This window comes from Haliotis cracherodii, unplaced genomic scaffold (genome assembly GCF_022045235.1).
Source record: "Haliotis cracherodii isolate W230 unplaced genomic scaffold, xgHalCrac1.p SCAF_10, whole genome shotgun sequence".
Lineage (NCBI taxonomy): Eukaryota > Metazoa > Mollusca > Gastropoda > Lepetellida > Haliotidae > Haliotis > Haliotis cracherodii.
The window spans coordinates 34264855-34325299 of NW_027266265.1; the positions used below are offsets into that span (position 1 = coordinate 34264855).

At 39.7% G+C, this 60445-nt stretch overlaps 2 protein-coding genes across 2 annotated transcripts; both read left to right on the forward strand.

Annotated features, from left to right (window-relative positions):
- The first annotated feature begins 815 nt into the window (after positions 1–815).
- Positions 816–28505, forward strand: LOC139453735 (beta-1,4-galactosyltransferase 4-like). The gene is made up of 6 exons (XM_071235204.1): positions 816–1050; positions 19367–19596; positions 21142–21329; positions 22167–22289; positions 25935–26039; positions 28355–28505. Exons 1-6 carry the CDS (start codon positions 816–818, stop codon positions 28503–28505), a joined length of 1032 nt encoding a protein of 343 aa, XP_071091305.1.
- Positions 28506–46580: 18075 nt separating this feature from the next.
- On the forward strand, positions 46581–50521 carry LOC139449681 (uncharacterized). The gene is made up of 4 exons (XM_071231179.1): positions 46581–46713; positions 47238–47468; positions 49299–49523; positions 50283–50521. The coding sequence occupies exons 1-4, from the start codon at positions 46581–46583 to the stop codon at positions 50519–50521; spliced, it is 828 nt and encodes a 275-aa protein (XP_071087280.1).
- The last annotated feature ends 9924 nt before the right edge of the window (positions 50522–60445 follow it).

The window sequence follows — 60445 nt, forward strand, 5'->3', positions numbered from 1 at the left end:
GTTTGACTTTAACGGACCAGTTTTCTTTAAATACGATGTACTGTGACATTATATAAAGTGGTATATATGTATATATGTAGATAAAATACTAAGCTATAGATGTTAACACATTTGATGAATCATTTGTGTGTTTAAAGTTGATTTTGACTGCCCGGACCAATTCGGACCCAACACAAGATTAACAACGCATCACAGAAGGGTAAAACATTAATACCAATCCTCAAACACCATAATAAAGCTAAGATTAACACGTAATTGCGCTTTCGTGTAGTAACGACGTCGTTTTCACTCTGAAAAGCACCAGGTGTTTGACTCATCGTCAAGTAAAGGAAGAAATATTTGACTTTTTATTGAGTGTCGTATATACCTAATATAACGAATCCACTTCGGGAGCCCTTCGGTGCATGGTATTAGTTACATTTAGTTCAAGTTTGTATGTAAAAGGACTAAAACCTTCCTAAACCCTGCTCCAAGTGCTCGGTTGAAATCAAAATTTTACTGTCAAGCGAGAAAATGGTAGTTGCTACCTACCAACATCCGGGTTGGCATAGACAGCACTTTTCCCTTTTTAGCTAAATATTTAATATAACCTTCCTTTTCAGGTTTTCAACCAGTCGGAATTCTATCCAGGAAAAGGATACATAATCAACACACTACCTGATGTACATTTGTGGGTGAATCACTTTAATAATGAACCATCGTTGACATATAATATATCGTACGCATGCCAAGAGGTATCACTGTAAGAATCACTTTTACACTCGTGTCTTTTGTAATCTTAGTTTATCGAAAGGGTGACGGTGTGCAAATAACATATGGCGTCGTTCTTACAACGCTTGAGAAGACTATATGTTATCGTCTTGATAATCGCAAGTGTATTTGGTGTGTTCATAATAAGTAAAAATGAGATCAACCAGTACATGCACAAACACTTCAAGGAAGCATTAAAATTAGTGTCGTCGAGCGAAGAGTTGAGAACAGCAACAGCAATAACACAAAAGCCATTGGATATAACATTACTTCCAACATGCCCGGACACACCAAATATACGTAAGTATTCGTAAATTGTCAGGTTCGGATTATCTAATATTCTGTGTAGAACATGGGGCAAATTTATTTCTCTTTCTATATATATTTTTTTTTCAGTGGCGCGGCTGAGTGAGAACATCTCACACCTTTGTTAGGACACGAGGAGAGATAAACTTGATATTTGACATGAAAAGTAAAATGTTTTATTTATTAGTGCTCTTAGAAAGAATGGCTAAGAGCCCTGTTGTAACTGCTCGAGGAATGAATGGGAAAATTTCCTCCACATGTCCACCGTAACACTTTTTGAAAGCTTTCCTGGGTCCTTGAACGCTGTGACCTTGATCAATGCTTCTTTGGTTCAGTTGCTATAGGAATCATAACGCAATCGGTAGGATGATCCGTGCAAAGTTTCCTCATTGTACACGGAACGGTTTGGGTAAATTGGCATACGAATTTGTATGATCATGTGCCAAAATACCAATCGCTTTGACCGTAGGGACAGGGACAAGTGAGCAACAGACCACCACAGAGGGAACTGGGATTGCCTAAAAGTCGGGCCAAGCAAAGTGAGTCCGGGCCGGGCCAGCAGAATAATAAAACGAAACGTGCATATCTAGGCAGATCTCAAATGTCCACAAACGTATCACTGCAAACACGAAAACGTCGTTTTTTTCGTATGTGGTCATTGGACGGATAAACGACTAAAAATTCATTAAAATTAATTGATTGGTTAGCGTCTAGAAAATGTCCGGAAAAGCGTCGAGTTTTTCAAGCGTAAAATGGACGGAAAAACGATGCTTTTTGCCCCACCTTGTACAACTGTTAAAGGCCAATCAGATGGCGCGGGTCCCCCGACGCACGTGATGCCCAAGGCTTCCTTTCGGAAGCATTAGGTTTCGTATTTCTGGCATGCCTTGCTCTAGTATCTATCGCGCACAGTGCAGCGAGATTTGCTGATTAGTCAGTTTTAGGATATGTAACACGTTAATGGAATTCAGACACGCGCCAAGAAGTCAAACCAAATCATGTTACAAAGTTTATTGAGATAACATATCCCTCCACTATGCAGAGTTACCTCTATCGGATAATGGGTTGTGTTTCATTTGGTTATAACAGTAACTAATTTTGTAATGTGAAGTTTACACGATATACGTCTTTTCCATAGGGCGAGAGGTGGGTCACATGACGATTTCACGTGACTGTATTCTTGAAATGACGTAAACACTGACCACTTCCACATTCCTGGGGAAAACCCTGGGAATTCCCTCGTACGAATTCATACAGAAGCGTTGTTTCAATCTATGAATTTACGTTAGGATCTATTTTGACACATCTTTACAATCACCTTTCAATGATCGGCCAATTGATCAGTGATGACAAAGGCTTGAAATCGCCACAGGTTAATTAACAACTTCGGAAATATCACGTATATCGTGTCGGCCATTTTGACGTCTTGTACTTGATGTAAATGTATTACGACGCTCTGTCATTGTGATTGACTTACTGAGGTAGTTCATAACAGACCTCGTATCTAATGAGGATATTTTGGGGAATACATTTCTTGTAAACAAACTAAAACATATGTTCCTCGGTTTTGGGGGAACTATTTTATTCCGGAATAGTTAGTCAAGGCACCATGCGTGTATATGATCTGTTATTATGTGTTTAACAAATACGGTTTTGGGCGTTTATAAAATACACTGACGCAAGTATATTCTAATCAAATCCATTGGATAATTGAATATGCTTTATTTCAAGGCCGTTTTCAAGGTCTAAATATGTCTCGTTGTCGCATTGTCGCCCCATCACAAATGTGTATGAAAGGCAGTTTAGTTAATGTTTCATTTAGGGAGCGGTAAATAAGTTATATCTGTCGTAGAAGTTCAACCTGATACACGTACGTCTTGAATTGAAAACTCAAGTCCGTCCGCGAGACCATAACGTTTTATGGTGAGCTCTTCTCTATAAGAGCTTAGTGTTCAACTCCCAGTTCCAAACACGTTGTACCTCATCAACAATCCACATTCCTCTAGTGCAGTGATCGTCCGGAAGATCTTACTCTTGTCCGTAGAAGACAACTGACGAGTGCACGCCTGATCACCTGTGACCTCGTTACACCTCCCATGAGGTGTTTGCCGAGCTCGCGACACACTATATACTGCATATTGTATACAGTATATTGCAGTCGATATACTGCATGCTGCATGTGATACTGATTTGCAGAGAAGCTACAACTTTCAAGATTCAAGATTCAATTTGCATTTATTTCATATACAACGGACCGCCGTCATATATCACTGGAATACGGGTGATAGCGGCGTTAAAACAATTTGTTTTCATAATGGAGCGCTGCAGTCATTTAAAATGGAACCGTATACATGTATAATACCAACTCAGTCTCTCTATTTCGAATATTCAGCAGCAAAAATATACTAACCAGCTGTGAGGAGAGATATAAGATTTTTATAAGCAGTCAAATAGGGATGATAAAGGACCCCTCACTGATTAGGTTCTTGTTTACTTAAAAGCAGAGTCGGCCATGTTAGATGATAAAACCAAAATTCAGGAGCTCCGGCGGGGGGCAAACTGGTGTGGTATGAGCTGTGACGTAGACCCAATAGAATAAAGTAAAAAATGAGAACAACGCAAGGCTACAATGATTGGGAAAGTCTAGAGTTCCACAGCTCTAGTCTGAAATCAAGAATTGTTCTGTCCTCCTTTTTCTTTTTTTATTATTATTTTGTAGATATGGATAGACCAACCAGGAGAGAAATTGATGGAATTTTAATATCACATGTCACCAATGATCCAGTTAAATTCATCCCACAATACCAATTAGTATTTGATATAACGAAGGGCATGATCAGGTACATATTCACTGTAGTAATGTACATACTAGTCAACTTGATTATAATTTTTATTATAGCGTAGCGCGGCATCAACGATTACTATATGATATCCTCACTTGTCATCGATGTATTGACATCGAACAATGGACGATAATTCGAAATTCTTATTCGAGCTATGAATAGCTTTAAGGACAGTAGGGGCGGTCGGGTAGCCTAGTGGTTAAAGCGTTCGCTCGTCACGCCGAAGACCCGGGTTCGAATCCCGACATGGGTACAATGTGTGAAGCCCATTTCTGGTGTCCCCCGCCGTGATATTGCTGGAATATTGCTAAAAGCGGCTTAAAACCAAACTCACTCACTCACACAAGGGACAGTACCGGTGTCAGTAAAATTTTCGTAGTTAAAAATATGTATCTACAAAATATAATCTAAAGGAGCCAAGAAAAATCTTGTTTTATTAATACTTACTTCCATGGATAGAATTGAGGCAATCTGGGCGTGTCAAATCGTTCTAGACTCGAGATTGATTTCTTTTAAATGTATTCTCTGTGGTCTGGGAGACGTACAAGGGTGTCAGTATCGCATGGAGAACTGACGTTTGGGTGAATTCAGCTGGGACCAGTCTTGGTCAGTGTAATCGGATATATTGTGGAGTTGCGGGTTTGGGCTGTTTGATGAATAAAACAAGGGCTCACGAACAAGGGCACAATGTTGAGATTAAAGTGTCACCACCTCTGTTTATATCAGATAAGTTATTGTGATTTGAAATTTCTTTTTGAACAATTGCGAGTTATTGTATACTCTGTATATCTTTCGTCATGGTAGAATATATATTTTCTATGTTGCTTTTTGAATTATCCACAAATAATGAGCACTACAATGTAAACATCTATCTGGAGATATACAATAATACAACTGAAGGGCATATCTGAAAAATGGGACTAATCGACTAATATTTCTTTCTAAAAAACTGTCCGTTACAGGCATTCTAATCATTATATTATACTTTGTATAGTTTAAAAGTTGGGAAATATTGCATTTCAAATAATGGCTAATTGGGTTTCTTTCTACATTTTGAATTCATTATAATTTCTGCAGTAAAACCTTTACATCAGATTGTGATATAAATAAATATGATCTATACTGTGATAAATGAATTATTAATTTCGTATTATGAATTAAAATTTTAACATTTTGACCCGTTATCATTGTGGGCCCTTATTGTGTATCTAAACAGTAATGGCCACGTATTGTCTTCAGATAACACTCGTTTTTGTGCAGGTGAATCGATCAAAATCATGTGCACAGCACTATAGTGGCAAAAGTGGTTTTTCACGTGCAACTGGTCAGGTGGCCATAACACGGCACGTGTTTTCAGCCATACTTGTTAGCAGTCATTAACAAAAAAAGACAAAACACAAGAAAACAGAAGTCCACGCATTTCAAATGTGAAACGTGAACGTGCCATCGGCATGTTGCAGACGGGAACGTCCGTAGCTGAAGTCGCAAGGACGATGGGTTGTAGTCGACGGACTGTTTATGATTTACAGACGCGTCTACAGCAAACGGGTACCACCGCTGATCGCTCTCGGCCAGGTCGACCACGTGTGACGTCACATGCAGAGGATCGTCAGATTGTCTTACGTCACCTTCGTAACCGATTTTTGACGGCTACATCAACCAGAAATGAACTGTTTAGGGGTAGACTGTGTGCGCAAACTGTTCGAAACCGTCTGAGAACTGCTCACCTTCAAGCACGACGGCCATACTGCGGGCCGATTCTGACTCAATTACACAGACGTTAACGTCAATTGTGGGCACAGCGACACTTATGATGGACTCAGAGGAATTGGAATCAAGTCGTCTTCAGTGATGAATCCCGATTTAATCTTTGATTTGTTGGTGGTAGGGCGAGGGTGTGGAGGTGCCCTCATGAACGTTACGCCCAGCGTTGTGTACAGGAAGCTGACAGATTTCGAGGCGGAAGTGTCATGGTGTGGGGTGCTTTCTGTGGCAATGCACGTTCCAGGCTTCTTGTCATCCGTGGCAACCTCAACGCTGCTGCTTACCGCGACCAGGTACAGACACCAGAACTTCTGCCTTTTATGGCAGCACATGGACCCGCTTTGATCTTCCAACACGACAATGCCAGACCCCACACAGCAATTTTGACAAGGAATTTCCTTCAGAATGCGGGAGTCAACGTCATGGACTGGCCGTCAAGGTCTCCCGGCCTCAATCCCATCGAACACGTCTGGGATGCTCTTGGCAGAAGTCTGCGCACTCTCCAGAGCCAACCACAGATGTTGCAAGTCCCTTGCACCATTTTGTAGCAACAATGGCGTCGTCTTCCCAATAATGTGTTCACAATAAAGCATCACAAGGTCCATGCGGAGGTGTTGTGTGGCAGTTGTCAACGCACATGGTGGCCATACACGCTACTGAACTTGTGTGCCATCAGATTCTCGTACTTGGGACTTATGATTTAAACTGTTGATGTTATTACCGAATACCGTAGGTGCTTGGAACAAATTATGGTTACCACCGTTAATTAAAATCCTTCTTTGGACATTAATGATTAAAAATTACCTTCTCTGATACATTTGTCCGTTGTATATCATACACTTATGGGATTACTTTTAAAAATCTGAAGTTTTTAATTTGACTCAGTATATTAAAAGTTTAGGGGTTTGAACATGTGCATTGAATGACAGACAAGAAAGCAACGTAATGATTACATTATGAATCAAACTATTTTATGAATAAAACTAAATATATAGAAAAAAGAGAGTTTAATTTCTCATTGTAAGAGGTGTTTAATAATAGTTTTTGTTTGATTATTTGTTGTTGAACGCCGCACTCAACAATATACCAGCTATATGACGGCGGTTTGTAAATAATCCAGTATGGGCCAGACGATCCTGTTATTGACATCAAGAGCACCGATCTACGCAATTGGGATCCGATGACATGCATCAACCAAGTCAGCGAGTCTGATCACCCGATTACCTTAGTCGCCTTCGTACAAGCATGGGTTGTTGAGGACCTATTCTAACCCGGATCTTCACGGGTATTTTTTTAATAATAAGGTAAAATGAAATTCTGTATATGTCCACAATTAGTGTGTATAAGTAAATGGATAATATATCCATACACGCCAATCAAATGGGTTAGACTGCATATGGTTCATTGATGAACTATTTTACAAGTCTATATTTCAAGACTTGTATTTGATATTCATAATAACCCCTTAAAGCTACACAATGGCGACAAAACGCTACCAGCATCACAGATACCTATAATACATGTTTGAACATGAGATACATATAATTTCTTTAAAGTTAAATCATGTATCTAAACAGTAAATTAGAAGGATTAGAAATATTTGTCATACTTTTTTTCGTTTGGAGAGTGAAGTAGTGACAGTAGTGGCTGGTATCTGATGGGTGCAAACAGGTGCCGAGTCGCTGCCTCAGATGGCTCTAATTTCGGAGCTCTAAAGATCACGACGGCGATACAGACCGTGACGTAGTTTGTCTCACAGTCCCTAAACCATAATATTATTTTCCCTTCCGCCCAGGCCTTACTGCAATGCTATAGCCCAAAATGAAACCAGCCTAGATGTTCAACAGGTTCAGGCTGAAATTTCCATCTCACTTGGGCTCCTTTTAAATTTAAATATAGTTTTTCGTTTTAACCAAAATAACATATTAAATAATATATACTAAGCGTTGGTCTAAACGTGAAGTACAACTAGCCAAAAGATTCCATGCATGTCTATATTTCTTCAGACAGACTCTCCATGTTCCTATCGATATGTACAAAAGACAAATGAATTAAATATTACAGCACTTATGAATGGGTTATATGCGCATGTCAGCGTCGATCCTACAATATCCTTTTGCGCAAAATACATATATACTGATGAATTAACGTAGTAATACTACGCAAATATATGTCCAGATGTATACATCAGTTTCATCTCGTGATCTTTATTCGTGCTTTTAGCTCTTTTTCTACAGGAGATTATGGGGTGTTACATCACACCAGAAAGCCAGGGCCAAATTCAAGTAATAATTTCATGGCCCGTCTTGTATGTTGGAAACCAATATCGCAATATGGCTATTGCTATTGAATATTGCTAAACGTGGTATTTACCCGAGTACTCACATAATTATTCCATTTTCTTCATGCACGTTCTACAATCATCTACGATCTCTATCTATACGGAGGTATATCTATATTCATCCAAATGTCCATACATATATGTCAACTTACATATGTATTAAGCATGTCCCACATTCTTCCTTAAAAGATAAATGCTAATAATTTCCTCTGTATATATTTATATATGTAAATATCGTCAACACTGATGCAGTGAACGTACCACAGACCTGATGCTAGAATAACATCTAATCTCTTAAATGAACATATTTTACGGAAAAAAATCATGTTTTAAACAATAGTTATAAAATATAATAAAAACGAGCCAAGAGACTTTCTTCATTTTGCCAAATTTTGGGCTGTACTGGACATATTTCTTCTGGGTCTGTATGACATACAAACCTAATGCTTTTAAGTGTAAAGATAAGTAAGAATAGCTGTTGTATATCTTCAAATATGTTTGTAATTAACCCGACCATGAACAATATTGAAGGATGAGTGGTAACTATTTATGTCATTATTTCAAATTAGAATGATAGCACATCAGGAAAGCATTGCACTTTAATATACGTATCTTGTTAGCCCAATAGTGTTTTAAGTAAGAGCAACATGTATATCGAGAGTAAAGGTTTGGTGCGTGACTTATCACACAATACTGTCAGAAAGTATGCATATTCTGTTTATCGGCAATAAATGACATAAGGCGATTCATGCGGGTAAATACGATTTACTTCAGAACTAGTAAAGATTACTTTAGGTTAGGGGAAAATGTATGTTATTAACAGAACTTTTGAGTTCGGCAAGCTTAGTGCTCAGGGGGTTATTTGGGCAGGTTTAAAGGATTCGGGTCCTGGCTTGGGCTTTGTGTTGAACGTGTAGACGGCATTTCCAGGTTTGACGTATCAATGACCAAAATGATGTACTGCAAAACAAATCCATATATACAAGCTTGTTTATGCTTTGGGAAGATGATATATCCAAAGCCTAAACAAGTTTGGATTGATGAGATATCCAAAAATATACAAGTTTGTATATATGATGTATCCAAAATTGTTGTTCTTTGTATATATTGGTAAAGGGAGATAATTGCTATGCATTCGTATATAATTATTATGTATGTTCCCTACATACCCCTACAGTTTTCTTTTCTAGTGGGGAAAACCTGCTCACATACCTGATACTTTGTATGTGAATGGTTATCATGGTGGAATTTCGCTTATCATTGACTATATTAAAAGCAAGTTGAGCTCAGCCTAATATCGTTTGCAAAGTCAACAAACTACGACTATAAATGTATTGTACACATACGCAAGAAAATAAAACATGTTACAAATACAAATTATTAACAAGGGGAGGATGAATACTAATATCTGTACTTTTAAGAACAAGAAATCGAAGTATTAAGATTTAATGGGTATTCTTTTACTTATGTAAATGCAAATTGTTGTATTGTGTTTCCTTATCTACAATTCCACAAGGAACAAAGCTTGTTTAAATTTAAAACAAATATTCAATCAGTGTGATACTCTGGTTATTGCGCAAAGAAGAATCCAGTTCCAATGAAAGTGAGCAGCATGCAATCAAAAATATTTAAACTGACCCGAAAACAATTATATATTACAATAATTAAAATCAGGCCGTCAACATAATGACGGTTTCAGCGGGCACATCGTAGTATTTGAAGATAATCAATGAGAACTTCATACTTATACTCATACAAAATGAACTCTTATATTTGCACAGTAATTGAGTTCATGCTTTCAATGGCAGCTTCAAGATATTGAATGAAATATATTGTGTATTATTAAAATAGATGAGAAAACAACAGTATCGCTCATTTCGTATATAGAATACTAAATGATCCCCCGTGTCGTACCATTTCTAGGAAACGAGTGAACAGTTTGGTATCAACTGTTTGGTTTGGCGAGTTTTATAAAACATGGTATTTTTTTACACATAGACTCGTTTCGAATTTTATTAATCGCCTCTTTTATGTAAACTCAATTATCGAAAACGAACGGATAATTCAAGGCTTGTTTTTCTGCGTGGGGGAAGATACATTTATTTAATGTTTACTAAATTAGAAATTAAATTATGCATTTATCGTCCCACCATAATTCACAAGTTGCATATGTTAGCAGTTTAGGGGGCGAAACCGCATTATCAGTGGTTCATATTGGGAAAGGGAGGTCACTCTAATTTCAAACGGGAGCTATCTCCGTTGTTTTCGTATTTGCAAGAAATGGCGTCACGCACGCTGTATGTTGTTTGTCCAGCTATTAAATGCCCAGCTTATCCCTAAGGTAAAAGGTATTCTTAATTAAATGTTTGAATGCATTATATATTTATGTTTCCACCCGTACATCTTCTAAGACTGGTTTAGTGCTGATTCGTTAGGTTGTTTCGTTAGTTCTGATAATCAATTCCTAAATGTGGGCAGACGTTCTTCCGTCATATTGATTGCAACAGGAGGGACCACATTTATTAATCATTATGTAGCCTGCCACGAATGAGATAAGATAATATTTATTGCAGAAACGTTCCATTACGGGACAGATGCAGTTTTAAAAGACAAGACATTATGATTCATATATACATATATACAGACATACATAATTTACATTCCTGTAGACACATACAAAAACAGAATAATCAATATTATCATACATACATAGATATTTTTATACATAAATGAGATGCATCGCAACTGACATATTCTATTTTGGTAGATTAAAACTTAATCAGAACAGAACAAGATACCTTTATGTATGTTACATTTTATCAGGTCACGAGCGGTGCCGTGGCAATACAGTCCAATTTTCAATTAACTGTATAATGCTCCTTGCTTCTTTAAGAGAGTCTGTTTCTGTGTCCATTTCACTGAAGAGAACAGCATATCCCACTGCTAAGTATATGATAAATTGCTGAATTAGAATTAGATAAGGTTGAGAATTAATTGCGTGTTTTTTTTTTACCCTGTTCCCCATTGTTGGAAAGTGTGTCGTCTGCTAGCCCAGCTGGAGCCATCTGGTAATAATTAATTAACATCACAAGCTGGCGTGTCGCCCCGATAGCCGAATGCCCTACTTTTTGAGTTCAAAGAAAACCAGTGTATGTCAACCTGGCTTCGTACCCCAGCTGGAGCCATCTAGTAACAATTTATTAACATCAAAAGCGAAATCTTGATAACTGTTTTTAATCTGACCTTTTGGGAAAATAATAGTGGAGATGGTTGAGTACATGAATTTGTTAAGTGACTGACGTATTTTACTTTGTAACAGCTACGACGTTTACATCCCCAATACAGTTATTACGGACAGATTTAGACAGACAGATTTTTTATCTAAGTCTCACCTCATAAACGTACATTATAAAAAACAGCATCTTATTAAAATTTGAGCCACTCCACATGGAGTTATGAGAGACTATATATACTATTTACACATATATACAGATATATTAAAAAAGTAAATAAACAACGTGTTTAACGACGTTATAAAATGTCTTTTCTTTTCTTTAAAATATAATAGCAGGTTTTGGCCGCAACATAGCAAACATCATGGCTGGACAGTATAAAACATAACTTTTCAATATCACGTAAAATATCAAAATTTGGACAAGTGTTAAAACATAGATCCGGTAACTGTGATCTATCAACATTGTATAAAGGACATTTGAGTAAAACATGGCATTCATCTTCTAAAATATTCTGACATGAAAAACAAAATCTCTCATTTAAAACTGTGCCATCGTATCGTCCCGTCTCAATCCTTATAGGGGCTGTTCCACTTTTAAAACTAGCAATTGCTCGTCTATAAGAACGAGGCATAAATTACTAACATAAAACTCACAATTTGGAAAATACTTGAAATTACAATAAATTCCTAATTTGTTTCCTCCTGTACCATTTACACTTTGTGGCTGACACACATCCTCACTCCACTTTGTACGAAATATATCATACATTTTATTCTTGACAGATGTAACTTCATATTTGGCACAATACCTATTGGCGATATTAGCAAAATGATTTAGGCCAAGATCGGATAGCTTTTTTATTACTCTAAAAATCCAATAATATTTCTTTTATTAAAAAGTGCTTTGTTATAGCCCCATACAAATATTTTTTGATGTTATCCGATCAGGGTCTATATTACACAAACGTCTATGAAATCTGACAACACTACACCATTGCATAATAAATGTTGGTGTCCAGCCCATATCACCAATTACAGCATTATTTGGTGTAAATTTACGTAGACCTAAAAGAAGCGCATAGCTCTATTTTGTACCACATTTACACATGAAAAATCATACACACCCCATATACATGACCCATAATCTAAGGTAGACCACACCATTGTGTTATACAACTTTGTAAAAGTATGATAATTCATTCCACCAAGAGGTTCAAACTTCATAATAAGCAAATCAAGAGCTCTACCAACAGGGGCAGTTACAACTTCAGCCATACGTTAATAATCCAAATGCTCATTAAGGAGCAGACCAAGATAATTATATCTCTCCACAATTTCCACGACATCATCACCACACTTAAAGATACATGTACGTGGCATGGGGCCCTTTAAGGCTGGTTCAAATTATGTTACTGACTTATGTTTACATTAATTAGTGAAAATAACCTGATCCGTATTTAAGTGGCTGCTTTGCTGGATAAAATAATTTTTATGACTTAGAAAATACTTCCGTTGCAAGTTTATTATTATTATAGTTTATAAGGGTGGCTTCGACCATCTATAAAAGTTTCAGCCTTGATTGAATTGTGATACAAAAATGGTGATAACAAAAGTATAACAATTGACAAAATTAACATTCAATAAACAGGTTTAGGAATAATATACCTATCCAGGCATTGACATACACGAATAAACATGACAGACACAGATCAATTTTAAACGCCGACAAAATCGTGTTGCATATTGGAGGTCACAGGTCACCAGTTTGTTTGTTTGACGAGGGTCTGTGAATAATCGAGTCTGGACCAGACAATCCAGTGATAGACATCATGAGCATCGATTCACGCAATTGGGATACGATGATATGCATCAACCAAGTCAGCGAGCCTGACCACACGATCCCGTAAGTCGCCTCTTACGTCAAGCATAGTCGCCTTTTAAGACAAACGTGGGTTGCTGAAGACCTATTCTACCCCGGATCTTCAATCATATTTGACAAATTCCATTTGAGATCAAGAAATAAGTACATTACGCTTGAACATATTTGGTGGCTGGTACAAATGATTCAATAAGTACTCAAAATACAAACGATCAAAAACTGGACATACAAAGGAAAGATGGCACTCGTCTTCTAGTTCCTGGTCAATGCACAATTCACAAACCTTTTGCTCTGTTTACAGTTTTGCTTATCTTCCCTGTTCAATGTTAGAAGTATGCAATAGGCATCTCATGAGAAACAGATATTCTATATTTTGCAAAAAGAGGTATAAAAACTAAATATTTCCTTCTGTTTTAAATTGAGTTTCAAACATTACATAATATTAATATTTTGTTGATAATAATGCTGAGTTCCATCCTTTATTACAAATCCTTTACTCTTTACATGACTATGTAATAACATGTTCAGGATGTACCACCTTCTGACGTTCATTGGATATAACTTGAGCTGAATGGACAGTTTACAGGAGAAATAGACACCCAAATATTTGTATTAGTAACAACATCTAATTCTTTGCCTTATTAAAACCATTTTCTTTTCTCCCGTTTTGAAAATATACACGTATCCCTCGTTTTTAAGACATAACAATTACATTAGTGTTTCCTGTGTTTGCCGTTCGACATGACTTTTCACAAAACTGTTCTAGTATATCAATTTGAGGCTGCAATCCGGGTATAGTTCCAGTAAACATTGCAATATCAACAAATAACAGTAAAAAGAGTTGTACAAGATCGGGATGTAACTGTACACCGCCTAGACATTAATGTTCTATTTCCATGGCTAATTCGTTAATAAAGAAAGAAAAAAGGAAAAGACTTCATATGCATCCTGAAGACACCTGTTCCAAAGTCTGCAATGCACAGATTGTGACACATTAGGCATATCGGTTACCACTCTCTGACTTCTGCCAGTTGAAGCATGCCATTGGTCCTTTATGCGTTCATCACGTTGTGGACGATACATTCCCAGCCTGATAAAAAATACTGCGTTAAAGCAAAAGTAAAGATTTTACGTGTGTTACTGTGGATAATAAAAATCAACCATACTTATGGCTCATGGTGATCAGAAGACCAAACCACGTGCACGGAGGAATTGCAATGTACACGTGCAATGTTTCGGGTGTGTTGGGTCGTTAGGTTTTGGTTCTCTCTCTCAGTAATTTTTCTGAGTTGGTCATTATTCTAAAGACGGACCATAACATTTATATTTCATGATCACCTACTTGTTTGGCAGGTATATAAATTGAATCAAACAATTTGATAGAAGTGCCGGACTGTATTGATATGGCAGTCTCACAAAGGGCCACGCTGGAAGCAATTAATGACCGCATTGGTAACATTGTTAACATAACGAATCGGTTATTCTACTCACATGCTAAACATCCTAAATCAGAGTGTGGCATTACCGAAGGAACAACTGGTATTTGAATGAGTGAGTGAGTAAATATTTAACGTCGCATCAGCATTATTTCAGCCACATAGCGGGAGGCACGGCTGGCCCAGTCGTCTGAGGCGCCGTGATTCGCTATGCAGAGGTGTGTCCATTGGGCACGCAAGAAACTTATGATTGTGGGTTCGAATCCCAGTTCACCGCGATTATGTTTCTAGGTTTGAAACAACCATGAAAATCAAATGGATGGACTTATTTGATCATACATGATGATGCAACTACTACAATAACTACAATAACAACTCACTCAAAGCGAATTGCGGCGCCACAGATGACACTGGGCCCCAATCTATGCCTCCTACAATCCACTAGCAGAGGATTATGCACGTTAAATCCATCTCATTCACTCAGACATATAGCGACGAGACCAAGTTAATATATTCACAATTTAGTCATTCATGCAAAGTTATATTTAAGAACAATTCATCATACATATTTGAGCATAACAATATCATGTATACAATTTTTAAACACGGGCTTTAGGCCCCCAGTAACCAAAGCTGGGCCACCTCGCTGAGGATAATGGGGACTTAGGGTACCTCGGCTTCCTGCATGTTATCTCAGCCTGCATTACGTCATCACTTCAGCCACTGGTAGCTTTGAACAATACTAGCCAATATTACAAAATACTCGGCAATGAGTTGGCTAAAACACTGGTTGATGATAGTTACATCGATTATGATAGGATTACGGGTCACACAGGGGGACAATAATATTAAGATACTTTAACCTCCTGGATAGAGCCTTCAATAATGTCAGTTGATGATAGCATCACAAATTTAAAAACAAGCATTTAATTATTCACATCTATATCTAATTATCTATTCAATTATACAGACCAATTTCTTTCAAGTAGTTGATAATGAGATGAGCGCTAACACGGGAAAACAGATCTTTCAGATTTACGCTTTCATAATGTAAATCCCTTTTATTTATTGCAAAGTTCACACAGTCAAGCAAAGTATGCTTGTCGGTGAACCTTTCTTCACAAGGGATACACTTAGGAGGTTCGTCCTCATATGACTCCAGGATATTGCTGAGTGCGGCGTTAAACAACGAACCAACCAAAAAATCATCTGTCTTCAACATATATTCGTGGGTAAACCGACTGTGGCGAATACAACATCGTCGTAAAACGACCTCGTCATGTCTTGACTGATAGACAACCCAAGTGGGTATGACCGATTGTTAGTTTTAATTCATGAAGTTTATTTCTACCTGCCTGGGTGTCTTGCCTCGTTTGCTTGAGATCCCGAGTATAACTCTTGATGGTTGGTTTGAAATCACTGTACGGGACTAGTTGTCGAGATAACGGTTTGTCAAGAGCTGCTTTAGCTGCAGCATCGGTTTTTGAGTTACCTGTTATGCCTACACGACTTGGTAGTCTTATGCCTTGATGTTGTATGGTATCTATTTTCTTCTAAATTGCTTTTGCAAGCTCCACCATAGACAATGAAACCACAATCTAGTTTGGAGCGTATTAACGATGTGTACAAGTGAAGGACGTTTGTCTGATTTACTCCCCACTCGGAATTTGAAACGACTTTTAACAAGTTGAGAGCCTTCATGCACTTTGCCTTTAAATATTTGATATGTGGTAAACATGTGAGATGACGGTCAAATATGAGGCCCAGGAATTTGGCCTCCCCTACTACCTTCATTGGAGTACCATCTCAAAATAAATCTGGATCCTTATGCGGTTTGTATTTATGACAAAAGTGAATATAGTTTTTTTGGGTTTAGAAAACATGAAGCCATTTTCGTTGGCCCATTTACGAATTTTGTTACGACAGGATTCCTAGCTGTCTTTCTATTGTATTCATAGTCTTAAAAGGACAAGAAATGTTTAAATCAACGCTATTGTTTAATACTTTAGTGAGACTATCAATTTTGATGCTGAAAAGTGTGACTGACACTAGCTGCCTTGAGGGACGCCATGATCTTGATCGACATGATCAGACAGGGTAGATCCCACTCGTACCTGAAATTGTCTGTTGTTTAAAAATTGAAAGATGAACTGAGGTAGTCTGCCCCTCAATCCAAATTCATGCAAATCTTTTTAAATACAATGTTGTATCATATGCCTTCTCTTGGTGGAAAAAGATATACAGTATGATGTTTGTTGACAATGGAATTTTTAATAAATTATTCTAAACGCACCAAATGGCCAATGGTTCTTCTGTTTTTTCGGAAACCACACTTGATGTCACTCAGGAGGTTATTGGTTTCTAAGAACCAGACTAATCGATTGTTGACCGTGCGCTCCATGGTTTTACAAACACAGCTAGTGAATGATATTGGATGGTAATTGGATGGATCTGTATGATCCCGCCCAGTCTTCGGAATAGGCATACTAATAGCATTGTGCCACGAAGGAGGGAAATTTCCAGCTGTCCATATTTCTTCCAATATATTAAATAAAGTTTTTAAACATGAATCGGGCAAGTGTTTCAGGAGCTGATAGTGGATGTTGTCGGATCCTGCTGCAGTGTCATGAGATTGCCCTAGCGCAGTATGTAATTTATTGTGTGAAAAGGTTTCGTTATAGTCCTGACCATTATCAGCTAATTTGTTTATTTCTTGCTGTTTTGAAACCTCTGAAATTGAGGATTATAGTTTGATGATGAGGAATGGTTTGCCATTTATGATAAATTTAACAAACACATGATAACTGAGAAACTATTTATGAGAATAACATTATGCCATAGCACATGCATACAAGGCCAGTTTCTTTGGCGTTAGGGAATTCTCATCTTGATATTAACAGCAACTATAACAATGAAACCTGTGGTTGAGCATCAACACTAACCAGCACAAATTATTTGCTCAAGCATTGGGAGCATCTACCCGAATATAGTGCCGCATGTATAGTGAGTGAGCATCACCGAAATGAGAAGCTGCTTGACTGAACATCAGTCATTATTGACACCCATATGGTACAGTCGAGTATATGACCTACGCTTTTGAGAATCAGAAACAGTATTTGACAGCATGCCATTAACATATAAATATATACAGCAATGAATGATGGAAATAGCCCCAGAAACATTATGGATATTTAACTGCCTATGGATATTTGATTGCCATTTAACACTGGATTTTTAAACATGTACAACGAAGAATGGTTGAGGACAATATACAACATTATGGATATGTTTTAACCATCTTCTATGAATCATCATGAGAATCCCTGTCCCTACTGACAGCATGAACAAAAGGATTGGTAAAGACAATGAGTTGTACAAACAACGATGATGGGGTATAAAACAGATGCCCCCAGACTTAAACCGTATTAAACTTCTAAAGCACAGCATGACTCTGTAAGTGCTGAGACTGTGAACATGGACAACAGGGGGGGGGGGGGGGGGGGGGGGGGGGGTGATCATGAGAGAGTAGGTGGGATTTTTTCGGCTGTACAAGCATACAGCATGGCGAACGACATCATTGCTATTGCGCATGTTACCTGGGACCCATGACGATCGTAGGTACGTACCTTTGACACGACTACCAAACTACAATAATACGAATGCCATCAAGCATTTTGTGTTATTATAACCCAAAGTGTCACCAAGTTGTTGGCAATTTCAGATTTAGTAGTTAAAAGTGTATTACCATCTTTGAGATAGTGAACTCCAGATTGTAATCCTTTACCCTTAATCTTTTGAATCATGTTCCACACCTTGGATATGGGTGTGCGGGAATTGATTTTAGATACATAGTTCCTCTAGGATTGACGTTCATATTGTTTAAAGCTACGTCTCGCGTTGGCGCCCGTGGACAGTTGGATGTCGTCGGAAATATTTCTCGTCTTTCTTCCTATTTTTTTTATAGCTTGTTTACAATCATTATCAAACCATGGTTTACTTATATGAGTTCAGTGTCCTGTGTTCAGAGACAGCAACCTTGATATTTACAAACTCTTTCAAATTGAGAAGATTGATGGATTGATGTCTCCGTGCAAATTCCACAAGAAGAGAACCAGATCAAACCTTGGTGACATTTGTAACCTTTCCGCAGATGCCCATTCATTCACCGGATTCAGTTTTATGGGTTCTTTGTGACCAGCTTTGATAATAACAAAACATGGCCAATAATCAGATCAGTTAGGGGTAATTGTGTTCTGGTGAATTGTCAGATTCCATATCTCTTCGTTTTGAACCAGGGTGTTGGGAAGCCATGTCAAAAGGAAAAAGATTCAGCACCCTTTTTCCCCACCCACCATTGAGTCTTATAATGCAGCGGATTTCCAAGCTGGAAAGACCGAGGATAAAGGGGTGGTATACTCCAGCAAATTTGACACGAAAAGCTATAACCATCTACCAAATCAAAGGTCAGGCTGGTTCGGCCAGAGACAATTAAGTGGACACGTACAGAATTCGGAGGTCAGCATCACCAGATTGGCCCATGAGCCACCACCTTCTGAGCATAGGGCTCTTCAGTTTTATAGATTCATACATATATTTAAGACATTTTGAATAAATTTATGTTTAGAAACCAAAAGAAATAGTGTATGAAGCCCTGGTATCTCAGCAATATGACTTCGATCGTGGGTTTCAGGACTGTGTATATCACCTGCTTCATTTTGGGCTTTTCTTCCTCATTAAGCTTAAACGGTGTTAAAAAATTGAGAGTGGTGTAAAACAAAAACTATTCACAGATTGGACACAATTTATTTTAAGATGAACCTGTAAAGCTGAATCTCACCATCATCACCCAAGATGAGTTGAAGACAAAATACCCCTCCCATTCCGGGGACAGATACTGGCCCGAGAGGTGTCGGTCCAAGCAGAGGCTAGCGGTCATTATACCTTACAGAGACCGGGAGCAACATCTGATGATCCTCCTCAACAACCTCATCTCCTTCCTCAACAAACAACAGGCAGACTTTACAATATTCGTTGCAGAACCTGTGATTGTTTCCATGTACATTTCCTAACTTGACACATTATTTATGGAGCTTCCATTTTAATATTTTTAGGATCTATACTAATATCTATATTTTGCTTGGTCCCAAATGTACCACCAAATCCATGTCGCAGTAATTAACCATAATCCATAATCCAATAAAGTAAGGCCTTTCTATATATTCATAGAAAGTATTTGATACAAGTAGAAATAAAACACCTGGATTCTCAAACACTCAAAGGATTAGTTTGATTATTTGCTCAATAAGACATCCAAACTGTGAACTCGAGGTAAAAACGTACGCTTCGACACGTCCTTATGGTTCGAGAACACCTGATGTCATCATTTCCACTGAACAGAAATTACTGTGATTCACGACTGTTGGTAAGGGAATTTATCGCATCCATTTATTTCAACTTAGAATGATGAATATATATCAGGATATGAATATTCCCAAGGTGTATCATGATATTTACAACCATGCACGGCGCACATTTTCTATCAAAACAAAAGGAGAGGGGAAAGGAGAAAATGTACATTCCGGCGTTTACTTGTGCAAATGTTGAATGCTGTTTCAAAAGAGCCACACATGCTATATAAGCTATATAGCGTAACATCACTCCTGTTCAATTCAAATTATTTACGTCATTAGGCGTCATGAAACTGACAGATGCATGTAATAAGTTTTAGTACACTGCTAGTTGTTCCTGTCGAAAGCTGGCAACAACAGACTATCCCAGTAGCTTAATTTTGTAAATTGTATGATCGCATTGTGGTGTGTCTATAATTAGGCAGGGCAAGAAGAAAGATTCATGAAAATATAACTGATGTAACACGTTTAAGTACTGTTCTCGTAATGTGCTGGGTAAGCTAGCATAGCTATATATGTCTGTCCTAACATTCGGCTGGATCTCCTGTCTCATTATCCTTCAAATACTGATATCTCTCTTTTACACAGCAACATGTTTTCTTTTCTTGGTCAAGGTGCATTTAATCTCGCTTTTACTGCTGAGAGACATGTTCAGGTTCTTTCATATTTCTCGGATAAGTCTTTTGTTTAGAAAAAAGTAGTTCATATTGCCAACTTTCGTGATTATATCGATGTGTTATTTTGGAAAAATCAGTATCATTGCCCCCTCTTAATTTATTTAGATGTATGTTATTATTTTTTCTTTCTATTTTCATAAAACTTGGCCAGTTTGTGACGTTGTTCAAAATCCATCGAGTTCACACACACACACGCACGCACGCACACACATACACACACACACACACACACACACACACACACACACACACACACACACACACACACACACACACACACACACAGCAGCTCTCTGTCAGTGAACCATGTTGAGCTTATATAGTAGATATATGGCCGTATGTAGCTACCCGTCCGTGAACCGTGTCTAGACTATGGGTACATTGGCATCTTGTTTTACATACATGTAGAGGCGTATACTGTTTAAGAAAAGATTAAATCGGATATTGGAAAATACATTTTTGCCAGTACTGTAGTTACATCTGTGTTCTTGGCTTGTATCAGGCACCTGGGGGAACATTCAACCGAGGTCTAATGATCAATGCGGGAGTGGCAGCCTCACTGAGGGAGGATCATGTCACCTGCATTGTCATCCACGATGTCGACCTCATCCCAGAGACTAGCGACAACTACTACCGCTGTCGAAAAAACCCTTTCCATCTATCAACTGCCAATGCGAAGTATGGATATAGGTATTTTTCTGCCAAACGTGACTCTGACGTTATGCGGCTTATCATACATTGTTCTAGATATCAATAGCGTAGTCATTCAGTTAGAATATCACCATAGCTCTGTATAGACTGTAAAATCCTACGCTTTTGTGCATGTACGTGTACATCTGTGTCATTATAACATACGTTGAAACTTTGAAAGATACTTTATGAACATATGCTATTTATCAGTCACTTTACCACATAAGATACATTTTTCAAACATACACTTCAAAGGTTTTCCTAATTTGCACAATCTCATTGAAATCCGATATATCCAATTATAGGTCACGTAAGAACGACCTTTCGCGAACTTTGACCGAACAATGACATGAGTCGATATTAGACAAACAGAAAGCATGGTTTCAAACTGGCGACTTCCGTTCCAGACCTCATTTTGAAAAATAGTTTGATTCAAAATTTAAGAACTCAACAAAAGCTAATTCTGGAATGTTGATGATGGCCGAGATTACTACTCATGGGCTAGAGAAAGCCCGTTCTTTCCGTTCAAATGTTTATCCAATTTAAGCGAGGGAAAGATAATGATTTTGACAGATACAGTCATACAGTCCGAAACTGTTGCATGGAATACCCCGTTTTAAACTTTTAGAAAACTGTCACTTTTCTGATCTGGTGAGCGACGCTCTGATTCGCTGGATGAAAAGTAGTTCTGATGTGACCGGTAATGGGAAGACAGAACTAATATCTGATTTTAAGAGGATGGTTATTTTGCCATATGTGGTATATGCAGGATCCTAGTCTTATCTCGACCTATCGATGTCTATATTTGTTATCACCACAATGTATACATTTCTTCAGACTTCCATATTCCTGGTATGTTGGAGGAATTATTGCACTAACGCCCACCCTGTACAAGCGGATAAACGGCTTTTCTAACTGGTACTTTGGCTGGGGTGGAGAGGATGACGATTTTGCAAAAAGGTAATGTTTGCTGATTGCTTATTTATTTGTTCGACACTCGCATGTTTTTCCTGAATCTTGTCAATCACATTAGTGATCAGGTTTGTTGGCCTGAATAGGTCTGAGGCTGTATATGGGCCTTTTCCAAAGAATGTTGTACTTATCATTTTCCATGACGCCCTCTACATATTATAATTATTATTAACAGATTAAAATTAAAAATGCAGCAAAGAGGGTTTGGGTGATCCTGGCACAGTCAGGATGGTTAGGCTCTTCATCAGCTCAGGGCCCTTGCCCCCTCTTCACGTAGCACAGACAGCAAATGCGACTTCTCCCAGGAAGCGCTGCCTAGTCAAACCCACCCAGAACTTTTCGGAGAATGTGAAAACTCCCCAACACTGCAGCCTTCTGCATTACCCAGATTGTCAGCAGGGCTGTAACCCGGGTACTCTCCCAATGTCAGTCAACAGATTGGGAGGTACCAAACCTAAGGCACCGAGAACAATGGGGAGATGGACAACTTGGTACTTGGGATGCAAGTGTGACATTTCGAAAGCGAGGTCTGCATATTTGCCATGTTTTTCCTCAATCATGTAAATCATATTAGTGTCAAAAGGGACAGAAAATTCAATGATGTAAATGATTTCATTGGATTTATAAAAAAAGGACAAGATCAGGTTTGTTGGCCTGGATATGTCTGAGGCTGTATACGGGCCTATTCCAAAGGATTTTGTATTTATCATTTTCCATGGCGCCCTCTACATATTCAGGGTCGTACCATGGATGGACCTCTGTGTTAAAACCAGAAGCATGGCGAAGACAGTAATAAAATGATCTAGCCACCCCATCATGTCGCTTAAGATACTGTTTCTGTGCCAAAGCTGGGCATCCACAAACAATGTGTTGGACAGTCGCATTAAATTAATTACACAATCTACACTTCATATTCACATTTTGATGCAAAATCACACATTGACGGTTTCGAGTTGGAAGTGACTGGTCCGGAGCAGCAAACAGAAAGCCTTCTGTTTCACTTTTCAGGCCAGACGACTTCATCCAAACGAAGGACTCTGCAGGTTTGCTGACCTTCTCAACACACTGCACATAAACTTGTCAGTCAGAAAGCCTCTCCTTGACAAAGTAGACAGAAACAGTACAGAACCATCAACAAAATCAACACTGACATTGAGATTATGTCCTTCAACCTTGGCTCGTTTTACAAAAAATGTGGAATGCCTTGTTTTCCTCATGAGTCTTGACATGCTTCACAAGAGGACCGTCAGACAAATAAATGTGTGCAAAAGTGCACAAAACAATTCTATCATGAACAGCCTCCACATTAATCAAACCACGCCCTCCCATCATAATTGGTAAATACAAGCGATTGAGGGAAGAGCGAGGGTGGTGGGATCTATAGTGTGACATGATTCTTCGTGTGAGGGTGTCAACCCTGACTTTCTTGTTTCGTCCAATCAACAACACCAAAAGAATACGAAAGGACGGACACAGCCTACGTATTTGTGGCTTTGACTTTATTATTATTTTTATTATCATAACCACTGTCATATCGCTGAGTGTGCGTTAAACAACAAACAAACAAACAAATATTATTATAAATGCCCCATGCCGCTGGAGTACATACGGTGAACCAGGTCTCTAAGCTGGACCATCAAATCAATTTCGCCGCAGTGTACAACAGACATGGGGACCTACACTAATCCGGGATCCCCATGAGGTGAAAGATGACGTTCAAATGTAATGTAGATATATACATTTTCGAATCATGAACACTATGTTACTAACAAACTTACACCTACATTTATCATTGAAGAGCAAGATCACATGTCCGTTACTTCCGCTCCACCCCTCCTTCACTGTATAATAAAGCGAAAAAAACCTTTCCAATAACCAATAGATTCCAACTATATCACGAACAAGGGTTTATGAATCACTATCAAATAGTAATGACACCAGGTGTTCGCGAACAGGTGAAGGTATCCTGCCCTACTTGTGACACCCGTCACAAACATATGCAAAGTCACCTTGATCAAACCACTTCTGAGCAAGAGTCGCATGACGCTCTTTGGAATCTTGGTAGAAAGAGCAAGCTCAATTTAATCTCAAAAGTTGTGAAATGTACAAGCTGCTGGAATATTGCTCGACATGAAGAGAAAGTTGACTTTTGAAAAGTCACCCCTCTTGTCAAACAGTCCTGTGGAGATTGTTTTGTCATTCTGAATCTTTATGCATAGATCTACACATAAAACAGATGAGGCAGTCTCACTGGTCTCCTTTGTTTTTAGCTCAGGTGTGTAAATCAGTGGAAGGGAATTAGGTATTTGCTTGTTATTGAACGAGGCCAAATCATCGATATACCTGAAGCTTAAGTTAAACTTCTTGGCCAAATTACCTTGATTTGACTTTGCAAATCCGCACCGAGATTTCGATTCATATGCATATAGAAACAGATCCGCAAGAAGAAGAGGACAATTGGTGCCCATGGGGATGCCCACTTCTTGCTTAAATGTCTTATCCCCAAATCTCATGTAGACGTTAATGATGAGGAAGTCCAGCATTTCACATATTGTTTTCTCCACAACACACGTGACTCAGTGATAAAGGTCAGTGAGTTTGGTTTAACGCCGCTTTAAGCAATATTCCAGCACGACCACTGGAGACACCATAAAATTGGCTTCACACATTGTAGCCAAGTGGGGAATCGAACCCAGGTCTTTGACGTTTCGAGCCAACGCTTGAAGCTCTAGGCTACCCCACCGTTCTTCATCTTTTCATCTCTCATTAAGCTAACATGCGGTGTCATGACGTGAAATACTGTTTCAAGTCTTACAATAGAGGCGATATAAACGTAGCTTCGTGCAATCCGGGTTACAGTAAAATCTCAGGGCTATTTGTGGGAAAGTCTGTCTATATTAAAGGACACTACAAGTTGTATCAGGATCACGAAGGGTACATGGGTTGTTATGCGTCCCGCGTTAGGTTTTATACCAGTACCCAGAGGAACAAGGGACGCACTGAACCCCATGTACCCCAAATGATCCTGCTGCAACAAGTTTATCTTACCGACATGATTTAATGTGAAATTGTAAAAGAATTAACACAAATTAATAATTCCCAAAGCGTCCGGGCAGCAAGCAGTAAAGATCGCTTTTTTGCGCGATTAAAAGAAATTACTTCCGCCGCGCTGTCGCTGTGCTGCGTTATAATAAGGGTCGATTATCTTAAAACAACCAGAGCGATTTTTTTGCTGCAAACGCGTTGGTTTAGTGTGAGAAGGCCTTAATGCTATGCCTATGAGGTGGCATCACAACTCAAGGGAGAACGCAACTCATCATTGTTAATGACAATTTGAATGGTGTTCGCTACCGGGTCGAACATCGTTCGAGATCATGTATTACGCTTTGTGCCAGTGAAGGCAGGGAACGTCAGATGCAGCAGGATAATGAGTGGTAAAATAGCTCCTCTTTTTTAAACCTGTTGCTCTGTTTCCAGGTATGGGTTTTCGTCAATAAATTTGTTATGGTAAGACATTAATCAGAATAACGACTAAATATTATGTTACTTTTTTCTATTACATAACACTTTATAGTAAACACACTTTCTTTATCCGCTGGTAAATATATGATCATAGTTATATTTCTTTACCAGAATGCATTCATTTGGTCTGCGAGTCGAACGAAATTCGATTAAGACTGGACGGTATTATGCACAATCACATGGCAAGGATAAGGGGAATCCTAAAAACCCTAAAAGGCGAGTATTCAATGAGATTATTGGTTTGTTTGTTAACGCCGCACTCAGCAATATTCCAGCTATATGACGGCGGCCTGTGAATACTCGAATCTGGAACAGACAATCCAGTGATAAATATCATGAGCATGGATCCCTGAAATTGGGATCGATGACATGCATCAACCAAGTCAGCGAGTCTGACCACCCGATTCCGTTAGTCGCCTTTTACGGCAAGCATGGGTTGCTGAAGACTTCACGGGTGTATATGTACTAGTGGTGCTATATTAAGAAATTGTTAGTGTTGTTTGTTAGGCATGGGAAATTTTTACCGTACCTCGTACCTGTTTACAGATTTATTGGTGTTATTGAGTATTCGATATGCGTTCAAAGGTAACGTAATCCTACTGTTTACGCATGCCAAAATAAATTTGCAGGCATCAAAACTCAAAAACACCCGCAAATCTGAAAACTAATGTCTATCACCAAAACATTATCTTGCAATATACTCACACGCAAAAGAAACGCAAGTGGTTTTAAGCAAATATGTAACAAACATGGAACCATAAATTGATACGAGTATGTAGTGAAGCCTGATGGTGTTATCAATATTTTTGGTTGCAATTTGGAAGCCCCGAATAAAAACTCAACATAAAAAACGAATCGCCAAAACGCACCATTTCAATGAATATGTGGGTATCATGCACCAATTTCTTGCGAAATCGAACATGCTCGATGTGACTGTAGTGGGTATAAAACTGGCCGATTCTTGGACCTGCCACTTCTTGGTCAACAATGCCACGCCTAACTCAAATTCAGAGAAACCAGGCTATAGGACGTTTGGAAGCTGGAGAGTCTTCCAAGATGTTGCCCGTCATTTCAACGTTAACATAACCACAATTTACCGTCTCCTGCATCGATACAATGCTACACTGACTACAGATGACCTTCCTCGGAGCGGTCGTCCTAGGGTCACCACACCTCGACAAGATCGGCAGATTACCCGTCAACACCAGCGACATCCGTTCCTAACTGCAAGTGAAAGTGCTCGACAGACCATAGGAACACAAAATCGACACATTAGCCTGGACACTGTGATCCGACGTCTCCGTTCCAACAACCTCAGATGTCGCCGACCAGCACGCCGTCCTGTTCTCCAACCACGGCATCGACAAGCACGACTTCAGTGGGCAGTTGGGAGACTTTTGTGTCTCCCATGCAGACGGAAGCGTCAGAATTTGGCGGCGTCGAGGTGATCGTTTCGCTGACAGAACCGTTGTGGAAAGGGATCCATGGGGTGGACCTAGCGTCATGATATGGTCATGCATTGGACTTAATGCGAGACTTGTACCCATGTGCTTTCTGAATGTTGGTCGTTCGAATCCCGGTTCACCCCGATTATGTTTCTAGGTTTGTCAGCACCATACCCGTGCTCGTGGGTTTCACCGAAGTGGTAAACGTCTGAGACCTGCATCACTTCGGGCTTTCCTCCCACATTAAGCTGACACGCCGTGATATAACTGGAATACTGTTAAAAGCGGCGTTAAACCCAACTCACTCACTCACTCTGAATGTTGGTCAAGGTCGGGGACACGTCGTCACTGCTCAGCGGTATATCGACCAAGTGATCAGACCCCACGTTGTTCCATTTTTTGCACAACATCAACAACACATTTTCCAGCAGGACAACGCTCGTCCCCATGTTGTCAGAGCTACCATGGCCTTTCTTTAACAACACAACATCCGTGTTCTACCGTAGCCAGCCCTCAGCCCTGATCTGAACCCAATCGATCACTTGTGGGATGAGGTTCAAAGGCGTCTGCACAATGTGCGCCCAGTCCCTACAACTGCCGATGAACTACGCACAACTGCTCTGGGTGTGTGCAGGAGGATCCATAGGGCCTTCACAAATCATCTGATCCACTCAATATCCAAGAGATGTGTGGCAGTGATAAATGCTAATTGTGGTCACACCAGGTATTGACTGACATTTTGGGTTTAGACCCGAAACTGTGTAAGCCTTTAGAATTTAAAAAAATTAGTTATGCCATCTGCCCTTTAATCCATTGAACTGTTTTCAGTCAAATTTGTGTCAATCGTACCCTATTAGTATTTCTTGTCTTTACTGTTGAAAATAAATAACATATATACTGCACACTCGACTTGCGTTTCTTTTGCGTGTGAGTATATTTTCGAAGTGCATTGTTATATATGTCATGTGAATCAGTCCTCGGGTATTTTGGTTTTAGAAAACACCAGCAATGTCCTTCAGTAAGGAGATCTGGTTTGCATTTGGTCACGTCCACTGTATTACAATTTGTAATTACCTTTTTTTCTAGATTAATTTTCCTCAACAAAGCAGTCGGACGATTGAAAACAGATGGACTCTCCTCGACACGGGTCAATACTACGGTATCTCACAGAGGCGTTGTCACGTGGCTTATTGTGTCCATAGATACGAAATACTATGCGAGAACTGTCCATAGCTGACATAATCACTACATGCAATTGTAATCAGTGAACAGGATTCAGACTTGACACTAAATACATTCGGGGTTTATACTAGATGTCACATTACGCTTCGTGGTTTTGGGGTCTGCACTCTCACACTACACCATGTGCCTTTGGAGTCTATTCGGGATGTGACAATACACACTACAATGCAATATTGAATAGTTCTATCAACTACAAATACTTCGTTAATAATTGAAAATTGTCTGCCATAATAGTCTGTCTAATTTGGGCATGGCAAGAAAGCAGCAACACTTAAAACGTTTCTATCAACACTAACCGTGCAGATGTTAATTAATTTCTTACAATCTTATAAGACATAGTGTTATGATAGATTTACTTAGATAACCTTAATCAGTTTTACTCATTTCTCAATCATAAACTTTCGGGGACTATACGGGATGTCACACTATACTGTGTACCTCGGGTCTAAATGGAACACCACATTATACTGTGTACATTTGGGATCCATACGGGATGTCTCATTACAATGTATGTGCCTTCAGGTGGAAGTTAATGTATATTGTATAACAAAATGGAATTTCTGGCAAGATATTTCGTATTATCCAGAGTATAATGCATAATGATGTTACATCAATGGTAAGATTTGATTATGGTAAGAAATTGATTGAGTATTTTGATAGTTCGTGTGGGTTAAGACAAGATGGTATTCTTATTCCTGTACTTTTTTCTTTGTTTATCAACGTTATATCTTTGGTAAGTTGATTGTGATTGTATTACAGAGGAAACGTTAAATAAAATTGCCCTATTGTTTGCCGTGGGGTTGATACTTGGTGCAGATAGTGTTGTATAATTACAAAAACGCCTTGGTGAATTATATTTATACTTTTATAAATGGGATATGGATATTAATTCTGAGACGAGTAACACTGTTGTTTTTGAAAGGAGAGGCACTTTATCAAAACATGAGAAATAGTTTTATAATGGTGAGCGTATGAAAACTGTTAATGCCTATAAATATTGGGAACGTCTCGTCATTCCCAAATTAATTTGGCCCAAGGCCTGTAATACCTTTATGTCAACAAAGCACAAGAAAATTGTTCCAATGCTAATGCAGATCTAGGGAAATGAAAATTGTAAATTTTCTAAATAAATTGTATATTTATATCTATCTCACACTATGCATTTCTTCTTATTCTTCGTTCCTGGTGTTGAAACGTCCTAGAACAAAGTTGCCAGGTTAAAAAAAAACAATCACCCTAACACATCCCATACATCACCAAGTCAGCACTGTGATCATGGGTCACACATCACTGCGATCTCGTGTCACACGACCTATGCGATCCGATCGCCTGACACATCCAGAACCCTCATTTTCAATCGAGAGCGTACAGGCTGGTGTTACTGTGATGCGGGGATGGTTGGGTGGGCGTTTAGCGTGTGAGATAAGTATAAATATACATTTTAGTAGAAAATTTACAATTTTTTAAACTTAACCTATCTCACACTATGCCTCCATTGTGGCCGAGAATTTGCAATTACTATGCAACGCAAAGGTGGAAGCCACTGTCCTCGTCTCATGCGGATTAGAGGCAACTTGGAGTGGTAGTCGCACAAATGTGTAGGCCCTGGGAATGATAGAGTGCAACCAAAAGGAGATAGTGGTTCGAGATACCTCTGAAGTTGCAGCCGACAATAATGAGATGAAAAAACACTTGCTAGAGCGACGGGAGGTCTGAGATGCCCTCAAGTAGATCTTTAGGGCTCGGACTGGGCAGAGTGAGAGGTCTTCCAATTCATCAGGTCCCAGTATCGAAGGCAGCGGTGGAAGGGTGAACGATTCAGTTGTCCTGGGAGCTGGTTCTTATCAATAAAGTCACAGCGCAAACCCAGAAACACTTTACCATGTTGATGACGTATAAAACGAGCTCTACCAACGTCTAAAGCATGAATCTCACAAATACGAGCCGCAGTAGCCAGAGCGAGGAGGAAGACTGTCTTGAACGTAATGAGTTCAAAGGTCATATCCGGAGGTGGTTCATACTGGGCCGAAGACAAGTGACGGAGGACGATATTGAGATCCCGTGCTGGAGGTCTAGATCGGGATGATAGGTCCACAAGGCGGTATGAGAGAATCAATGCCTGAAGCTCAGCAACAGAGGAAACCCTAGCCAATAGTCGTGGCAACGACTGAATTAATAGCTGCCAAGTAGGTAGATAAAATAGAGCCCTTCCTAGTAGAGCGGAGATGTTGGAGGTATTCAGCTATTATCTGAGTAGAAACATTCGCAATCGTCCTTCTGAAGGAAGGGCCCGAGGAAGCACTGTTGTGGGCGTAGATGTAATTGACCCCGCAAGGTGAGGGCTTGTGCCGACGTCAAATGTCTGAAGAGTTTTTGCCACTGTAACGGATGTCTGAGAGTCAATGATACATGACTCTGTATCTTTGCCCATCTGTCTATGGGTACAAACATCCTTCCCGCTTGAGTGTCTAAAAGGGCGCCGATTAATTTGAGACGCTGAGTCGAGACCGTCTCACATTGATGAAGCAGCCTAGTTGATGAAGTAACTTCCTTGTAACTTCTAGATGTGTCAACAGCGTCGCTGAGATAGCATGAGCCTGGATACAGTCGTCTATGTAGGCCTCGAAGTTTTTAATGTACCTGTTCTGAACAAAACAAATTAGTAATTGGGTAGATCTTTTTTCTTTTGTTTTTTAAAAATCTTTTTGGATACACAAACAAACAGTTTACAGAAAATAGTTCACATACAATCTATAATTCTGCCAAAAATACTGTATTGGAACCATTTTTTGAAGACACGCTGTATCAGAGGAGATTCGATGCATTCAGTAAAGTCCATAATATCGTAAATTAATCTTTTGCATTCTCCAATGTGTCGTTTTTCACATAAAACCTCTTTGATCCTCGTCAATTGTTTTTGGCAAGACGTGTTTAATTGCATTTGCTATTTTTGCAGATGCTATGTTATTGTGACATTTTTTAAGTGCTGCTATGTTTTGTCTCTTTCTGGAACGCATGTCATTAGACCCTACCTTTGACTAACTGATAATTCTCCTTAGTTGAAACCTAGATAACAATAATCGTATCATATATTTATGTATATCTTGCCAGAAAAAAAATGAATTCTGCAGTAAATCCATCAGGACCCGGACTTCATTTTTCATAATTTTCAAACACGATAAAACCTCATCTTATTGTAAAGTTGGTCATCTATATTAAATCCGGCATTGCCTTGTTCATCGACACCTATTTCATAATGATCTGTTGTATTCTTTATTACTTCTTTAGTTTTCAAATAAATGTTTGTCGTTTAGTAGGGAATTAAAAACACTTCCAATAGCCCTTTCCTCTCTCAGTACTATTAAGATTTAACGAAATCCAATAAATAGAGGATCTGTAAGCAGGCTCTACTTTTCAAAGTCTCTTACCAACTTCACAAGGGGATCATCAGACAAATAAACGTGTGCAAAAGTGCACTATACAATTCTATCACACAAAGACTCCACTATAACAAAACCACGTCCTCCCATTATAATTTGTAAATATAAGCGATTAAGGGAAGAATGGGTGTGGTGGGATGTATTGTCTGCCATGATTCTTCGTGTGAGGGTGTCAATACCCTGAACTTCGTGTTTCGTCCAATCAACAACACCCAAAGAATACGAAAGGACTGGTACAGCATAAGTATTTGTTGCTTTAACTTTATTGCGAGCGTTCAGCTCAGAACTCCATATTTTCCTAAGTCTATATTTGTACTCTGCCCTAAGTTTGTCCTTGACATGATCATTACCAGCACCCATTACCCACCACTATTCCCACTCAGGGTTACGTAGACGCCACGTCTCTAGTTCATACACAAACAGTGAATGAAATCAAGTAAATCACAACAACAAATGCTTGTCGTAAGAGGCGACCAACGGATCATGAGGTCGTTGACTTGGTTGGTGCATGTATATATTTTATCCTATTTTCATAGATCGATGCTCATGTGACGTGATCAAGTCACGTGATCTCTGCATATAGAAACAGTGAAGCTTGCGTAGCTGTCTTCTCATGCGTCAAAATGTCAATTTTACACGAACAAAAAAGATATAATGTTATTTCCAGTGTTGCATAAGAAACACTGACGATGTTTACAAGATCACATTGTTCTATAGTCATTAGTTACATCAAAGACAGAGGCAAGCACTTGCTTGTCTATTTGCTGGGGGAAGAACGAGGCAGTGACACATTTAACTGTCTAAATGGTACCTGTATCTGTAATACTTACTGAAGATGAGCGAGACGCATGGTAGCTGTTATGAACAAGCCAAGTTCTTATCTTCTATGCACCACCAGGTCCCGATTTATGACGATCACTAGTAATACAGGTATTTTTTGTTTAAAGGCCGCTGTCGTATGGCAGTAGTACAGCAACGCAGCGGAAGGCAACAAACAAACACATATTTATGCAAATTGTGTGAATGATGTGTGTTACCGGTAGGTCAGGAAATGCTTAACTTTTCCGCTCACACCTGGTGTCATCACTGATCTCAGTGATCCAAACACCGCTATTTTGCCATTTAGGAACCGACCATTTGATATTTAAGGGGAAAAAATATTATTTTTTTTAAAATATCTTACAACAATGTATTTTCTTTTTGGATGGTTTGAAAACACCATTATTTTTGTTTTTCAAAAGTCTGAAGCATAATTATTATTTTCAAGCATTTTCGTGGAATAAAAATTCAAACAATATCATGTGTGTTCCTACATGAGAAGTGGATCGGCGACGACAAACGTGAGATGTGCAACCATTTCCCACATCTGGTCCACAAACAACAAATCATCTCGAGAGGTGGCATTCAACCCTAAAGGGACTTAGATGTTGCCATCCCAATTCGAAAAACGTTTCTTGAGATACTGCAGGTGGAGCGAGATCAAAATCATCAAGCATCGATTTGGTACTTTGATGCCTCCCAAGTAGAATAAGTATCGACTATGCCCTAGTGGTTTACATTATATATTATCCTACTATACTGAAAGGAAAAAGGTAACTGTATTGATATTGAGTTTAATGAAAATAGATTTATTCTGAAACTCACATCTTGTATCTTTCAATGCATATTCATGACGACAACTCCTCGATTTTAAGCTCGTGAGTCACAACTTGGAAGTGCATATTCATCCAAAGGGCACAATTGGATGTTTCTTGGGATCATGATACTCACACACCCGGTGTATTAATGTGAACAACTCTCAATGATTGTTTAGCTATCAGGTGCTCATAAAAACACATTTGCTTAACCGTACGCTTACTCAATGTCATGGATTGCTGAAAATCAACGTCTACGCGACGTGGGTTTGCTGCAAATGGCGCAAATGAAGTTGCCAAACATTTTAATATTTATCTCAACACAACATCATCCCTTTGGACATGATGCCACGGGCCGGTTGTCCACGTGTGACATCGCGTCAAGGCAACCATATTTTTCAGGTGCATCTTCGGATACGATACCTAACTGCTACATTAACAGCTCGGACGATTCCTGGGTTGGAACCAATCAGTGACGGAACCGTATGCAAAAAGTTGAAGGAGTGCAATATCTGGTCTGGACGTCCAGCGATACGCCCGATATTGTTTACGGGTCACCGTCAGGCACGCCTGGATTGGTGAAACAGTATCTGAGGTTCACACGAAAATACTGGGACAGTATATTCTTTAACAGATGAGTCCAGGTTTTTATCTGGACAGCTGATGACCGTGCAAGGCATAACAGGCGTCCACGAGAACATTTTAGCGTGACCTGGATTTCTCAACGTCGTCCGTTTTCGGATGGTAATGTAGTAGATACTAGTTCTTATTATTCGTGTTTTATTAATTAACTTTTAATTTATTTTAGTATGTTGTCAGTAATGTTGTTTTGTATATTTCAGATATTGCAGTAATTAACAATTATTTATTGTATTTCGTATTTCAGGCTGCATACTTAGAGTTTGTAAGTCAAGTATAAGCATTAAAGCATCACTCTTTTGTCATGTTGTACTTAGTGGGTCAGTAACCTTCTTGGTGGTCAATCAGATTGTGAGCCGAGGCGTCCTCTTGATTGGTTAGTTCTAAATATCTGTGTCCAACTTTTAAAACCCTTTGTTTTTACCTCTGCACTTTGCATTTACACTTGAATGTGCACTGGACTGAGAGAGAGAAAGGATATCCTTATGTTAAGGTCAGTAGTTAAAGTTATAATTGTATTTTATGCTACTAGTAGTATAATTATGAAAATCACTTAAGTTTAGTAAATGTCTTTATATAATTTCCTTAATCATATTTCAACATGACACATTTACTAGTACTAGTGTGTGCATGGTGAGTTCATGTATACTAGATATATTTCATTTCACTATATGTGTGTCTGTGTTAATCAATGACATTTTTGTATTCAGTAACTTGTATTGTGTATTAATACATTGATAATAGTTTAGATGTAATGTTCATATGTGTAAATAAACAAGATGTCTTTAAGATGTATTTTATATCATGTACAGGTTATAACGAGGGATACTCATTGTGACTATCCAAATATACCCCAGTGGGATTCACCGGGTATATATAAATCAATAGCGTGTGTGTCCACCTCTGGTTCCGATGCAAGCAACACATCTTCGTCTCACGGAGTGGACCAGGCGTCGCACAAAGTCCTGTGGGATATCTGTCCATATCTGCTGGAGCATGTTTCGAAGTTCCTGGAGTGTCTGTGGAACAAGTGGTTGACGTCGAAGGCGCCGATTCAACTCATCCCACATGTGCTCGATTGGCGAGAGATCAGGGGAGCGAGCCGGCCAGGGGATGACATTCACGTTGTTTTGTTGAAGAGCATCCTGAACAAGTCGAGCAATATGAGGCCGGGCGTTGCCATATTGAAAGGTAATGGCAGGGTCATGACGACGCAAAAACGGTAGAACACCAGGGCCGATGATCTCGTCGCGGAAGCCTTGCTGTAATCCCACCCCATACCATTACACTGCCACCCCCGAACCGATCTTCTTCCATGACACAATGATTGACGTAACGTTCACCTCGACGTCGGTATACTCGAATCCGTCCATCGCTGTGGCTGAGGTGAAAACGAGACTCGTCAGTGAGTAGAACTTGTCCCCACTGCATGGCCGTCCAGCGTAGACGCTGTCTGCACCATTGTAGACGTGCTTGACGGTGGTTTCCTGTCAAAATGGGACGTCTGGCGGGTCTTCTGGCGATCTGCAAAGATCCCTGCACATCTGAGGTGATGACGTACGGTTTGTGAAGATATTCGTCGTTATATATTTTTTCATGAAAATTCTTTGCCTCTGCATAACGTGAGTGACTTCTGTTTTAGGCCACTTTTAGCAATATATCAGCAATATCATGACGGGGGACACCAGGAATGGCCTTCACACGTATCCATTTGGGGAAGTGAGCTCTGGCCTTCGGGTAAACGGAATAACGCTTTTTCCTACGAAAGAAGCGTTGTGTTTAAATTAATGGTAGGACTGGAATTAAAGTAAAGTCTTAGAAGCCGCTGAGAAACTGATACTTGTATGTCTCTGACAGTGTACACTTTGGTACAGGGCTTGTGAAATATATTAAGCAGCCAGGTCAAATAAGGGGCATTATATCAGGTTAGTTATTATTGATGATATCATTCACAGACCATTCTCAGATCTTAAGTGAACGAAGAATCAAAAGTATATCGTGAGATAGTAATGTGGATAAAATATTGATGACTGATAATCATTTATGTAAAAACGTTTTTACAAGGGACTTGTAGTGCAGTTGAGAACTGACTCATTAAAGGTGAATTGTCCTGCCCGCAACTAGAGTGACTGAGTGAGTTGGGTTTAACGCCGCTTTTAACAATATTCCAGTTATATGACAGCGGTCTGTGCGTAATAGAATCTTGACAAGACAGTCCAATGATTGACATCCTGAGCATCGATCCACGCAGTTGGGATACGATGACATGCATCAATCAAGTCAGCAAGCCTGACCACCCGATCCCGTTAGTCCCCTCTTATGACAAGCATAGTCGCCTTTTACGGCAAGCATGGGTTACTATTCTACCTCGGATCTTCACGGGTCGAACGAAGTTGTGAAATGAAGACAACGATATATTGAGGTTAGAATAATCTAGACGCTGTTACGAACTATCCACCCCTCGAGAATATTGTTTAAATTTCACTTAATTAACTCGGGACAAATAATACGTAATTCCTAGTATGCGTAGTTCGTAGGTTTTACGTGTGTTATGTCGCGTTTTTATTGAACTTTTGTGGAGCTCTTACTTGCAGCTGGAATCAATGCCACAACTAGTTCTTCGTTAATTTGGCAGTCAGTTAGAGTAAATCAATTGCATCCGTTTCGACTGTTTACAGTGCGGGCGAATCATAAATATGTAATGGAATGGCAGTGAGTGAGTGAGTTGGGTTTAACACCGCTTTTAACAGTATTCCAGTTATATCACGGCGTGTCAGCTTAATGTGGGAGTGAAGCCCGAAGTCATGCAGGTCTCAAACGTTTACCACTTCGGTGAAACCCATGAGTACGGGTATGGTGCTGACAAACCTAGAAACGTAATCGGGGCGAAGCGGGATTCGAACCTACAATGATAGGTCTGGCGTGCCTTAGGGACGAAATTCTGCACAGCGAATCGCGGCGGCTAAGATGACTGGGCCACATGTGCCCCAGGAAAGGCAGTGAAGTAGATATATCAATTTGCCAGGAATAATGAATACAATCTGTCGATATATTGAACGTGTCGTGATGATTGCAAACGAAACCTGTTTATACTGTGGCCGATGTAGTTTTGTATCTATTTATTTTAATTTTATTTTAGGTTTTTAACATATATTTAAACATAACTATAACGAAGTATATCTGACCTGTTTTACCTTCAAGTTGTAATTTCCCCATGGCAAGAAGCTTCATATGCTGATTGGCCAAGCTAACACCTATTGTTAAACTGCATGCTTTTCATTACATTGCATACTCTTTCAGCACAGGATAAAGAGATAATATTAAATCAGGTTAGTTAAATTGTTATAATCTCTATCTTGTGGTGTATTGAAATAATACCGTATGTTTAAGGTGTACTAAGTAAACTAAATATGTGTAATCTAATATAAATGTTTATAATCTGCATAAAATAAGATAAAAAAACAAACTTTATCACTAAAATATATTCTATCACTTCAATGAAATATGTGTGAAAGGTTTTTTTTACTTCAAGAATGTTTTAAAACGCTTTTTAATGTATACACTCAGAGGTAATACATGCAAATCATTGTAAATATATTGTGTGTGTAATCTTGTTCGATGTATTAAATGTTAAATAGTGTATTAGTTTATGTATTTTTAATTCGGATCAATGAGCATGGTGTTGCCATACGTGTGGCAGTTGGGATCCACACCCTTGTATCACCCACAGGGTATGCATTGTATTATTTATAATTGTCTAAGACTCTAAGATATAATCTGAATGTGATGACCACATTTAATGTAATATCATAGTTTCATTAATTTCTGTCTAAAAGTATTGTATATATGTTTTAACAGAAGGTGTAAGTGCAATGTATTTATATTGTGTATAGTATACAGCCAATTGAACGTCAAGGAGTGATCTCCCTTCTCCCCGTAAATGTCGGTGATGTGGAACATGTATATTACTGATATTTTTAGTATAATCTTTTAGGGTTCAGTCTATCTAGTGTTTCAATGGACGACTGATATATGCAATACTTACTTGTAATAAGCCTATGCTATGTATCTGGCACTGATGATAATGTTTTACCGATTATTCATTATGTAATTATGTGTTTCAGGGTGTCAGACATCTTAGATCCTTGATCTAATGAATCGCATCGCAATAAAGACATCAACCCGTAACATGTGTTTGTTCACTCTAAAAAGACATCCAGTAAACTGTTACAATTCCATCAGACATTGGACAATTTAACATTCACACGTCTGGTCCAGCTACTTAAAAACCTTATAAATCAATTCATTTTGCTATACCTTCATGTAAACCAACCCTTCTCATTACTCCGGCGTTTCGTTGCTCTGTGGTACCAGAACAGACAAAACTCGAGTATTTCAGGATATATATGCTGAATTTAAGTTTTTATTTCTTGTTTTGATGGAAGATTTCCTCAGGTATGAACATTTACATATATATCAATAAGTTGTTTGGCTAATGCGCCCGACTCTCGTAGGGAGTCCGGAACAGAAGAGATTGCCAGCAACCAACTAGGTCGTAAGATGCGACCAAACTTGATCGGGTGGTCAGGCTCGGTGACTTGGTTTAAAGCGTGTCCTCGTACCCCGACGGCGTGGACCGTTGCTCACAATATCAATTACTGGCTTGCCTGGTTCAGGCTCGATTATTTACAGTCCGCCGTCATAAAGCTGGAATGTTGCTGAGTGTGGCGTTAAACAACAGACAACCAGGAACATTTGCCGACCAGAATGCAGACTATAATCATAATTGACCACTTCATTATCCAGAACACAGGATAATGTTCATCATTTTATCCAAGTAAGCCAAAGTAAATAATCCTTCCCCAATGTGCATATTTGCTATTGTTGGAAATTTCATAAAGAATACACCAAGAAAGTGTATATTATATAATACATCTGACAAGTGATTTCGATGAGCCTTCCGCTGAAGTTCACCCTAACCCTTACATCTCTCTCATTGATGAAAGATACTAAACTACCAAATTTTGTTTGATTGTAGGGACAACAAATCTTGCACTACCCCGTCCGGCAACGCAAAGTGCCTCATCGAGTCCCATGGGACCGGATAAAGCCCTGGATTGGTTCAATAACACAGCGCAAGATGTAGCCAACAACCTGTACTGCACCCACGTGGAGACAGTAGGTCAGCCTGTTCCAGGATGGTGGCAGGTGGATCTCCAGGTGACCGTCAGGGTGGGCAGTGTCCGGATCACCCCTGCTCAATATCAATGTATGTACTACTGCTGCAAGACAGTTGTTCGTTGACATCAAGTTAAAAGGCTCGTTAGTTCTTAATGCGTATCTTCCATTGGCTATACATTTCATGATTGCTGTGATTATTACCTTTTTCTTGTTCCAAATATGTTAATGTACACACTTGTTACTATTTTGACTGACTGCATCCATGGTGTAGTGGATAAACCGTCTGCCTTGAGAGGGGTAGGTCGGTGGTTCCATCACTTGGCCGCGTCAGATCAAAAGGCTCCTTGCTCACCTGGTGTCATCACTCATTTACCTCATTACCTTTTTATTGCACAACCAGACGTATTGTTCCCGTCCGAAAGAAATGCCATCTGTTTTATACGCAAGGCTCGGAAGAATTGAGTGACAAATGTTGTGAACTTTCTGAATATCTGTTAAGTCCTTTCAGAAGGGTCCGAAATCACATTTCAGATCCTTAGATGTGAGGTGAAGTGGTGTTTAACGTCACGTCCAAGATTATTGAACTTATATAGCGACCAGATCCTTAGAAGTTTCCACGTCCACCGTTGTTAGTGACGAAGCAAGTTGTACACTTTGAGGAGTCCTATTCTGATTCCTTCTATTCATGACAGCAATTTTACAATGCTTTGAGCATGGCGTTAGTGATCTAGCGCTTGATCCGAGACTAAAAGACAACACGTACATTACAGTTAACTTGCTGAACCGGGTCATCTGCGATGGACTCAAGTCGGATATAATTATAGCTACCCTGAAGACAGCAGATCAAAAGTAATCGCTTTCAAATACTTTGAAATAAGATGCCCGGAAATTATTTTTCGGCACTAGCCATGTTTAGGTGTGGTGTGGTGTGGTGTGGTGTGGCGTGGCGTGGCGTGGCGTGGCCTGGCGTGGCGTAGCTCCTGCTGAGAAGAAACCGGTCGGTATGAAGGTTTTCCTATACAAAATAGAATTTTTTTTGACTATAATGACATCGTAGTAGACATGGTTCATGTTTTGTATCATTGTGTATTATATGACGATATCAGGCAACTCTTTTAAATGAAGTATTGTTAATTACCAGAATGTTTTAGGTGAACTTGATGTGGACAAACTTTGTTTTATATTCAATGATTCCGGTATATATATATACTTGCCAAGGTCTGCTTCATATTTCTTAATCGCAAAAAGTATCTTTTATGTGCATAACGTTTCACTACATAATCTTTATAGCATATCTGTACTATTTTATGTTAATTTATCTCTCATTTTTTTCCAAATGGTTCTGTGCATTTTATCAATGATTATATGTACAAAACGAAATTATTTATGTACTGAAGCGCGACCTTAATAAACTATTGTCTGTTCGTTCCATCACTGACCACATTAACATCGTCACCATCTCGCTTTGTGCGCGTCTCGCAATAAGATCATTGGTAGAGTTACATAAAATCTTCCTACACTTTATGCTCTGGACGATATTTCCAGGTGCCGTTGACATGTCAATACATTAATAACCACGGATCCGTCAGTGCCCAAGCTTGACCTTCTGTGAGATGTGTTGCTGACAGCTACCGAAGATCCTTGTTTGGTAATTGACTCTTAGGATGTGTAGTTTCAAGCTGTCACAGTTCGAATAACCTTGTCATAGTACATTAAACTATGGTATTGGACGTCGGCAAAGTAATCGTGTAGCTGGTTGTAGATTTGTAAATGACTGAAACGTAGTGCCGTCTCTGCCAATCAAATGATAACTGAGCCAGACATATTACTGGAAAGTGATATATTCTCACTGCGAAATTGCCGAAAAGTAAACTGTACGCTCTCATTGTCTTACTCCCACTTTCCCTACTTTTGGAACGGTGTGACAACATAGGGTTTAATATGTCATATTAAGTTAATGGATGCAGGTTTGCATCAAGAAGACGTCAAACAGAAATCAAATCTTTGCATTCATTTGTCTTTTTAATTTATTCACTAAACTTGAAGTTTTTGTTTACTACTCTGTAAATTACAAGAGCGCTAAATTTAACATTTGAAACCTCACGCTGCGCTGTTCCAAATGCAATTGAGTGAGGTTAAATCTACATGTAACCTAGCTCTACACTGACAACACAGTATGTTTATCTCCTAATAAAACAACCTTTATTGAGTGTGTTTTAATGCGTGAAGCTATAGTCAATGACAATGATTTTCAAACATTACTACATTGTTTTGCAGGCCTACTGACATACTCGCAATGAATTCCGTTAATCAATACGTGCTTGTTTTCTAATTTCCGTTCAGTTTAAACTTCTATTGACAACAATATACACAGGTTTTGGTTAATGCAGTATAGGTCTAGGAGTGTTGATCATAACACATTCAGAACCTTCCTACCTCTGTGTTTGTCCGAGAGTTTGTTGTGACCTTGGAAGGTCTGACTTGCTGGCTTGGTTGAAGCAAGTCGTCGTACCCCGGTGGGACGTTGATCATAGTATCCATTATTGATCAGTTCGATTCACCTTGATTATTTACAGGCAGTCGTGATATTGCTGACATATTGCCAGGTGTCGCCACAAACAACAAACAAACACTCCCTGGTGATTAGGTTCACAAGTTCTACATGACTGAAGCACAAGAATACTTACCTCCTGCGTGCGTATCCGATGGCACATAAACTGAAAGGTAATTTAGTGCTATACATTGTTATTGATGTCATTTCTTAAATATCAGAAAGTCATTGTCAGTGACTCTAGAATTCAATGAAAGCTGGGCGTCATAATATATGAAATCTATAGTCGAGCCGTGGATCTATACTCGTCAATAGTAACAACAGATACACAGACCTGGAACTAAACTTAATTGATTGAACTCGATAAAACAAGACAAAGTTGCACGTGCATACTTATTACTATGCATTACTGTAAAGTTGAACATTAAACGTGACCTAAAGTTGGATGGTTTGGAAACACCATTATTTTTCTTCTTTTTTTCTTTTTCAAGAGTCTGAAGCATAATTTTTTTTCATGCGTTTTCAGAAAGAAAAAAACCCACATTTTTATAAAATCTCACATAACCGTATTTTGAACTGACCAGAGGAAGACCAAACACTTTTACGTGTAAAAGTAACTCAGTGACATGTCTGTCGAACCGTCTACATTAAAGAAGAATTCAAATGATGTTATCTATGTTTGTTTGGGGTTTTTTACTTGAAGAGGGGTCGAAGACGACCGACGTGAGATGTTGTATTTCCACACAACTGGTCCACGAACAACAAATCATCTCGATGGGTGGCACTAAAACTTGAACAGACTTAGACGTTGCCATCCCAGTTCGAGGAACAAGATCAGGTACTTTGATGCAATCCAAAAAGGATAAGTATCGCCAATGCCCTGAAGGTTTACACTACACAATCCAACTATACTACCGGAAAAAAGTAACTGTACTAATGCATCTTTTATTTTATATACTTGAAGACAACTCCTCTACTTTAAGCTCGTGACGGTTGCGTGTATATTGGGAGCATGATACTCACACACCTGATTTTTTAATGCACACATTGCTTATTTAGCTATCAGGTGCTCATAAGATCACATTTGTTTAACGGTGATACAAAACACTTACGCAATGCCACGGCTTGCTGAAAATCAAGGTCTACGTGACATAGGTAGTCGGCAAATAGAGATGGCGCAAAATGAGTTTGCCAGACATTCTAATATTTATTGAAACACAATATCATCTCTTTGAAGACGTTATCTTCTATAGCAGGGCAATACGCAAGACCTCACGTCAACAAGGCAACTATATTTGCTTGGAAAACCTTGGGAATCGATACCTAATTGCCACATTAACAGCCTGGACGATTCCTGGGTTGGAACCAGTTGCAAACGGTTGAGGGAGTGCAACATCTGGTATGGACGTCCAGCGATACGCCCAACGTGGTTTCCGGGTCACCGCCAGGCAAGCCTAGATTGGTGTTAACAGTATCTGAGGTTCAAACGAATGACTGAGACAGTATATGGTTTAACAGATGAGTTTAGGTTTCATTTTGACTGCTGATGGTGGTACACGGGACTACAGGCGTCCAGAAGAACGTTTTAGCGTGACCTGCGTTATTGAACATCGTCCGTTTTGGGATGGTAGTGTAATGGTATCAGCTGGCAGCTCATGGGAGAACACTACTCATCATTGTTCATGGCAATTAGAATGGTGTTCGTTACCAGGACATCGTTCAAGTTCATGTTCCACTCTTTGTGCAAATCTAGGGACGAAACGTCACGCTGCAGCAGGATAATGCACGTATTGTAGCACACATTTTGAGGCAGCATGACATTGCGCAACTGATGTCCATCTGGTGTCCACTGCGCCGCCGCTGCGTCGCCTGTATCAACGCAAATGACGATTACCACCGACGATTACCCCAGTTTCGACGTTGTGTACATCATTGTACACTGTTGGGAAAGTGACGACTTGTTAAGGTTGTGTCCGTCTGGTATGGATATAAGCTGCATGTAGACGATTTCTAATCGTCTGACTCGTAACTCCTATTTCAGTAGTCTGATGAAAGTTTGCAGCAATTTGATTCGCCCTTTGAGCTCGAATTTCGTCTTGTTTCGGATCAATCGATCCTGTACTCTTCTTGTTGATTTGGGACGCCCTGAGCGAGGTCGATCGTCAACAATTTGGGTTTTTGGTACAATTTGGTACCTGTTCCATTGTCTCCTAATCACAGACTATGACATACTGAACGTATTGGCGACTCACTGCACGCTGCCTTTTGACGGTTTCCAGCAATGGTCCGTGGACGCTCTGCGAGTTACACCGCACCCCCGTACATACTCAAATAATGAATGAAATCAAGTAAAAACTATATGATGAGCATCACGGACTCGCAAAAATAATGGTCCGCAAAGATTATTCGGCTTTTCCCTGAAAGTGTCCAAATCAGGAATGACACCCCACGCACGTGCGTGGTGCTACTGCGTGAGGCACGTGCAATATATAAGATGTGTTTTGGTGTTACGCTTTACAGACATAAACGTTCTTACATCAGATGTTTGTCGCCAACACTTATCCTTTTTCTAATACTTGGTAATAATGTCAATATTTTCTGATCCCCTACATTTTTTAAAAGTAAATATTTATGGAGGAAAATTCTTTCGAGTCTGCATAACATGAGTGAGTGAGTGACTACGTTTCATCAACATTCCAGCATTATCATGACGGGGGAAACAAGGAATTGGCATCACACATTGTACCCATTTGCGTACGCGTGGCCTTAGGGTTGACGCTTTTAACAACGAGAGAAGCTTTGTGTTTCAATTAATGGTTGAACTCAAATTGAAGTAACGTGTTAGTGGCCGCTGAGAAACTAATACTTGTATAATAAAGAATGTACACATGAGGTCATTCTCATATATCAAGTGTATGAAGAACCAAGAGTATATCGTGAGATAGTATTGTGGATAAAATATTCGTGACTGAAAATTATTATATATTTTCAAAACCTATTACAAGGGACTTGTGGGCGCTCGTCACGCCAAAGACCCAGGTTCTATTCCCGACATGGGTACAATGTGTGAAGCCCATTTCTGGTGTACCACGCCGTGATATTGCTGGAATATTGCTAAAAGCGGCGTAAAACCAAACTCACTTATTCACTCAGAAGGGACTTGTAGTACATTTGAGAGTTGACTCATTAAAGGTGAATATTCCTGCCCGCAACTAGAACCACGGAACTGGTGTATTATGATTACAATAAAGTATTTAAATAACAATTATGGAGTGTAAATACTTTTATAACTGCTTCATTGTTAATAAAATTCGAGTAACACATAAAGAGAGATCCCAAGATCTAATTCTAATATGAAATATTAGCCTGGTAAAAATACTAGTGCGACCATCTATACTGCAGTTATTTGTCGAGTAATGACTATCAAGTATTCCACCTTTGTAAAAACAACAGTAGGCGCCGCTAGTTGCTAAATGTAACTATGTATACTCAAACTCAAACAAAACGGAAAAGGAATCATAAGAATGTGTTAATGAATCACTATCAAATGGTGATGATGGTAGTTGTATCTTGTCCCACCACTGGCATCCGTCAGAAATGCATTCAAAGACATATCTAATGTTAACATGAAAAGCACAGAAACAAGACAAAATAGGGAATTGCATCAGATGTTAATTTGCCATAAGATTTTGGAAACCTTAACCAAGACCTTGAATGTTATAACTCTGAGCAAACAACGTGTGAGAAAGGGTCGTATGATGCTCTTCGAAATCCTTAGAAAGAGAATGCTCACTCAACTGTACCAAAAGAAATTGTGTTTGTTTGTTTGTCTGTTTGTTGTTTTACGCAGCACTCAGCAATATTCCAGCCATATGAAATGTTCACATGAACAAACAACGAAACAAGTCTAAATATGGATATGCATCAGACATCAATCTAATTTGGAAATGTCCTCCACATGTCTGCCAATTATCTTTTTGAAACATTTACTAAGGCCTTGAATGTTATTATACTGATTTAACCAAGTTTGAGAAGGTGTCGTGTGATGCTCTTTGAAATCTTCTTAGAAAGAGAATGCTCACTCAATTGTTGCTAAAAAATGTGATTTTTTTAAGACAACACAAGGTGGAGGAAAGAATAACCTAGACGCAGCTACGGGCTATCCATCCCTCGTGAATAATCTTAAAATTTCACTTAATTCACTCGGGACGAGTGATACGTAATTCCTAGTATACGTAGTTCGTGGGTTTTACGTGGGTTATGTGGCGATTTCATTGTAATTCTGTGGAGCTCTTACTTGCAGTCGGAATCAACACCACAACTAGTTTTTAGTCAATTTGGCAGTCACCTATATCAAGTCAATTGCATCCGTTTCGACTGTCATTACAGTACAGATAAATCATTAATTTGTTATGGAAAGGCACTGAAGCAGATATAATTATTGCGGGAGCTTAAAATCTATGCCAGGAATAACCTATACCATCCGTTCATTTATTAAACATGTGATGGTTACAAACGAAACATATTTATACCGTTAGACATTGGCCAACTTTAACATTCCCACGCCTGGTCCTGTGCACTAGCTATTTGAAAACTTAATAATCAATTCTTTATGCTATACTTGCATGGACAGCGAACCTTCTCATCACTCCAGCGTTTCGTTGCTCTGTGGTGCCAGAATGGACACAAGTCGAGTAATTCAGGCCATATTTGCAGATTTTGTGTTTTTATTTCTTATATGGATTGAACCTTCCTCAGGTATGAACATTTAGATTTATATTAATTAGTTGTTTGGCTAATGCGCCCAACCCTCATGGGAAGTCTGGGGTAGAACAGATTCCCAGCAAGCTATTTAGGTCGTAAGATGCTCACAATATCAATTACTGGCTTGCCTGGTTCAGGCTCGATTATTTACAGTCCGCCGTCATAAAGCTGGAATGTTGCTGAGTGTGGCGTTAAACATCAGACAACCAGAAACATTTGCCGACCAGAAAGCAGACTATAATCATAATTGACCACTTCATTATCCAGGACACAGGATAATGTTCACCGGGGCAGATCATTTTATCCAAGTAAGCCAAAGTAAATAACACTCCCCCCATGTGCATATTTGCTATTGTTGGAAACTTCATAAAGAACCTTTCTCACACTCCAAGAATTTGTATGTTATTTGATACATCTGACAAGTAATTTTGGTGAGCCTTCCGCTGAAGTTCACCACAAGCCTTACATCTCTCTCATTGATGGAAGATACTCAACTACCAAATGTTACTTGTTTGTAGGGTCAACAAATCTTGCACTACTCCATCCGGCAACGCAAAGTGCCTCATCGAGTCCCACAGGACCGGATAAAGCCGTGGATGGGTTCAATAACACAGTTCAAGATGATGCTAACAACCTGTACTGCACCCACGTGGAGTCAGTAGGTCAGCCTGTTCCAGGATGGTGGCAGGTGGATCTCCAGGTGACCGTCAGGGTGGGCAGTGTCCGGATCACCCCTGCTCAATATCAATGTATGTACTACTGCTGCAAGACAGGTATTCGTTCATATCAAGTTATAAGGCTCATTAGTTCATAATGCTTATCTTCCATTGGCTATACATTTCATGATTGTTATAATTATTACCTTTTTCTTGTTTCAAATATGTACATGTACACACGTGTTCCTACTTTGATGACTTCATCCGTGGTGTAGTGGATAGAGTGTCTGCCTTAGAGGGTGAGGTCGGTGGTTCGATCTCCTGACCGAGTCATGCCAAAGATGGTACTTGTTATTACCCTGCCTGACGCTCAGCATTCATGAGTGAGTTATAATTTAAAGTTACATCAGCAGTATCTCAGCCATATTGTGGCTGCCGAAGGTTGTACATAATAAATACATGTACATTTAGAAAGCCTGTCAACGACGGACAGTGAAATAACTAGACTTATCACAGATTGATATTTAATACTAGCAGGGAGCCATAAAAATAAAATACTAGTCTCACATACATTATGAAAACGGGCTGTACATCGCCAGCAGCCAAAGTTAGGCCACCACACTAGGGACTGTGGGACTTACGATACTTGTGCCAACTGCGCAGTTTCCCAGTAGGATTAACACCATCCCTTCAGCCGCTGACGACTGTATGTAATTTTAGCCAAAATGAAAATGACACATTCTACGTTTAAGAAAATGGCAAATACAGATATGCTTTTAATGACATGGACATTGTGATACACTGTTTGGGGGACAATAATTTTATGCTACTTCAACCTCCATCGAGGGCACGGCCACTAATAATCTCAGTCAATAATTATATATTACAAATTTATAAGAACTTTGTACATAAAACTTTTATGAATCAATTACATTTTATTTAAACTCCAAGAATTAAATGTGAACTTATGTTAAAAAGATTATTTGTGGATGAAATATTGATCCCTTTTGAGGAAAAAATCAATACAGTCAAGAAGGACATGCTTGATTGTGATTCTTTCGTAACAAGGGATGCAGAATGGAAGATCTTCACCTTTTAATACATATTCATGTTTATATCTTGAAAGGCAAATCGTCGCATAATCACACCTTCCAATCTTGACTGACAACCCAAGTAGGTGTAACCGATTGTTGGTTTAATTTCATGCAATTTATTTACACCAACATGGGTGTCCCACTTCTGTCGTATCAGATCTCGGATGTAGGATCCAATCACAGGCTTGTAATCAGTGTATGGAATCAGAAGTGGTGTCACAGTGCTCCTTCAGCTACAGCATCAGTCATTGTGTTACCAATGGTGCCAAAATGGCTGGGTAGCCAACAAAAAAATATACTTGCCAGTTGCAAGATCATTATATAAATCAATAATTTCGATTAAAAGTGGATTTTTGCAAGGAAGATTAATGATTGTCTGAAAAGAGAGTCTAAAATGCATTGTTTGATTGATTGTTTATTAATGTATTCTAGCGTTGTTAATATGGTCTTTGATTCCGCTGTAAAAATGGAACAGGTATCTGTACCCAATGACAGTGGCACATGCAAGTGCGTCACCGTCCTTGGATCCATTTGTAAATATAGATATGTATGTATTGTATTATAATCTTAATTGATTATATTCCTGTTCATGAATTAGTTGATTTGTTTCAGATTACTTTAGTTAAGTTAATGTTAGATCCTCCTCTGGCTTTACTAACTGCAGTGGTTGAGATAGAAAAGGGTAGGGTTTATGTTTCAAGATTGATTTAAGCAGAAATATCAGATTCTTTTCTTATTCCACGTGGTGGAATAAGAGATGATTTTTTATTGTAGAGATTTCCGTACAGAGGATGAAAAACATATAATCATATAATCGAACTTTTCACAGATGGATTACCAAGGGACTTTCAACTGGTCGTATACCCCGATCCACAGTGTCCACAAAGTCCAAAACTTTGCTTTGAGTATACTGGAATATTCTCTAACGGAGTGGCCGAAACCATATACTGTTCGACGCCTGTGAGAGGGCGCTATGTTCGCTTCATTCAGAATGATCCAATGTTCTTATGTGAGGTCGAAGTGTATGAATATGAAACCCAAACGGAATTTAAAGGTAATCATGGTGTTAATAATTTGCATTGTTTTATAAACAAAGTGACATTCGTCACGGTCACGTCTCATCTTCATTATTCTGAAATATGCACATGTGAATTTTGTACATTGTGTTTGAAGTCATTATGCAGACACGGGTAGAGTTACGTTGCCCAACCTTGCCAGGATATTTTGCTGTTCGCGGGTTCGAGACTGAAGTTTATCCCGTTAAAACCCTGTAGCTCCATACTCATACAGAAAATGACTGGTTCCACCAAATCTTATTGTGGTTACCACTTGCGACACTCTGGCTATCCCCCACATTACATTAATTGGCATATAATTAAATAAATATGTTTCCTTGGAGCAAATTGAAAAGTTTGATCAATAAGAGTTCTCAAAGTATGTCTTAAAATAGTGTGCTGACCGAAGGACAAATACCTGTCAGAAAGACATTTAAGGAAAGTGGTGTCTATTCAAACGACAAATTGCTAAATCATAATAAGCCCTATTATCTCATTTTGATTGTGCAATAGGGTCAGTGTTAAAATTTTATTAACCAACAGTTTATGTACAGGTGACACCAGGTGTTACCAAAATTCCTTGATGCATTGTAAGGTGGCACAGTGATGTTATGAAACATCATTAGCCACATCAAAGAAACAGTGACATGTAACACATATTTGCTTACTGCTAATCTCTATAGTATTAACTTACATTATCTTGCATATATTGTCATATCAAATACAGTCACTGTGCTTGATGATGATTGTATTTTCAGACGCCATATTTATGCAGATACCGGAAAAGAAGTTCGACCTAACAGGGCCTGTTGAGATGGAGACCAGGTCCGCCATGGACTGTGCAAGATCCTGCTTGCAACTTGGTTCCTGTCCTGCTTTCAATTATAGAAGTGACTCACGAGTTTGCGAGGTCTCGTCTAACGGAAACAGCAGTGGACTGACTGTGGGAAACCCAGTGTGGGATGCATATGAACTTGATCTGTGTTTAGATAACTAACATTCTAAGTAGTTCAGAGGAATTTACAAAATGAAACATGTCGCTTGTCAACGTGTTGTCCGATGCGATCCCATACCATGATATTTACATGGAGTTGACCCCCCCGCTTATCGACAAATGCTTTTTTTCATGAATATTTTCATTTTCCATATGACATCCGTACTCTTTTCGCGAACACAAGGTGTCATCATTGGTTACGTTTTCTTCTGCTTGGGAATCGTTTTGGCAGATATACTAGACGTAGTGTTCACTTGCGAAAGAAGTGCCTTCTGTTTTTGTATGAATAGCTCAAAAGAATTGAGTGACAAATGTTTGGAATTTCCTGATAGAATATCTGTTAAGTCCTTTCGGAAGAGTCCGAACTCATAATTTATACCCTTAGAAGCTTCCGCGTCCACCATTGTTAGTGACAAAGGGGGTTGTACACTTTGAGGAGTTCTATGCTGATGTCTTCTAATTTAGGACAGCAATTTGACAATGCTTTGAGCATAGTGTTAGTACATGTAATCTAGCGCTTGAAAGACAACACAGACATTGCAGTTAACTTGCTGAACTGGGTCATCCGCGAGGGAATCCAACTTACTGACGTTTGAGTTCCACTGCTCAACGCAAAATGAGACAAGACGACAAGCTAGGTATAATCATGGCTACCCTTTTGCCAGCAGATCAAAGGGTACGGCTTTCAAATACATGTACTTCAAAATAAAATGCCCGGAAACATTATCGGCACTAGCCTGGCGTGAATCGTACTGGAGTGGAAACCGGTCGGTATGAAGGTTTGCCTGTCTACAATAGAAAATGCTTTCACTGTAATAACAGGGGTCGACGTGGTTCATGTTTTGTCATCTCTGCGTATGGTATGACGATATCTGGCAACACTTTTTAATGAATGTATTGTCAAGTGTCAGAATGTTTTAGATGAACCTGATATCCACAAACTTTGTTTTATAATCAATGATACCAGTATCTTAATCGTAGATATGAATTCACAGTTACGTCAGAACTGTACATGATGGCGTCACCTGCTCTAGTGATGAATATGAATGTACAGAATCACTGTTTTGGGGTTTGGCTGATGGTACCAGTTCAAACCGAAGAGAAAACCACTTTGACGATATACTCATGGACAAACCAAAGGTCACATTCAAAGTGGATACAGGTGCTGACTTGAAATTTGTATCTGAACAACCATATAGCAAGTACTTCCTCGACAAATTTCTAATGCAGACCAAGAGGATCCTTCATGGAATCCAGAGTGAACTTGACGTTCTTGGTTACTTCAGTGTCAAGCTCGTGTGAGGTGACAAGACCTGAGAGGACTAGGTGTATGATTTCCCTGGAGAGACACGCTCACTCCTCAGCTGCAACGCAAGTAAACAGCTGAGTCTAGTGAAGTTTTGAAGCAGTATCACAACTGAAGAGGTGAAGTCTAAGTTCCCAGAACTCTTCCGAGGTCTTGGTGAAATGAAGGGCGAGTACAACATCAAACTACGTGAAGGTGCCATACCTTACGCAGTTACCACACCAAGGCGTGTTCCAATTTCAGTTATCCCTACGGTCAAGTATCATCTGCAGAAATTGGAAGAATTGGGTGTCATTACCAAATTCAATGTGCCTACAGACTGGTGTGCTCCTATGGTAGTAGTGCCTAAGCCGCGAGGGGATGTCAGGATATGTGTGGACTTACTTCGTTTGAATCAGTCTGTGCAGCGGGAACGTCACATGCTTCCCACAGTTGATCATACTCTAGTCTAGGTCAGTTAGCTGGCGCTAATATCTTTTCGAGGATAGACGCTCAGGCTTTCATCAAATGAGGCTGACTGAGCGATCTGCACTGATGACAACCTTCATGACTCCTCTTGGGAGATATTGCTATAAAGGGTTCCCATTCGGATTTCACTCCAGAATCGCTACGGCGATGTGCCAAATGAGGTATGGCGTGTGATCTCAAGACTTGATCAATGTACCGAGCTGCAGTGACACCATTGCCTCTCCCTGGACCGATGTTCTTGAAGACCACAGGGCCGATCCTCTGTGCAAGACCAATTCCACCCCACACCATGATGCTCGGACCCTCCCCACGAGTCTCTCTCAAAAACACAACCATCCGAATAACGTTCCCCACGGCGTTTCCAGACTTTCTCTCTCTCTCTGCCATCTGCTGTTGACACACAGTAACGGATCTCGTCTGAGAAGAGGACTCTTCACCACTGCTGGTGGCGCCAATGCTGGTGCTGTGTTGCCCAATGAAGACGGTCCCGGAGATGACGTGGTGTCAGAATGGGTCCTCGGTGTGGCCTGTGACAGTGGTGGTGTCTGCTCGTCAATCGCCGACGCACGGTGTCCGCACTAATGTATCGCTGGTGTGTCCCCATGGTCTGTCGAGCAGTTTCTACAGCAATAACAAAGTGATCTTGAAGATGCTGGCGTACAATCTGACGATCCTGACGTCGGGTGGTGACCCTTGGTCTTCCACTACGTGGTCGGTCATCTGTAGTGTTGGTGGTCTGTTACCGTTGCTGGAGCCTGTATATGGTCCTTACGTGGACTTGAAATGCATTGGCTACATTGTCCAGCTTGCAATCATCCAAGGGCTTGGTGTCGCTCATTTCTTGTCAATCTTGGCATGTGGTAGCAATTCAATAACGAACGAATATTATCCGATCTGGCTGGATTTTTATAGGGCGAGAAATGTGGCAACGCATGTGCATTTCAATTTGCACTGAACTCACGTGCATCGGGTTACCATGGCCGTTGCTCTGATGCGTTTGGGCGATCTGTTTTATTGTCTTCTGCTTTGTTTTTTTATCATCAAATTTCTTTTTTCCGGACTAGGTAATGTTAAATTTTGGAAGCTTTGACAAAAATTACCCAGATATTTAAATGACAACTTTTCATACAATGTTACTTGGGGTGACGTTGGTTTTACGGTTCAGTATATATGATGATTCTGGAGATGAGCACCATAAAGAACACTCTGACAGCTTTTCGCGAAGCTGGCGTATCACTCAATGAGGATAAATGTGAATTTGGAAAGTCACGGATCCAGTTTCTGGGACAAACTGTGAGTGCCAGGGGAATCAGTGAGGACAAAGTCTCAGCAATCAAAGACATGCCAGAACATAAGAATATAGGCGATTTCAGACGCTTTCTTGGAATGGTCAATCAACTTGGAAAGTTTGTCGTCAATCTTGCTGATATGACAAAGCCATTTAGAGATCTTTTCAACAGGAAATCTGTCTGGACATGGGATAAGCCTCAACTGGAATCATTCTCTCGGATCAAGCAAGCTCCCGGTAGCAGTCCAGTGCTAGCACTCTTCAATCCGAACTTACCAACCAAGGTTACACCTGATGCATCTTCGTTTTGTCTTGGTACAGTCTCACTCAGAACCCCACAAGTGGCTGGAGCCCAGTCATATATGCATCAAGGTCCATCTCTGAAACTGAATCACGCTATGTGCAGATAGAACAAGAAGCGTTGGCTCTGACTTCGGCGTGTGAAAGATTTCAGGACTATCTTTTTGGGATAGACTTTCTTCTCGAAACAGATCACAAACCTCTTGTCCCCCTGCTAGGTCTGAAGGATCTTGATCAACTCCCTCCAAGGATCTAACGATTCAGGATGAACATGTGCCTGGTCGTGATATGTAAACAGCTGATGTTCTATCTCGAGCTCCAGTAGCATCTCAATCTAGTTCAGACAAGACTCTCGAAGCAGTCGGACAAGTCTAGGTTGAAGACATTCTCCACTCGTTTCCAGCTTCAGATCGGAGACTTGAAGAAACCAGACCTCATCAGAAAGAGGAAGACATCTGCTGCGAGATCACTCGATATTGCCTGGAAGGATGGCCTGAAAAACACATGATCAGAGGCATTGTTAAACACTATTGGCCCTATCAAGCTGAACTTACCATTCAAGATGATCTCTTGCTCTGTGGTGAAAGGCTTGTGATTCCTGAAACACTAAGGCCAACCATCCTGGAAAAGCTTCATGATGGACATCAAGGCATTATAAAGACTCGTCAACGTGCAAAGCAATGTGTTTGGCGGCCACATTAAAGCAATTTGTGTCTAAGTGTCAGGTGTGCTGTAAGAACATGGACAACCACCCTGAACCATTTACAACTTCTGAAACTCCCGAAAGATCCTTGGCAAAACGTTGCCTCCGACCTCTTTTAGTATAAAAAGAACTAGTATGTTGATGGGCTATTACTCCCGTTTCATAGAAATTGTCCGACTGTCAAGTACATCTTCAAAAGAAGTAATCAACTCGCTCAAAAGTATCTTTGCAAGACATGGTGTGCCAGAGACTCTAGTTTCTGACAATGGTCCTCAGTACAGTGTTTCAGAGTTTACAGCCCAGCTGAACTGCTGATGTCAAGGAAACTGCGTACAAAACTGTCAATCCTGAAAACGAAACTTGAAGTTCACCCACCTGTAAAACCAAAGTTTGTAAACTTTGAGAAACATCAACACCAAAAGCAGGAATATAACTTCAATCATCGCCATGCTATGCGCTCACTTCCTGTTTTCCAAAGGGGAAATAATGCATGGGTACCAGACATGAAAGAAACAGGTACTGTGCTCAAACAGCTAAGTCCTCGGTCTTACCTCGTAAAGACTGACTCCGGAACCTACAGGCGGAATAGATGTGACATAAACTTGTTACCAAATGTTCCTGAAAAGCAAATTCCTAATGTGCCTGAAAAAGAAGACTCACCTGAACTAAATCCGCAACCATGTCTGAAACTAACAAATGACTCCTCAGTTCACATAACACGATCTTGCATAATCTTAAGAATGCCAGATAGATACTGAGACTTTCTCTCATTTCAAGTTTGATAAGTGTGTCAATATTCGTTGTGTATGGTTGAGAGTTTTATTATTCTGTAACCCTAAGGTCATGCTAAAGCTGTGTTCACAATGTTGTGTGAGTGAATCTTGATTTGTTTTCTTTATATGCATTATAATGTTTCATTGTTCAGGCACAGTTGAAAGTTGACAGTATTGTTCACTTGGTTTCTCCTGGATGGGGAGATGTAGTGGTATGCACAAAGGGAGACAACTAGAGTTGTCATGATGTTGCACTCACGAATAAACGTGTCTCAAACACACACGCCTTCGCCTAGTCGATAAAACGTTCGCTCGTCACGCCGAAGATCAGGGTTCGATTCCCGACATGGGTACAATGTGTGAAGCCCATGTTTGGTGTCCCCCGCCGTCATATTGCTGGAATATTGCTAAAAGCGGCGTAAAATCAAACTCACTATTTACTCAACTTGAAGTTACGTAAGTTATGTTAATTCTAACAAGCAATTATCACTAAATACAGAACTTTGTTCAATTCTGAACACACAACTCACCTGTCAGCCCCACAGAGGACCACCCCACTTGCCTCACGCTCGGGTGAAGTTGTATAGTCAATTACAATGATGTTCAAACATTACTACATTGTTTTACAGGCCTACTGACATACTCGCAATGGATACCGTTAATCAATACGTGCATGTTTTCTCATTTCCGTTCAGTTTAAACTTTTATTGACAACAATATACACAGGTTTGGGTTAATGCAGCTTAGTCTAGGAGTGTTGACCATAACACATTCAGAACCTTCCTACCTCTGTGTTTGTGCGAGTGTTTGTTGTGACCTTGGAAGGTCTGTCTTTCTGACTTGGTTGAAGCAAGTCGTCGTACCCCGGTGGGGCGTTGATCACAGTATCCATTATTGATCAGTTCGATTAAACTTGATTATTTACAGGCAGTCGTCATATTGCTGGCATATTGCCAGGTGTCGCCTCAAACAACAAACAAACACTCCCTGGTGATTAGGTTCACAAGTTCTACATGACTGAAGCACAAGAATACTTATGTCCTCTGTGTGCATCCGGTGGCACATAAAGTGTAATTAAGTGTTTTACGTTGTTATTGATGTCATTCCTGAAATATCAGAAAATCAATGTTAGTGACACTAGAATTCGATGAAAGCAGGGAGTTACAATACATGGATCACCCCGTGGATCTATTCACGTCAATAGTAACACCAGCTACACAACCATGGGACTTCTATTTACAGATTGAACTCCGATAAAACAAGACAAAGTTGCACGAGCATACTTCTTGCAATGTATGATTGTCTTGTTGAACATGGAATATGATCTGAAATTGGATGGTTTGTAAACACCCATATTTGTTTTAAATGTGTGTGTTCGATATGACATTCTTTAGCATATTCCTTTGAATGAATTTGTTTGTACACATTTTGAAATAGCTATTGACTGCATGTACACGTGCTTGTAGACAACAACTCCGTCAGTTCGTAACTGGCATAAAATCTAAAAAGCGTGTTTTCACAAACACCAAGAAGGCATGACATGTTTGTTGGTGGATATATCTTTGATTATGAACAATAGATCCTTTAGTTCGCAACTGGTAAAACGGTTGAACAAAAAGCCAAGCGGACATGCCACCAACATGAACACGTGCAGAGTTAAAACAAATTCAGTTCCTTTATACTGCTTCAGGTAAGGATATGTATTTTACGTCACATCGGCAACATTCCAGCCATATCCTGACGACATACACAAATGACAGAGAGTTAGCTGTGCTTAATACTGCACTGAAAATGAAATACATGAATATTGGTACTGTGAGGCAATGTTGAAAAAGGCTCACGATCAGGGAAAAATGGGCAGTCGTATCAATAATCAGTGGGTCCTGGTAGGACTTCGGTGCATAGCAGATATTGGCGCCGTAACCAGACCACTTATTACCGTTGCCTCAGATGTGATCCATGATAAGCACAGTTTATAAATAAAAGCTAAAAACCCTTTTCCTTGCCACAAGAAATATCCACTGAAACCGATCTTATCCACTGAGTCGATGGTGCGATTCCGACTGTATCACCAGCATGTGTTCATGGATTATCAAATAGTGATAATACAGGTGCTCTCGAATCCTGCCGTACAGGTAGCACATCACAATCACATGAAAAGGCAAGTTATAACAACCACTTCGCAGTAACTACAACTTTCCGATCTTTGAGCAGGAATCTCAGCCTCGATTTTTTGTGTGCACTGTATATTATGTGACATGTGATGAAAACTTCGAACCTTCTTTGGCTACGATTGCGATTGTTCCTGCTATCAAACCCCTGGCCGTATTATCTCTAATATAACCGTGAACACAATAATAGAACATAATAGAATAACATAAGTCGTGAGGAGGTTGTAGAGAAGCTGTGAAGAATGTGCTGGCCGGTGGGGACATGGGTGGTGAGAGAGATGCGAACCCGCTGTGTAGAATGTGTCTGCCGGATGGCCCATGTCTGGTCATCTTCCCGAGGCAAGAGAGTTAACTGACTTTAAAAGTCAAGTTTCCACCCTTGCCGAACTAGGCTGGAATAAATGGGCTCGATCCTAGCGCCACCAGTGGCTATTACCAGTTATTTCTCTTCTAAGCCTCTCCTATGGACCAATCAGATGCGTTTCCTTCACACAAAATGGTGGCGCCGAGTCAGGACGATCTGCTCGATGATCAAGATCTATACTGTGAGAAAACGGGTCTTACATCGCGACATGCATCAAATCACGTGAGCACCTTGATTAAAAACATGAAAAGATTTGGAAAATATCTGCTGACAACGAGATGGCGGCGCACATGCTTTGCAAATCCTGCAATCGACCGAAATTTGCACGACAGTTTACGAACCGGATTTCGATTTCGGTGTGCGATTTTGATTGGACTATGCATAGACTCGTTAGTCCAGCCAAAATGTAACTCCATAATACCAGCCTAGTTCGGCAAGGGTGGAAACTGGACTTTTATAGTCAGTTAACTCTCTTGCCTCGGGAAGATGATGTCTGGTGAGAGATCCTGACCCGCTGTTGGTTGAACGGAGGTTGAAAACAAACCACGCTGATGCTGAATACACAATACCCGGTTCACAGGGAGACGAAAACAACTCATCTACGTCAGTATTCCACGCATCGACCTTTAGCAAAACTCAATGGTAAATAATATTGCAACTCGTTAGTCCACACCCGGGTCATATACTGCAACCGATCGCCTTCACCCGGAATGCTATCAGATACTGCAAGCTTTATTTTACATCCGGGACGCTATCAAATACTGCACTCGTTAGTCTACACCTGGGGTGCTATCAGAAACTGCAAGCTTTATTCTACATGCGGGACGTTATCATATACTGCGACTCGTTAGTCTATACCCGGGATACTATCGAGCACGAGTATGGTGCTGACTAAAATAGAAAAGTTAGCGGTGCGAGCCGAGATTTCGAACCCACGATCATAGGTTTCTGGCGTGCCCAAGGAACGCAACTCTGCGCAGCGAATTGTGGCGCCTAACATGACTGGGCCACCCATGTTCCCGGAAGAAAAAAACAATCACGTCCCATACACTCGTTCTTGTAAGTAATGCTGTATACATAGTAAAAATAGCAAAAATGGAAAGAGTATTTGTCCCTCCGTGGACATGGGCAATGGAAGGGTCGGTGATGGAACTTGACGCGGAAACACGACAGCAATCAATCCACCAGAACGAGGACATATTTAATTTACACGCCAACGTCGAGTTATAATTCCATTTTCAAACTAAACACGAAAAAACAGGAGTTCTACCATGAATTTGGGAAATACTCGATTCTGATTAGTCAATCAGGGGTATCAAACGACAATAACTACCTCTGATTGAAACAGCCGATTTTGCGACCGCAATACCGCGGAAGATAATAGTAACAGGCAATAGTTCCTTTTTCCTAGTCATTGTTGGTAGGCATTTTTAAATATGTCTATGCGCCACTATACGTTATAAAATGCAGATTAACGATGAATACAATATTCAAAGTGAGTGTGACAATACATTTTGTGCACAAAAGACGACGGAAGTCGACAGGGAGAGTGCATTTCAAGTTTTAGGGACATCGGAGAGCTTAACAATTGCCCCCTTCATGCTCTCAAACGAAGCAGTTGTGCTACACGCTTTCTGTGCCGGTAATATATGCGAGTGAAGCATAATAATGCAAAAACTGCCATTTTCAGCGGATAATGTACCCAGCACACAATTTTCTGGCTTCGTGTTCATGTCGTGTCAATTTCCACCACAGTCAGAGTCAGATAAATAACATAAGGTGTGTCTCAGTGGGTCTTTTGTCTATGAACTCTTCACTTCCTAAAGTCACTATGACTAACAATATATTGTTTTATGTGAAGATCACACTATCTACAACTGTTCCATTTGACGAGATGTCAGTCACGTGACTGCAGAGTAAACTGCACTATATTATTTTCATACGTTTGTCATGAGACTGTATTCTTGAAATGACCTCATAATTGACGGACTACTTACACATTCCTGGGGGAACCCCTTCGAATTCCTTAGTACGAATACATACAGAAGCGTTGTTTCTGGTCATTGACTACATGATCGTACACGTATATCCTCGCTTCGACTCATTCTATTATTACCATATGGTGACAGTGTGACTGTCATACTGAGATAGTTCTTAAGAGACCTTTCTCATCCATGATGATATCATGTAAATACATTTGTCGTAAACACACAACATATGTTCCTTTAGAGCAAGCTGAGCATACATATATGGTTGAGGGGGGTGGGGATGGGGTGTGTGTGGGTGTGTGGGTATAGCCTACTGGTTAAAGCGTTCGGTCGTCATGCCGAAAGTCCGTGTTCGATTCCCCACGTGGATACAATGCGTTAAGCCAACTTCTGGTGTCTCGCGCCGGGATATTGCTGGAATATTGCTTAAAGTGTCGTAAAACCGAACTGACTCACTCTCTGGATGAGGAACTATTTCATTCTGCGTTACAGCTGCTTGTTCTATGGCTGTCAGTGTTAACGTGATGTCACACATATCTATCCATCTGGACATTATATAAAACTGT

Excerpts from the sequence above, each read along its gene's own strand:
- LOC139453735 (XM_071235204.1), top strand. The coding sequence starts at position 816 with ATGGCGTCGTTCTTACAACGCTTGAGAAGACTATATGTTATCGTCTTG. Across the intron at positions 1,051-19,366 it reads CCCGGACACACCAAATATAC|ATGAACCTGTAAAGCTGAAT; the intron begins GTAAGTATTCGT and ends ATTTATTTTAAG. Across the intron at positions 26,040-28,354 it reads AATCCTAAAAACCCTAAAAG|ATTAATTTTCCTCAACAAAG; the intron begins GCGAGTATTCAA and ends CTTTTTTTCTAG.
- LOC139449681 (XM_071231179.1), top strand. The coding sequence starts at position 46,581 with ATGGACAGCGAACCTTCTCATCACTCCAGCGTTTCGTTGCTCTGTGGT. Across the intron at positions 46,714-47,237 it reads ATGGATTGAACCTTCCTCAG|GGTCAACAAATCTTGCACTA; the intron begins GTATGAACATTT and ends ACTTGTTTGTAG. Across the intron at positions 47,469-49,298 it reads CACCCCTGCTCAATATCAAT|ATGGATTACCAAGGGACTTT; the intron begins GTATGTACTACT and ends AACTTTTCACAG.